The sequence below is a fragment of the Ranitomeya variabilis genome, chromosome 1, assembly GCF_051348905.1.
Source record: "Ranitomeya variabilis isolate aRanVar5 chromosome 1, aRanVar5.hap1, whole genome shotgun sequence".
NCBI lineage: Eukaryota > Metazoa > Chordata > Amphibia > Anura > Dendrobatidae > Ranitomeya > Ranitomeya variabilis.
Window position 1 is genome coordinate 337,458,726 of NC_135232.1, and position 72,089 is coordinate 337,530,814.

Genomic DNA, 72,089 nt, shown 5'->3' on the forward strand with positions numbered 1-72,089 from the left:
AGCTCTGCACGACCAAATTGATCCCAGACATGGGATGTGAGTGAGGTTGCCAAGGCCCAGAGCTGCCACCAGATTTCGGCCATTATCACACACTACCATGCCTGGCTGGAGATTCGCTGGCACAAACCACACATCGCTCTCCTGCTTGATGGCATTCCAGAGCTCCTGCGCTGTGTGGCTACGATTCCCCAAAAAAATTAATTTCAAGACGGCCTGTTGACGTTTGGCCACGGCTGTGCTCATGTCGGTCGTAACAGGTACACGTTCATCACGGGTCCATGTGGAGGTGGACTGTGACGGCTCCTGCAGCGATGATTCTGAGGAACTGGTGTAAGAGGAGGAGTCAATGCGTACAGAATGGATTCCTGCAATCCTTGGAGTGGGCAGGACACGTCCTGCGCCACTCGCACGGTCTGTACCCGGCTCAACGACATTAACCCAATGGGCAGTGAGGGAAAGGTATCGCCCCTGTCCATGTTGACTGGTCCACGCAACGGTGGTGAGGTGGACCTTGCTACTGACGTCGTTCAGTAGCGCGTGTTTTATGTGTCCCTCCACATGCTTGTGCAGGGCAGGGACGGCTTGCCTGCTGAAGTAAAAGCGGCTGGGCACATTGTATTGTGGGACTGCCAATGACATCAAGTCACGGAAGCTGTCAGTCTCCACCAGCCTGAATGACAGCATTTCCAGTGACAGAAGTTTGGCAATGCCTGCAGTCAGAGCCTGTGCTCGTGGGTGGTTTGACGAGAAAGGCCGCCTTTTCTCCCATGCCTGTACTACCGATGGCTGTAGACTGGGCTGGGAGTGTGTGGATGACTGGGAAAGTGGTGCTGCGGGTGGAATTACAGCGGGTCTCTGGACAACAGGGCCAGAGGTTCTTCCACGGCGATCCTGGGAGGAAGCCGAACCAGCTGCGTGTGAGCTGGAGGAAGAGGCAACACGAGCTGAAGAGGTGGTAGCTGCCGCTGTTGGTTGGCCTAGCTCTTCAGTGTGTTTTTCTAACAACGCCGGGTGCCTGGTGCGCACATGTTTCCACATGTTGGAGGTATTGAGGCTGCTGACATTTCGACCTCTTTTTACTTTGTGATGACACACCTTGCATTTGACATAGCAAATGTCATCTGCAACTGTGTCAAAAAAGGCCCAGGCACTGCAAGTCTTGGGAGCGCCCTTTTTGGCTTTTGGAAGAGACATGCTCCTAACGGGTGCCAAAGCAGAGGCTGCAGGATCCGCAGTCTTCCCCCTCCCTCTCCCTCTTTGGGCCGTACGGGGAATCTCTTCCTCAGAGCTGCTCCCACCACCTTCCTGTCCCTCACGCCAAGATGGGTCAAGGACCTCATCATCTACACTACCCTCTGCCCCCAACTGCTCCTCCTGGGTAGTCTCAGCAGCAGAGCACGCACCAGTAAGTGGCACCTGAGTGTCATCATCAGCTGATGCGGCCTGCGATGTGGTGACCGGAGCCACTGGCCCACCCGCCTCTTCAGAGGAAGAGAGAAAAAGCTGTTGGGCATCACTGCACCCTGCCTCTTCTTCCATTTCTCCAATGCTGCTTGGCTGGCCCCCTGTTTCCAAGCCAAGAGATTCAGAGAACAGAAGTAGAGACGGCTCCTGTCCTGGGCTCTCTGTCTGCCTGGGCAATTTGGCAGGTGGTGAAGAGACAGATGGCTGCTCTCCAGTGCTCTGTGTCTGAGAGGATGTGGCACTAATTGAAGTTGATGCATTAGCTGCCATCCATCCGACAACGGCTTCAATTTGGTCTTCACGCAGCAGCGGTGTACGGCGCTCTGACACAAAGCTGCGCATGAATGACTGTTGCCTGGTGAAAGTGGGTGCTGATGAGTCACCGGTGCCCGCAGCAGGCACAGAATCCCCACGTCCCCTCCCTGCTCCGTGCCCACGCCCACGTGCCTTACTCACTGCCTTCTTCATCTTGGTTGACTGATAAAGATAAGCAGAAAAGTACTAACGGCTTTGTGTGCTTATTCCTGAGCAACTCCTCCTAACAGGTATAAGAAACACTAATTTTCTAAAGTGTGGACTAGACTTTAATATGAGCTAATATGGCCTACACAAATGTAAAGTGGTGTAACTGGTGTGTTTGGTGAACTTTATTATTTATTTTTTTTTTTGGGGCTGAACTGACAACGGATAGAGCTGCAGTCACACGGAGACCGTGCAGACAGACGTAAACGGCGCTGCAAGGCCCAAAAACCCTCCTCTACGTTATCCTATGTAGTGTTTTTCCACAAGTTAGCTGGAGACGGGTGGAAAGACACTAATAGGATTTTTTGGAAAAAATGTGCAGCAGCCTGCACTACTTAAAACAAAATGAAAATTGATTTGGCGGTATGACGCAGTGAAGAACCCTGAGCTGGAGACAACCAGGCTATGGCTGCTCACAGACTACAGGGCGAGCTGCAGTCACACGGAGACCGTGCAGACAGCCGTAAACGGCGCTGCAAGGCCCAAAAACCCTCCTCTACGTTATCCTATGTAGTGTTTTTCCACAAATTAGCTGGAGACGGGTGGAAAGACACTAATAGGAATTTTTTGAAAAAATGTGCAGCAGCCTGCACTACTTAAAACAAAATGAAAATTGATTTGGCGGTATGACGCAGTGAGCAACCCTGAGCTGGAGACAACCAGGCTATGGCTGCTCACAGACTACAGGGCGAGCTGCAATCACACGGAGACCGTGCAGACAGCCGTAAACGGCGCTGCAAGGCCCAAAAACCCTCCTCTACGTTATCCTATGTAGTGTTTTTCCACAAATTAGCTGGAGACGGGTGGAAAGACACTAATAGGATTTTTTTGAATAAATTAGCAGCAAACTACACTACTTGAAAAAAAAAAAAAAAAGAACAGTATGAGGCAATGAACCACCCTCCCTGAACTGAATACAACCAGCTATGGATGGCCTATGTGGCTGCACTCAGACTAGAGAGTGGGCTGCACTCACACACACACACACACAGACCTTGCAGATCGCTGTGAAAACAGCGCTACAAGGCAAAAGCAAGGTGAATAGTAGGTGAACACAGCGGTTGCTAAATTAGCCTTTGGAAAGCACAAAGAAGCAAATCGCTATCTCTAAACTGTCCCTCAGTCAGCAAACAGCGTCCTGTCACTAACTGAATTCACAGCAGAGTGATCGCAAAATGGCGCCAGCGACTTTTAAACTGCATCATGACATCATTTCAGCAGCCAATCACAGCCTTGCCAGTAGTTTCATGCCCTCCATGTTAAACAGGATGTGCCCACACTTGGAATCATTCTCATTGGCTGAATTTCTGCATTTTGAATCTTGGAACTTCCGATTCCGGTATCCGATACGCGGCAAGTATCGGAATCCCGGTATCGGAATTCCGATACCGCAAGTATCGGCCGATACCCGATACTTGCGGTATCGGAATGCTCAACACTATTGCCTATTTTTAAAATTTTATTTCTGTCTAGTATTGTAAAAGATGAACTAGCCCGCCCTGAGTCACCACAAGAGCTAGAGACATTTATACAGCATTGTGTGCGCATAGACATTCGCCTTACTGAGCGTAGGCAGGAGAAATTTGCTGCATATAACCGTGTTTCTAACTTTTCCCTTCCTTCCAAAGAGCCTGCAGGTAAAACCTCTCGGGAGGTGGAGGAGGTGCCCATGCAAATTGATTCCGTTCAGAGGTATGAGATCAATGAGCGCCGGGAGCATCGCCTTTGTGAAAGTCTATGTTTCTACTGCGGCCAGTCTGACCACTTCTTGATCAATTGTCCTAAGTGTCCTAGACGGCCTAACAAGGTGCTAGCAGCAATAGGGGAGTATGGCAACTGTGATGATGAATCTGACATCTCTGAATGTAGCCTGCCTTTAAACGCTGTATTCCACTCACTTTCTATGACTTCACCCCCCAAGGAGCTGAAGGAAAAGAACTCTCACTGTTCTCTCCCTATTAAGATCCTGTGTTCAGGACAATGGATTCCCAGTGCAGCTATGATTGACTCTGGTGCAGGTGGCAATTTCATGGATATCGCATTTGCCAAGGAACATGGTATTAAAATTCAGCAAAGAGCCTCTCCAATTACCATGGAAACAGTGGATGAGTCACCTTTAATCTCTGGGCCTGTGGATCAGGAGACCGTACCCCTTGAAATTTTGTTGGAGCCTAATCATCAGGAGCAACTTTCTTTCTTGCTAATTTCTTCTCCTCATTTTCCTGTGATTTTAGGCATTCCTTGGTTGCATTCTCAGAACCCAATTATCAACTGGGAGACCAAGGAGATTATCTTTCCAACAAGGAGCAACTCAGCGTTAACAGAAGCTGTCCCTGAGTCCACGGCTACGGAACCACATGTACAGGTATTTTCTTTACCTCCAGCTTATAAAGAGTTCTCTGACATCTGTGACAAGAAGAATGCAGATCAGCTTCCTCCACACAGGCATTATTACTGTCCCATTGAGCTGCTTCCCGGGGCAGCCATTCCATTTGGTAACGTATACCCTTTGGTGGCACCTGAGCTTCAAGCCTTAAAGGAGTATATTGATGAAAATCTGGCCAAAGGCTTCATAGGTCCTTCTTCCTCACCAGCAGGGGCACCTATCTTTTTTGTAAAGAAGAAGGATGGGACCCTGAGACCCTGTGTTGACTATCGAGAACTCAATAAGGTAACCGTACGAAACCGTTACCCTTTGCCTCTGATTCCCGAATTACTGGAAAGAGTCTGCCATGCTAAGGTGTTCTCTAAACTTGATCTTCGTGGAGCTTATAATTTGGTGCGTATTCGTCCAGGGGATGAGTGGAAGACAGCATTCAGATGCCGGTATGGCCACTTTGAATCTCTTGTGATGCCCTTCGGGCTTTGTAACGCCCCTGCAACATTTCAACACCTTGCTAATGACATTTTCAGAGATTTGTTGGACCAGTTTGTAGTGATCTATTTGGACGATATACTAATCTTTTCTGACTCTCTACAGGAACATGAAGAACATGTCAAAACTGTTTTAAGACGTCTGAAAGAGAACCATCTGTATATTAAGCCGGAGAAATGCGAGTTCCATCGTTCTGAGATACAGTTCTTAGGTTATATCATCTCTCCCCAGGGGCTGAACATGGAATCTGGTAAGATTCAGGCTAACCTTGACTGGCCGGTACCCAAGAACATTAAGGAGGTTTTGCAAATTTCTACAGACGCTTCATTCGAAATTTTTCTGATATTGTCCGTCCCATTACTTCCTTGACAAAGAAGGAAAAGCCCTTTAAGTGGTCATCACAGGCTCAAGAAGCTTTTGATCAGCTTAAGATCTGTTTCACATCAGCACCGCTGTTGATACACCCAGATCCAACACTTCCTTTCATTGTGGAGGTGGACGCTTCTGATAATGCTTTGGGGGCTATTCTCTCCCAAAGAACTGGAGAGAAGGGTCTGCTACATCCTTGTGCTTTCTTTTCCCATAGACTAACCTCAGCAGAGAAGAATTACGACGTGGGAGACAAGGAATTGCTGGCTATTATTGCGGCTTTCAAAGAATGGAGGCATCATCTACAAGGAGCTGCACAACAGATCATAGTGCTAACTGACCATCGCAATCTAGAGTTCCTTAGATCCGCTAGATGTCTTTCTCCTCCTCAGGCTTGTTGGAACTTATTTTTAAATCAATTTAACTTTGTTATCTCGTACCGTCCAGGTTCTCGTAATGGGAAGGCTGATGCTTTATCCCGAATCCATGCTGTGGATTCCGTACCTGGAGCCCCATCCAAGACCATTCTATCTGATGCCAATTTCATCGGAGTTATCCACGATCAGGACTTGTGGAAGGAGTGCAGGGAGGCCTATGAAGGTGATGTATTTCTGGCCAACCCACCTGTGGATATTAATCTTGTCTTTAAGTGCGGCATGTGGTTCAGAGATCGACGTATCTACGTCCCTGAGGTCGTCCGTCTGCAGATCCTCAAGTTGGTACATGACTCCAAGTTGGCTGGTCACAGGGGGGTACAGAAGACACAAAAGTTCCTGAGCCGATTCTTCTGGTGGCCAACTTGCCTGAAGGATACCAAGGACTATGTTCTCTCTTGCGAGGTATGTGCCCATTACAAGACTCCTCATGTGGCACCTACGGGTCTTCTACAACCATTACCTGTTCCGTCCCACCCTTGGGGGTCTATATCAATGGACTTTATTGTGGAGCTGCCTACATTGGGGGGCATGAATACAATCATGGTGGTAGTTGATCGCCTGACTAAAGCTGCTCATTTTGTTCCATGTGCTGGACTCCCCTCAGCTAAAGATACAGTGAACTTGGATATACAGAATGTCTTTCGGTTGCATGGTGTTCCGGATGAGATCATCTCTGACCGTGGAGTACAGTTCACTTCAAGATTCTGGAAGGGGTTTTGCTCTGCACTCAATATTAATGTCTGTCTCTCTTCCGCTTACCATCCCCAGATAAATGGTCAGACTGAGCGTACCAACCAGACGCTGGAAAAATATCTAAGATGCTATGTCAGCCATCTCCAGGATGATTGGTTGGAGTTGTTGCCGTTAGCCGAATTTTCATATAATAATTCTCAGAGCGCCTCCACTAAATTTACACCTTTCTTTGCCAATCTGGGTTATCATCCGTGTATTTTACCTAGGTCTCCAATTAATTCTCCGGTTCCGGCAGTGGAGGAAAGGCTGACTGCGATGAGACAAAATCTGGAGGTTCTGAAGGAATCCCTGACCACAGCTCAAGAACGTTATAAGAGATCGGCTGATAGATTCCGTAAACCTGCACCCATGTTCAAGGTAGGAGATTCCGTGTGGTTAGCAACTAAGAATCTGAAGTTAAACGTTCCTTCACAAAAACTTGGACAGAAACTCATTGGCCCTTTCAAGATCAACGGTATTGTGAGCTCTGTGGCCTGCTGGCTGAAGCTGCCTAGGACAATGAAGGTACACCCAGTTTTTCATATATCTTTACTAAAGCCTGTATCTCCTAATACCTTCCAGGGACGTGTTGTGCCACCTCCGCAGCCTGTGGTGATTGATGGGCAAGAACAATTTGTGGTGGAGGAAATTATTGATTCCAGGATTCGCAGGAATCGGCTCCAATATCTGATAAGATGGCAGGGATATCCCCCTGAGGAAGACTCTTGGGAACCTGTGGAAAACATCAATGCCCAACAGAAGATTTCTCGTTTTCATCAGAGATTCCCTGAGAAACCAGGTCCAGGATCGTCCTGAGGCCGCTTCTAAGGAGGGAGTAATGTCAGGACTCTGAACATTTTTTACCTTTTGTGCATTACTGCCCTTTTCCAAGATGGCGTCTTTGGTCTCATGTGCACTGTGTGTTCCTGCTATAAAACTCCGCCCCAGCCTTCAGTCTGTGCTAGAGTATTCTGCCTTGCATCCAGCTCCTGACCTCTGATTACTCCCTGGCTATACACCTGCTCCTGTGAACCTGTGTGGTGATCCTGCTACTCTGCTCTGAGTTCCTGCTGTATACACAAGTTTCCAGTAATCCTCCTTCATCTGCTGCTCATGTTTACTTCCATCTGCATTTGCTGGACATGTAAGCTGTTGCTGCTTTGCAATAACCTGAGACTATTAACCAGGCCTCCCTGGTTGAGCTAGGATATGATTTGAACTGCCTTATAAGCATATCTATCTGTGTCTGGAGTAAGACAAGGATTTATTTGTGTCAAGTATCCTCAAGAATAACTGTGCTTCATAGACTTTCTGCTTGATTTCATTTTCCTCTGAAGTTTCCTATAGACTGCTCAGCTGCGTTTATTATTTGCACCAAGTGTTGTGGACTTGAGTTTCTCGCTGCACCTGTTTGAATCACCGTGTGATAATATAGACTTTACCACTTATAAAACTGTGTCCTGTAGTTGTCTTATTCCACGCAAAGAGTCTCCTGAGTTATCCCCTATAATTATTACAACAGTATGGAGCATCATGTGTGGCCATTATACTGTATAGAGCATCATGTGCGGTCATTATACAGTATGGAGCATCATGTGCGGTCATTATACAGTATGGAGCATCATGTGCAGCCAGTATACAGTATGGAGCATCATGTGTGGTCATTATACAGTATGGAGCATCATGTGTGGTCATTATACAGTATGGAGCATCATGTGCGGTCATTATACAGTATGGAGCATCATGTGCGGTCATTATACAGTATGGAGCATTATGTGTGGCCATTATACAGTATGGAGCACTGTGTGGCCATATTTTTTTTGATTATAATTATTGTATATGAAACAGTGTGATCAGCAGTGCTAAATGGGTGTGGTTGGGACGTGGATATGGGTGTGACTAATAATGAATGGGTGTGGTCAGAGGCATGGTCTAAAATTTGCCGCGTTGCGTGCCGCAACCTTTGTCGCTCTTTCCCATCTTCAAAAGTTGGGAGGTATGGTATTAGGATTCAGAATAAGAATCCGAGAATGGACCCTTTGGGTTGTGGCTCTAGAGCCCCCGAGGGCGAGTGGACCAGATGGAACCACCCCCTATACAGGGAGCATTAGGAGCAGGCCCAAGGGGGATGGAGACACAACTGCTAGAGCCAAAGGGGCGACTACAAGGAGGAGAGGAAAAGAGACTGAGGACTGAAGAAAACGGACAGATGCAGGGAGAATTGGGAGACAAGACTTGATGCCAGACTGGTATGGTTGAGACACGGGAGTGGTACTGCAGAGACACAGGACAGGCTCAACAGAGACACGGGACTGGTATGGCTGAGACACAGGGCAAGTGCGGCAGAGGCACAAGGCTGGCTTGGCAGAGGCACAGGGCAGACACTGCAGAGTCACAGGGCAGGAATGGCAGAGACACAGGACTGGAATGGCAGAGACTCTGGGCTGGCACGGCAGAGACTCTGGGCTGGCACGGCAGAGACACAGGGCAGGAATGGCAGAGACACAGGACTGGAAAGGCAGAGACACTAGGCAGGCACGGCAGAGACTCAGGGCAGGCACGGCAGAGATTCAGGGCTGGAAGGGCAGAGACAAAAAGGAGCCTGAGGATAAGGAAGGTGCTGTTAAGAAACACAACGTATACCCTAAGAAGCACAGGTGTCTTACCTAAGAAGATGCCGGGAAGAAATAGCCGATGGACGCCGCCATGTTGGGGAGGAGCCACCAGGTCGCGACCTCCCAGGGAACCCAGTGACACGACCGCGCATGCGCGAGGGGATGACACGCCAGGATCCAGAGGAGAGGCGAGGGACCGAGTCGCTGGAGCACCGAGGGATGGGAGAAGGCAGGTAAGTATCCGAGGCCGTGACAAGTTGCACATATTATTCAGAAATTTAAGATCCATAGGACTGTAGCCAGCCTCCCTGGACATGGCTACAGGAGGAAAATTGATGACAAATCAAAGAGGATAATACAAATGGTAACAAAAGAGTCCAGAAAAACTTCTAAATAGATTATAGGTGAACTTCAAGCTCAAGGAACATCAGTGTCAGATCGCATCATCCGTCGTTGTCTGAGCCAAAGTGGACTTCATGGGAGACGACCAAGGAGGACACAATTGTTTAAAAAAAATCATAAAAAAAACAGACTGGAATTTGCCAACTACATGTTGACAAGCCACAAAGCTTCTGGGAGAATGTCCTATGGACAAATGAGACAAAAATGCAAATTTTTGGCAAGGCACATCAGCTCTATGTTCACAGACAGAAAAATTAAGCATATCAAGAAAAGATCACTGTCCCTACTGAGAAACATGGAGGAGGCTCTGTTATTTTCTGGGGCTGCTTTACTGCATCTTGCACAGGGTGTCTAGAATCTGTGCAGGGCACAATGAAATCTCAAGATTATCAAGGGATTCTAGAGAGAAATGTGCTGCCCTGTGTCAGAAAACTTGGTCTCAGTCGCAGGTTATGGGTCTTGCAACAGGATAATGACCCAAAACACACAGCTAAAAACACCCAATAATGGCTAAGAGGAAAACATTGGACTATTCTGAAGTGGCCTTCTATGAGCCTTGATCTAAATCCTATTGAGCATCTTTGGAAAGAGCTGGAAAAAGCAACCTTCAAACATGAGACAACTGGAGCAGTTTGCTTCTTGAGGAGTGGGACAAAATACCTGTCGAGAGGTGCAGAAGTCTCATTGACAGTTACAGGAATCGTTTGATTGCAGTGCTAGCCTCAAAAGGTTGTGCAACAAAATATTAAGTTAGGGGTATCAACATTTCTGTCCAGGCCTATTTCATGAGGTTTTTTTTTATTCTGTGGAAGCATGGTTGAAAAGCAATGTCTGACTTTCATTTGTTCATTTTCATAGATTTTTTATTTATTACTTTTGTCATATTCAATTTCTTTCTGTGACAATTGTGGGTCATTAAACGAGGGGTACCAACAATTTTGAGTACATGTGTACACAGTCAAAACAGTTGATACCATATAGGCTACGTTCACATTTGCGTTGCGTTGGGCGCAGCCGCGGCGACGCATGCGTCATGCGCCCCTATATTTAACATGGGGGGCGCATGGACATGTGCAGCGCCCCAGAGTCCTGGTCGCTGCAGTACTGTGGCTCCGCCGCTAAGGGGGGCTATGGTACGTCTGATGGCACTGAAGGAGTTCATCTGACCAGGTATCACAGACACCAATACATTTCACAGTCTGGCCTCCAGGGGGAGCTAAGGGTACTATTCATTAGGCCACTCCTCACAGTCTGGTAAAACTGGGGGTTAGGCAGGAAGTTAGAGAGAACGCTGACTGGGTTGGAACCAGGCAACACCTTGTGGCAGAGGGTGTTGTAGGGGAAGATTCGGTAGAGTCCCTGTCAGGGGTGGGATCCTGACAGAGGCCTGGCAAACAGAGAGAAAGCTACGGGACCGCGCCTGCACTTCATAGCGGCGGTGCCCTAAGAAAGGACAAGAAGCGAGATTTATTGTGCTGAGTGAGAAACGAGATCAAAGCAAGAAGGAGAATACCAGTAGGAGTCGTGCTGTAAGATCGAGGCAACATCCTACTGAGGTGCAAACAACCGGCGGCCGGAACGCCGAGGAGGTACAGAGCTCTAAGCCATACTTCAAACCAACGGCAGGACAGTCAGTCACAGGCGGGCTGTCTCACCTAAATCACCTACGCAGACATAGGGGGCAACCTTTGGAGAGGGGCGACTCTAGTGTCCCGGAAGAGCTCCGAGCCTACCCGTCATACGGGTGCGTCCCAACCATAACACCAGGGAGGGACGGAGGATTAGCAGAAGATCATCTAATCGAGTTGTGAGGGAACACGAGAAACAGACACAACAGTTGTGGGGACTATCCCGTAAGCTCAGCAGGGGAGGACCACAACACATATCGCTAGTAGGAAGGCACAGATTTCCACCTGCAAAGGGAACTCTGGAGGTGCCATCGGACCGGCCGGACTTGCGCAGCCTGGTTAACCGTATTCCGGATTGAGGACTTTGAGACCTTCAGTAAAGAGGTAAAGAGACTGCAACCTGGTGTCCTCGTTATTAACTGCGACCGGCACTACACCGCGCTACCACCACCACCCACACCTATTATCTATTATTTGGGCGCCCCTCAGCAGGGTCACGGACCGGGTCTAGCCACCGTGACAACCCCAGACCAGAGACTCAGAGGCCCGGTACCGGGTACCCCTCGGCCCTGCGGCAGTGGGGGCGCTGCAAAACTTGGCGTCATGAACAGGATCTACTTAAGCCTGAAAAATCGGGTCATGTGTGCCTTGGAACTGTGATTTACTGTGCTTGGACTGTACTTTATTGCAAAGACTGTGCTGTGCCACTTGCTGCCAAAATCCGCCGCCATTACAGCGCTGAGGAGAGCGCAGGAGAAGAAGAGGGGCGTGGAGTGGGCGTAGACAAGCTGGAAAGCGCGAAGGACAATGGCCGCCCAGTCTAAATATTTCTGTGTCCTGAGGACGTGTCCGTCAGCAGCCGAGGTCCGCCTCCTCATTCTCTTTGGAGGATGGAGACCATGGAGACGGGGCCGCCCACGAAAGAGACCGCGGGAAGAGGACACCAGAGAAGAAGCGAAAATGGCGACGCCGGAAGCACCGCGTGCGAATGACCCAGCTCGGCACGAGGTTGCACAACCCGACACAGCCCCGGACACGCCATCGTTGCGGGAACTGACCCTTGCGGAGCTACCTATAGGCCAACCCCCATGGCCGATGTCCGAGGAGTGTGGGGCTGCAGCCGAGGCCTGGCAGGTAGCCTACCGCCTGGAAGCCGATGCCCGTGTAATCGCTCGGCTGGGCCAACCCACGGAGGTCCGCCTGTCTCCGGTGTCCCCCGCTTCTTTTATCCCGGCCGCGGCGGAGTGTGAGCTGCAGGCACAGGGCCTGAGGATCCTGCCGGAGGCGGAGCACCTGCAGCGCCTGATGAAAGCGTGGCGGAACAGGCCCCAACCGGCAGCCCAGGTCGATCTGAGGAGCGTTGAGGAGGTTCCACCGTCACACTGGGGTGTAGTAATATCCTTTAACTCCCGGAAAGGAAGGGGAGTTATACAGGAGATCGGGGAGCAACTGCAGGTCCGTGTGGATCGGGAAGAAGTGGAGCCCTGCGGGGGAAGGTATGATTCCGATCTGGAGCCTGGCGATGCAGTGACCTACACCCGGTGGAGGAGGGAAGCTGGCGAAGCTGGCTGGATAGCTCGAGGCGTCCAGCGGTGCGTCGCCCTCCAGGCTGCTGCCGGAGCACCGGAGGACGAGCCTTCTGCAGGGAAGGTGCCGGAGTCCGTCCCCGCGGAACCTCAGGAGGTCCGGGTCCACCGCGTGCCTCTGGGTCGCGCTCGCCCACAAGCAAGGAGGGCATCCCGGCGAGGGTTAACTCTTAAAGGGATCCCTTTGTTGACCCGGGATCCCTATTCCTTTTTGTTTTGTTTTCTACATTTGCACAAGTTATCCAGAACTGCTGAATCATGAACAATGCATGATACAAACTTCTTATATATAGTTTGCACCTTCTTAAAGGTGCTCTCTACTGGTTTTATATAAAAGACGGACTCTTTGCGAAGATATGGTTCTTGGAACCTGCACTGGAGTCCCTGCTGCATACGGACTTGCAGCTTGAAAAGTTGCACTACCTCATAGAGACTTGGTCCCCTCTTAAAGGGGATGTTCGCATCCTGCACTTATGAACAGTGTTGCCTTAAGATGGTTGAATGGCAATAATGTCCTGAAAAGAAAGTATTGATGATGTTGATATGTGAAAGTTAAATGTAACCAATTAGTTGACTGTAAGAAATGTTCAATAATGTTAATAGAGGAATGAGGACAGGAAGTGAACCCGTAGGGGTTAGTAGTGAGTCCTCTTAGGAGCCATAGAGAGATGGCTCAGTGATCTTGAACTGAAAGAAAAGTATGTTCTATACTGTGTATAGTAGTGGAAGGACAGTAGGCTCAGGCGGAAAGGAGCGGTCCTGTAACAGAAAGGAGAGGCAGTAGGTCTGGAGCGGTTAGGACAGGCGGTCCTGCAGATTTAAAGAAGGAGTATGCATAAAAGTTAATTAGCCTTATATGTGATATAAGAAGGTCTTTAGTGGATTTAGCGAGTACGTCCTTAAAGGTAATGTTAAATTATTGTTCAAAATTTTGCACTTAGTAGAATACCCGGTTGGGTAAGAAAAGTTATTTATAGTAAAGTTATTTAAAAGGTATTTAACCATGTTTGTAACGTTCAAGTGTCCTCACCTCCCATAAAGGGAAGCTCTGTTAAAAAGTTGACTTGTACTTGCATTTTCAAAATTGTATGTCTTTTTTGCTGACATGTATTGTTGTTTTCTTCCCAGTCCAGGAGTACTGGATTTAACCGGGGGGGAATGCAGCGCCCCAGAGTCCTGGTCGCTGCAGTACTGTGGCTCCGCCGCTAAGGGGGGCTATGGTACGTCTGATGGCACTGAAGGAGTTCATCTGACCAGGTATCACAGACACCAATACATTTCACAGTCTGGCCTCCAGGGGGAGCTAAGGGTACTATTCATTAGGCCACTCCTCACAGTCTGGTAAAACTGGGGGTTAGGCAGGAAGTTAGAGAGAACGCTGACTGGGTTGGAACCAGGCAACACCTTGTGGCAGAGGGTGTTGTAGGGGAAGATTCAGTAGGGTCCCTGTCAGGGGTGGGATCCTGACAGAGGCCTGGTAAACAGAGAGAAAGCTACGGGACCGCGCCTGCACTTCATAGCGGCGGTGCCCTAAGAAAGGACAAGAAGCGAGATTTATTGTGCTGAGTGAGAAACGAGATCAAAGCAAGAAGGAGAATACCAGTAGGAGTCGCGCTGTAAGATCGAGGCAACATCCTACTGAGGTGCAAACAACCGGTGGCCGGAACGCCGAGGAGGTACAGAGCTCTAAGCCATACTTCAAACCAACGGCAGGACAGTCAGTCACAGGTGGGCTGTCTCACCTAAATCACCTACGCAGACATAGGGGGCAACCTTTGGAGAGGGGCGACTCTAGGGTCCCGGAAGAGCTCCGAGCCTACCCGTCATACGGGTGCGTCCCAACCATAACACCAGGGAGGGACGGAGGATTAGCAGAAGATCATCTAATCGAGTTGTGAGGGAACACAAGAAACAGACACAACAGTTGTGGGGACTATCCCGTAAGCTCAGCAGGGGAGGACCACAACACATAGCGCTAGTAGGAAGGCACAGATTTCCACCTGCAAAGGGAACTCTAGAGGTGCCATCGGACCGGCCGGACTTGCGCAGCCTGGTTAACCGTATTCCGGATTGAGGACTTTGAGACCTTCAGTAAAGAGGTAAAGAGACTGCAACCTGGTGTCCTCGTTATTAACTGCGACCGGCACTACACCGCGCTACCACCACCACCCACACCTATTATCTATTATTTGGGCGTCCCTCAGCAGGGTCACGGACCGGGTCTAGCCACCGTGACAACCCCAGACCAGAGACTCAGAGGCCCGGTCCCGGGTACCCCTCGGCCCTGCGGCAGTGGGGGCGCTGCACATGCGTTGCACTTGCGTTTTGTGACGCATGCGTCACTGTGGTGCATGCGTCAGGGCGCAGAGGACGCTGCATGATGCAGTTTTTTCTGCGCCAAAAACCATGCAAAAGTGGACGCATGCGTCACAAAACACTGCGTTGTGCATGCGTTTACATTTGCGTTGTGTCGCCGACGCTGCACCGCACAATGCAAATGTGAACGTAGCCATACACACACAACATGGAAGAGAAAAGTGCCACCAAGGATTCCTGAGACTTTAGGCATACAACACAGACAACTCAACCCCCACTCCTGGTGGGTAAATAAATTTCAAAGTTTTGCTTTATCTTCCTGCCACCAAGGATTCCTGAGACTTTAGGCATACAACACAGACGACTCAACCCCCACTCCTGGTGGGTAAATAAATTTCAAAGTTTTGCTTTATCTTCCCAAACTTTAGCTAGTGATCCCACTGATTAAAGCCAAAATCAGACTGATATTCTACTGCCAAACCCAAACACTTAATGCGAGGTAAAGTTCATCCATTGTCTTGTAATCTTTCTTATTTTCCTCATGTGTTCACACAGGGCAGTCATGTGAGAACAGACAGCTACTTTGCGTCTATGTACAGATTTCATACACTGCCATGTGGTCGCCACATGGACAGAAATTTTCATATTCATTTCATGCACTTTGAGGATTTTTTCATGCTGAGTTTCAAGGTTTTTCACATACATTTCACGCTTTGGTTTCCAACTTCCATGGTGAGTTGTGTCGGCTCTGTACACTACTAATACTGTGGACAAGTATCTTCTGCCTCACATTGTTAGTTGTCCAGTGCTTTATTATCTGGTCCCTCAAGCTAAACGGCACATACATACGTCTACATTTCTGTGATGTCCAGTTTTCACCACCCTGTGAGTGTAAGGCCGGCGTCACACTAGCGAGTTTTACGGACGTAAGAGCGCAGAAAATACGTCCGTAAAACTCGCCAAACAAACGGCACAATTATTCTCAATGGGGCTGCTCCTATCAGCCGTATATTACGGTTCAGTATTATACGGCTTTCTACGGCCGTACAAAATCGCAGCATGCTGCGTTTGTCAGCGTATTGCGCAAATAATACGCCAATGAAAGTCTATGGGGGCGAGAAAAATACGGATTCCACACGGACCAGCAGTGTGACTTGCGAGAAATACGCAGCGGTGTTAGTGAAAAGTCGGTAATTCAATTGCCGGCTTTTCATTTCTCCTGCCTAAACCCGACATGATATGAGACATGGTTTACATACAGTAAACCATCTCATATCCCCTTTTTTTTTGCATATTCCACACTACTAATGTTAGTAGTGTGTATGTGCAAAATTTGGGCGCTGTAGCTGCTAAAATAAAGGGTTAAATGGCGGAAAAAATTGGCGTGGGCTCCCGCGCAATTTTCTCCGCCAGAGTGGTAAAGCCAGTGACTGACGGCAGATATTAATAGCCAGGAGAGGGTCCATGGTTATTGGCCCCCCCGTGGCTAAAAACATCTGCCCCCAGCCACCCCAGAAAAGGCACATCTGGAAGATGCGCCTATTCTGGCACTTGGCCACTCTCTTCCCACTCCCGTGTAGCGGTGGCATATGGGGTAATGAAGGGTTAATGTCACCTTGCTATTGTAAGGTGACATTAAGCCAGATTAATAATGGAGAGGCGTCAATTATGACACCTATCCATTATTAATCCAATTGTTTGAAAGGGTTAAAAAACACACACACACATTATTAAAAATTATTTTAATGAAATAAACACACCGGTTGTTTTAGTATTTTATTGTTCTCTCAATCCATTTGAAAACCCTCACTTGGCAAAATAATAAACGCACAAGATACATACCCTCTGGTGAACTGTCACGTCCAACGAGGTAATCCATCTGAAGGGGTTAATTATTTTACAGGCAGGAGCTGTGCTAAAGCACTCCCTCATGTCTGTAATCCCCGGGGAATGAAGGAAATCAGAGTGATCTGTACTTACATTGAGTTGCGGTGAGGCGCCCTCTGGTGGATGTTCTCATGAACTGCAGCCTTGGAAAAGTTCCCACGCTCGAGTTCATATGAGTTCATCCACCAGAGGGCGCCTCACCGCGACTCAATGTAAGTACAGATCACTCAGATTTCCTTTCATTACCCGGGGATTACAGGCACGAGCGAGTGCTTTAGCGCAGCTCCTGCCTGTAAAATGAGTTAACCCCTTCAGATGGATTACCTCGTGGGATATGATGGTTCATCTGAGGGTATGTATCTTGTGCGTTTATTATTTTGCCAAGCGAGGGTTTTCAAATGGATTGAGAGAGCAATAAAATATTAAAACAACCTGTGTGTTTATTTCAGTAAAATACTTTTTAATAACGTGTGTGTGTTTTTTAACCCTTTCATACAATTGGATTAATAATGAATAGGTGACATAATTGACGCCTCTCCATTATTAATCTGGCTTAATGTCACTTTACAATAGCAAGGTGACATTAACCCTTCATTACCCCATATCCCACCGCTACACGGGAGTGGGAAGAGAGTGGCCAAGTGCCAGAATAGGCGCATCTTCCTGATGTGCCCTTTCTGGGGTGGCTGGGGGCAGATGTTTGTAGCCAGGGGGGGGGGCAATAATCATGGACCCTCTCTAGGCTATTAATATCTGCCGTCAGTCACTGGCTTTACCACTCTGGCGGAGAAAATTGCGCGGGAGCCCACGCCAATTTTTTCCGCCATTTAACCCTTTATTTTCGCAGCTACAGCGCCCAAATTTTGCACATACACACTACCAACATTAGTAGTGTGGAATATGCAAAAAAAAAAAAGGGGATATGAGATGGTTTACTGTATGTAAACCATGTCTCATATCATGTCGGGTTTGTGAAGGAGAGAGCAAAAGCCGGCAATTGAATTACCGGCTTTTCACAGATATCGCGCTGAATTAAATATAAATACAGAATATATATATATGTGTCTCAATGACATATATATATATATACTGTATATATGTTTTCCCGAACATTTGAGCACATAAATCCATTAGATGTCGGTTTTGCAAGCCTGCGAGAAAATCTCGCAGTACGGATGCCATACGGATTACATACGGAGGATGCCATGTGCAAAATACGCTGACACACCCTGACTACGGATCACTATTTTGGGAACATTTCTCCGTATTACGGCCATATTACGGCCGTAAAAAACGGACCATATTGTCTTACGCTGAGTGTGACGCCGGCCTAAAAGGAGCAGGTTTTAGCTTCTCAGAATCCTCCTATGCTTTTTGCTATGCCGGTGACTATAAAAGCTGTCATCGCAGTATGCTTGTATGTAGCATAGCGGTCAAATACTTAAGATGGCAGTAGACATACGATAGCTGTCATTGGAAGGATTGTTTAGACAAAAGCATTTCCCCTTTGACATGCCCATTTTTAGTGTTATTTATATGGGAAGAGAGCTAAGCAGCTACCTGACACATCGGAATCATCATTTTACATTTGTATCCTATAGATATTTGATTTGTATCTAAAAAAAAGGGAGGAATATAGATTAAATAATTACATACCAATACATAAAAAACAAGCACAATACTGAAATATGGATTTATTGGGAACCTGTAAACCACAAGCATGATGTTACATCCTCATTGTTATCTTCGCAATTGCTTAGACTGATGCCCAGAGAATAGCCCTAGAAGTACCTAGCTTTGCTGAATATGATCTTGAGCCCTCACATGTATAAAACGCCACCAAAAATTCTCATTCTACAAAAAAATATATATATGGCAGTCATAATAGCACTCCCACTGACTACATGCACACAGCTCTACAAGTAGGCCACAACTCATCGTGTACATCTGATGTCAGTCTTCTTTTCCTGGAGCCTCCAGATGAACCTGATGACGGAGGTGAAACGCGTCGAGGCTAAGACATAGTATAAGATGCAAATACGTATATTTCCTTAATTTGCCCTGTGGTGTAGTCTGTTTCTATGCGTTTAGCCCTGCAAATTGCAGGCAGGTATAGGCAATTGTTAATTCATGACATGACATACCCTGCAGTTTGCATTGTCCCTTTTCTTAACCCTATTTATAGTTTCAGAACTTTAGGGAAATATCTAGCCTTTTGTTATCTTTAACATCTTTGGTTTAGAGTAGCGACTAATAGGACCTAATAGGATCAACCGATGATGAGCGGGGGTACCATTTGCGCTTTTTCTAGGTGCCAACCTCCACAGCCAGATAGGGCATTTACCATAGAGACAAGCCAGGAAAGTTAGTTTTACTACTTTTTCCATTTTTCCTTTTATTCCTAGGAATAGAAAATTCATCTGTTGTTTTGACTTTGGATAGTTGGAAGTTACAACCACGTTTCATCTAGGGGTTTATTATATGCACTAGATGGTGGCCCGATTCTAACGCATCGGGCATTCTAGAATATGTATGCATAGTATATTGCGCAGCCCACGCAGTACATTGCGCAGCCCACGCAGTACATTGCGCAGCCCACGCAGTACATTGCGCAGCCCACGCAGTACATTGCGCAGCCCATGTTGTACATTGCGCAGCCCACGCAGTACATTGCGCAGCCCACGTTGTAGATTGCACAGCCCACGTAGTATATCGCACAGCCCATGTAGTATATTGCGCAGCCCACATTTTATATAGCACAGCCACATAGTATATTGCCCAGCCACGTAGTATATAGCACAGCCCATGTAGTATATTGCCCAGCCAAGTAGTATATAGCACAGCCCATGTAGTATATTGCCCAGGCACGTATACAGCACAGCCCATGTAGTATATTGCCCAGCCACGTAGTATATAGCACAGCCCATGTAGTATATTGCCCAGCCACGTATATAGCACAGCCCATTTAGTATATTGCCCAGCCACGTAGCATATTGCCCAGCCACGTATATAGCACAGCCATGTAGTATATAGCACAGCCCATGTAGTATATTGCCCAGCCCACGCAGCATATAGCAATGTGGGCATCATATCCCTGTTAAAAAAAGAAATAAAATAAAAAATAGTGATATACTCACCTTCCGGAGCACCCGGATCCAAGCGATGCTCCTCGCCCGCTCCGGTCCCAAGAGTGCATTGCGGTCTCGCGAGATGATGATGATTGTGGCCCGATTCTAACGCATCGGGTATTCTAGAATATGCATGTCCCCGTAGTATATGGACAATGATGATTCCAGAATTCGCGTCAGACTGTGCCCGTCACTGATTGGTCGAGGCAACCTTTATGACATCATCGCTGCCATGGCAACCATTATGACATCTTTGTCGATACTGTGCCCGTCGCTGATTGGTCGAGGCCTGGCAACCTTGACCAATCAGAGACGCGGGATTTCTACGTCGATACTGTGCCCGTCGCTGATTGGTCAAGGCAACCTTTATGACATCGTCGCCATGGCAACCATTATGACATCTATGTCGATACTGTGCCCGTCGCTGATTGGTCGAGGCCCAGGCGGCCTCGACCAATCAGAGACGCGGGATTTCCAGGACATAGATTGTGGCCCGATTCTAACGCATCGGGTATTCTAGAATATGCATGTCCCCGTAGTATATGGACAATGATGATTCCAGAATTCGCGGCAGACTGTGCCCGTCGCTGATTGGTCGAGGCAACCTTTATGACATCATCGTCGCCATGGCAACCATTATGACATCTACGTTGATACTGTGCCCGTCGCTGATTGGTCGAGGCCTGGCGGCCTCAACCAATCAGAGACGCGGGATTTCCATTATGACATCTACGTCGATACTGTGCCCATCGCTGATTGGACGAGGCCCAGGCGGCCTCGACCAATCAGAGACGCGGGATTTCCAGGACAGACAGACAGAAAAACCCTTAGACAATTATATATAGATTTGTTTTTTATATTTTTGTTTGCCCCATAAAACCACACACAACAGATGACTTGTATTAATGGGTATGAACTACTCAGCCCCTCTTTACCCTGGTTGGCTGATAATAGTACTTGAAGTCCCTTTGGGATCTGGTTGGGTCTGATCTAATTTCATCATACTGGATAGGGTTCAACCCGACCAGTTAGGGTCAGTCGACGTGGAGGGGGGTCGCCATTTGCATCTTATCAATAGGGTGCCAACCTCTGCTGCTATATTTTAAATATACTTTTTTTTAATGAATGATTGAAAGTGATTTTTTAGAGGGTATAACACTGCAAAGTATAGGAGAAGCTTTGCACTTGTCCAAACCACTGATCACATCGGTACCATTTTTTTTTTACGTGTTTAAACATGGATCTGTGAATGAGCCCTAAGGCGTATAACCATTGTAAGGTATCCAAAAAGAATACAGGGCTTGTTCAGATGGGTCAAAAACCTGACAGCTGTACTTAAGCCAGGAGCTAGCTATACAGTTCTGTGGACCACCGGTAGCCACAGAACTTGCTAACAGCTGATTGCTCCCTTTTCTGTAACCTTACAATTCTTTACATGGCCCAAAAGCCAAACTTAAAATAGTTTACATTTAATCAAATTCTTACAGTATTGCCTATATTAGTCCATGTTCACACTACAGCGAGCCAGTGGCTCCAGAGAGGAGCAGGAGATCAGGGTATGTCCGAGCCGATCTTGTGATGGCACTGCTGGGCTCCTCCAGAGTCAGAGTACACGAGCAGGAACAGGGATATGAGACCAGGGAGCGCTCACTGTGAGAAGCCAGGACCGTCACGGAAGATCAGGAACAGCGCTGGATATGCAGATCGGAGGGTATAACAGTGCACCGAGACAAGGGGGCACCGAAGCGTCCACATTTGCATATCGATTAAAAGTGAATTTATCTGAAACTAGAACACTATCCTATATTCTATAGGGGATAAGTAGCTGAATTAACATTTTGGGGATGACAGATTCCCTTTAAAATGTACATGATGAAATACAGATTCCTTGGATAAAGGAGTTGTCCATAACTAGGACAAGCCCCCTCATACCCCACGCTTGGCCCCAATAAAATAATAAAGCTAATGCCCACCTCTTGTGCCAGCGCCTTTCCTGCGGTGTCAGCACTTGCCTTCCCAGGGCTCCCGTGCAGTTGTTGTGACATGTGACCCCGATGCCCAATCAGCGCTGGCGTCACTGTCTCCGCCTTCGGACAAATCGAACATGAAAAGGAAGTCCGGGCTGCGGCTGCTCTCACTTCCTCTTCATGTTCCGTTCGACAGGAGGCGAGGACAGTGACGTCAACGCTGATTGGGTGACAGGATCACGTGTCACAGCAACAGCACGGGAGGCCTGGAGTGAGCGAGAACCGACACCGCGGGAACGGTGCCGGAACAGGAGGCTTGGAGAGAGCGAGTACCAACACCGCGGGAACGGTGCCGGAACAGGAGGCCTGGAGAGAGAGAGTACTGACACCGCAGGAACGGTGCCGGCACAGGAGGCCTGGAGAGAGCGAGTACCAACACCGCGGGAACGGTGCCGGCACAGGAGGCCTGGAGAGAGCGAGTACCGACACTGCGGGAACGGTGCCAGCACAGGAGGCTTGGAGAGAGCGAGTACCAACACCGCGGGAACGGTGCCGGAACAGGAGGCCTGGAAAAAGCGAGTACCGACACTGCGGGAACGGTGCCGACACAGGAGGCCTGGAGAGAGCGAGTACCAACACCGCGGGAACGGTGCCGGAACAGGAGGCCTGGAAAAAGCGAGTACCGACACTGCGGGAACGGTGCCAACACAGGAGGCCTGGAGAGAGCGAGTACCAACACCGCGGGAACGGTGCCGGAACAGGAGGCCTGGAGAGAGACAGTACTGACACCACAGGAACGGTGCCGGCACAGGAGGCCTGGAGAGAGCGAGTACCAACACCGCGGGAACGGTGCCGGCACAGGAGGCCTGGAGAGAGCGAGTACTGACACCGCGGGAACGGCGCCAGCACAGGAGGCCTGGAGAGAGCGAGTACCGACACTGTGGGAACGGCACCAGCACAGGAGGCCTGGAGAGAGTGAGTACCAACACAGCGGGAACGGTGCCGGCACGGGAGGCCTGGAGAGTGTGAGTACCAACACCGCGGGAATGGCGCTAGCACAGGAGGCCTGGAGAGAGCGAGTACCGACACCGTGGGAACGGTGTCAGCATGGGAGGCCTGGAGAGTGTGAGTAGCAACACCGCGGGAATGGCGCTAGCACAGGAGGCCTGGAGAGAGCGAGTACCGACACCGTGGGAACGGTGTCAGCACGGGAGGCCTGGAGAGTGTGAGTACCAACACCGCGGGAATGGCGCTAGGACAGGAGGCCTGGAGAGAGCGAGTATCGACACCGCGGGAACGGTGCCAGCACAGGAGGCGAGTATAAGCTTTTAAATTAGACAGCACATATTCGTATGATACTCTCATCTGAAGGAGCCCTTACTGCTATACTGCAGTGCTACTCTTGTTATTGGGGCCATGTTATGTCCTTAGGGGAAAACACTTGAATTAAAGGGTTAATCGCATCTGCATACTTGGATGTTGTAGAAACGAGCACTTTTTTCAATTTACAACTTATGAAAATTTGCAGCTGTTCTTGAGATATTAACACTAGTTTGCATCTTGGTTGTCTAGGAAGCCGACCACCGCTGCAGTCTTCAGACAGACGTTCAGTATCTGGTCAGTATTTTACCTCAGTATTTGTGAGCCAAAACCAGGAGTGGGTGAGAAATGCAGAAGTGGTGACGTGTTTCTATTATACTTTTCCTCTGATTGTTCCATTCTTGGTTTTGGCTTACACATACTGAGGTAAAATACTGTACAAATACTGATAGTGTGAAGGTGGCTTAAGACACCCCTTTATTGTATCACCTGGGGTCCTCTCCACCCTGACAGGTCGGCAATGTGGACCTGTCACACACTGCTGCTGAACTCAATGACTACGTGTAGGTATGTGCACATGTGGAGCAGACTGCTAAGAGCAGGACATTGTTACATCAGCTCGGGAGGGGAGGAGGCAGCTCTGGGGGGCAGCCTGTGGAGGGAGGTGACTGGCCGGCTCCTCCACATGTGTGTCGGGGGGTGGGCACGGTGCAGGGCACAGGGGCTCGGCATCCAGCAGCCAATGGTCACATTCCCGGCTCTTCGAGGAAGTTCTGGCCGGGTGGGGGAGGGGCAGGCGGTGACACGATGCCACGGGGTGTGTGCACTTGGGCTGCGGTACAGGATGTAACACACGTAGCGACAAACAAGACCTTTGGTCTAATTTCACCACCCCAAACCGGTCCCCGTGCTGTTCTGCCCCCTGCTGGTGTCCCTACCCCCAGTCCCTCCCTGGCCGGTGTATCCCCGCACCTCCCCCTGCGCCTCATCCTGCGCCTCATCCTGCAGGATCTCACTGTCCGCCTGCAGGATCTCACTGTCCGCCTGCAGGATCTCACTGTCCGCCTGCAGGATCTCACTGTCCGCCTGCTGACTGTCTCCCGCTGCCATGCCCTCCTTCTCAGTGCGTGTGGTGGGGTAAGTGTCCGGGGCACAAGGTGAAGATGACATGTCATTCATTTACTTCGTGCTAGTGATGCCCTGGGACCAGAACCCAGTGTGAAGGGCAGACTGCTCTGCATGGACAGATGATGGTCCTGGTGGCAGGTCCAGGGGTGTATCATGGGCCAGGGTCAGTGTATGTCAGAGGTACATGATGAGGAGGGGCTGGTTAGGTATGATCACAAGCTCTATAACAAATGGTCAGTACCTGGTAAGCATTGCCAAGTGATATGTGATCAGTATATGGTCCGGTACTATGTGATGGGTGTATGGTCAGGACAGGTCCAGTACTATGTGATGGGTATATGGTCAGGACAGGTCCGGTACTATGTGATGGGTGTATGGTCAGGACAGGTCCAGTACTATGTGATGGGTGTATGGTCAGGACAGGTCCGGTACTATGTGATGGGTGTATGGTCAGGACAGGTCCGGTACTATGTGATGGGTGTATGGTCAGGACAGGTCCAGTACTATGTGATGGGTGTATGGTCAGGACGGGTCCGGTACTATGTGATGGGTGTATGGTCAGGACAGGTCCAGTACTATGTGATGGGTGTATGGTCAGGACAGGTCCAGTACTATGTGATGGATGTATGGTCAGGACAGGTCCGGTACTATGTGATGGGTGTATGGTCAGGACAGGTCCAGTACTATGTGATGGGTGTATGGCCAGGACAGGTCCAGTACTATGTGATGGGTGTATGGCCAGGACAGGTCCGGTACTATGTGATGGGTGTATGGCCAGGACAGGTCCGGTACTATGTGATGGGTGTATGGCCAGGACAGGTCCGGTACTATGTGATGGGTGTATGGTCAGGACAGGTCCAGTACTATGTGATGGGTGTATGGCCAGGACAGGTCCAGTACTATGTGATGGGTGTATGGCCAGGACAGGTCCAGTACTATGTGATGGGTGTATGGCCAGGACAGGTCCGGTACTATGTGATGGGTGTATGGCCAGGACAGGTCCGGTACTATGTGATGGGTGTATGGTCAGGACAGGTCCAGTACTATGTGATGGGTGTATGGTCAGGACAGGTCCGGTACTATGTGATGGGTGTATGGCCAGGACAGGTCCAGTACTATGTGATGGGTGTATGGTCAGGACAGGTCCGGTACTATGTGATGGGTGTATGGTCAGGACAGGTCCGGTACTATGTGATGGGTGTATGGTCAGGACAGGTCCAGTACTATGTGATGGGTGCATGGCCAGGACAGGTCCAGTACTATGTGATGGGTGTATGGTCAGGACAGGTCCGGTACTATGTGATGGGTGTATGGTCAGGACAGGTCCAGTACTATGTGATGGGTGTATGGTCAGGACAGGTCCAGTACTATGTGATGGGTGTATGGCCAGGACAGGTCCAGTACTACAGTATGTGATGAGTATTTGGTCAGGACAGGTCCAGTACTATGTGATAAGTGTATGGTCAGGACAGGTCTGGTACTATGTGATGGGTATATGGTCAGGACAGGTCCAGTACTGTGATGGGTGTATGGTCAGGACAGGTCCAGTACTATGTGATGGGTGTATGGCCAGGACAGGTCCAGTACTATGTGATGGGTGTATGGCCAGGACAGGTCCGGTACTATGTGATGGGTGTATGGCCAGGACAGGTCCAGTACTATGTGATGGGTGTATGGTCAGGACAGGTCCAGTACTATGTGATGGGTGTATGGTCAGGACAGGTCCAGTACTATGTGATGGGTGTATGGTCAGGACAGGTCCGGTACTATGTGATGGGTGTATGGTCAGGACAGGTCCAGTACTACAGTATGTGATGAGTATTTGGTCAGGACAGGTCCAGTACTATGTGATAAGTGTATGGTCAGGACAGGTCCGGTACTATGTGATGGGTATATGGTCAGGACAGGTCCAGTACTATGTGATGGGTGTATGGTCAGGACAGGTCCAGTACTATGTGATGGGTGTATGGTCAGGACAGGTCCAGTACTATGTGATGGGTGTATGGTCAGGACAGGTCCAGTACTATGTGATGGGTATATGGTCCGGACAGGTCCAGTACTGTGTGATGGGTGTATGGTCAGGACAGGTCCAGTACTATGTGATGGGTATATGGTCCGGACAGGTCCAGTACTGTGTGATGGGTGTATGGTCAGGACAGGTCCAGTACTATGTGATGGGTATATGGTCAGGACAGGTCCAGTACTATGTGATGGGTGTATGGTCAGGACAGGTCCAGTACTATGTGATGGGTATATGGTCAGGACAGGTCCGGTACTATGTGATGGGTATATGGTCAGGACAATAATTTATGGCCATGGCAGGTTCAATACTGTATGATGGATGCATGTTCAGTTCAGTAAAATATGGTGAGGACAGGCTCAGTAGTAAATGATCAGGTGAGGGTTAGCGCTATATGATCAGTAATACAGTAATATATGATTAGTGTATGACGATGATACATTTCGTACTATTGGGTCTCAGGTACATTATTTGGCAAGGTATGATGTGAGAAAAGTACATGTTCAGGACACGTTCTTGTAACTGGGGTTGCTATAAGATATGGTTGGGTGATCAGAAAGTCTACCAGCACATCTCTGGATTTATGTATAATATTGCATCACCTCCCCATGGTATATGTGCAATGAGACCGAGTCAGCAGTGGAGAAAGCCTTAGCAAACAAACTTGCAGCCTGTGTGGTGTCATAAGATCCTTCATGTAACGATAATAGGCTGTTATAGGAAAGAATGCATGGGCAGCCATCCAGGTACACAAGTCAGTTCATTCAAAGTAGAAAGAGTTGCAAATATTTCTGATAATGCAAATCTGCATTCACCACACATTACAGAACATGATAGGCAGGTATTTGGTCCGGCACAGTCACTACTTATAGTGAAATTGTGGTTATACAGGTCCTTCTCAAAAAATTAGCATATAGTGTTAAATTTCATTATTTACCATAATGTAATGATTACAATTAAACTTTCATATATGATAGATTCATTATCCACCAACTGAAATTTGTCAGGTCTTTTATTGTTTTAATACTGATGATTTTGGCCTACAACTCCTGATAACCCAAAAAACCTGTCTCAATAAATTAGCATATTTCACCCGTCCAATCAAATAAAAGTGTTTTTTAATAACAAACAAAAAAACCATCAAATAATAATGTTCAGTTATGCACTCAATACTTGGTCGGGAATCCTTTGGCAGAAATGACTGCTTCAATGCGGCGTGGCATGGAGGCAATCAGCCTGTGACACTGCTTAGATGTTATGGAGGCCCAGGATGCTTCAATAGCGGCCTTAAGCTCATCCAGAGTGTTGGGTCTTGCGTCTCTCAACTTTCTCTTCACAATATCCCACAGATTCTCTATGGGGTTCAGGTCAGGAGAGTTGGCAGGCCAATTGAGCACAGTAATACCATGGTCAGTAAACCATTTACCAGTGGTTTTGGCACTGTGAGCAGGTGCCAGGTCGTGCTGAAAAATGAAATCTTCATCTCCATAAAGCATTTCAGCCGATGGAAGCATGAAGTGCTCCAAAATCTCCTGATAGCTAGCTGCATTGACCCTGCCCTTGATGAAACACAGTGGACCAACACCAGCAGCTGACATGGCACCCCACACCATCACTGACTGTGGGTACTTGACACTGGACTTCAGGCATTTTGGCATTTCCTTCTCCCCAGTCTTCCTCCAGACTCTGGCACCTTGATTTCCAAATGACATGCAAAATTTGCTTTCATCAGAAAAAAGTACTTGGGACCACTTAGCAACAGTCCAGTGCTGCTTCTCTGTAGCCCAGGTCAGGCGCTTCTGCCGCTGTTTATGGTTCAAAAGTGGCTTTACCTGGGGAATGCGGCACCTGTAGCCCATTTCCTGCACACGCCTGTGCACGGTGGCTCTGGATGTTTCCACACCAGACTCAGTCCACTGCTTCCTCAGGTTCCCCAAGGTCTGGAATCGGTCCTTCTCCACAATCTTCCTCAGGGTCCGGTCACCTCTTCTCGTTGTACAGCGTTTTCTGCCACATTGTTTCCTTCCAACAGACTTACCATTGAGGTGCCTTGACACAGCACTCTGGGAACAGCCTATTTGTTGAGAAATTTCTTTCTGGGTCTTACCCTCTTGCTTGAGGGTGTCAATGATGGCCTTCTTGACATCTTTCAGGTCGCTAGTCTTACCCATGATGGGGGTTTTGAGTAATGAACCAGGCAGGGAGTTTTTAAAAGCCTCAGGTATCTTTTGCATGTGTTTAGAGTTAATTAGTTGATTCAGAAGATTAGGGTAATAGGTCGTTTAGAGAACCTTTTCTTGATATGCTAATTTATTGAGACAGGTTTTTTGGGTTATCAGGAGTTGTAGGCCAAAATCATCAGTATTAAAACAATAAAAGACCTGACAAATTTCAGTTGGTGGATAATGAATCTATAATATATGAAAGTTTAATTGTAATCATTACATTATGGTAAATAATGAAATTTAACACTATATGCTAATTTTTTGAGAAGGACCTGTACATGGTGCCCATAGTATACTGCGATTACATATACCCAGGACAGGCTCCAGCAGTGCGGATAGCTCGGCAGCATGGGATGTAGAGGATGCAGTTGCTCCCCTGTGTGTGAGTGATTCCTGTCTGATACATCACAGTTTAGAGATGGTCATGGCTGAGAATTAGGGTTCATTCAGACGAGTGCGGTCCATGTTAAAAATGGATAACGGATTAATAACACAGCTATGCAGAAGACAGTTATTTTCACATAGACTCATTGTCCATGTGAGAAGAAATGACAGCATGCACTAGTCTCTAATGTATATCAGGTGAGACTAGCCTATTCAACTCTATGGGTGCGCAGAAAAAAAATGAAGCCCACACAGATCATCCATCTTGCATCTGATTTTATTCAACAGATATTGAAATAATTAACATATGAAATGGTATTTGGTATTGTTAGTATCATTAACTGTTGATGTATAATAAGGGATATAAGAGACAGACGTACACAGATGACACACAGGTGGAATATCGATGAAAATCGGCCAATTCTTTTTTCTGGGATGGAAAACGGATGATTTTTGTGTCACCCATGACAGCACCAGCGAGAGAGGAGCTTCGCCCTTCAAGGACAGGAAACCTTCAAGATAAAAAGGAGGCGCTTCTCTCCACATCAGTGGATTCCTGTCCTCGACGGCGGAGCCTTCTTGACGGCGGCAGGATAAGGAGAAAGAAGTGGATGAATTCCCAGACCAGGGCCGTCTGGTGTTCCAGCAGGGCACAGTCTCTGCTGCCACGATGCCTGGATGCTGGAAGCTCCTCGGGGGGCCCAATGGGGTCTCATCCGTCCGGTAACCGCGCAGTTCCCAGATCCGCAGATTACGGGGCGCAAACCGGATGTCACGCCCCTATGACGTGCACCGGGACCTTTCACCCGGAGCTGAGCTTCCAGTGGGCTGTACCCAAAGCTTCAGGAGCGCACCAGCCGGCAGATCCCGGGTTGTGATATACTTTATACTTAAGGAGGATCGCCGGTCAGGCAGGGCGCTTGTGTCCGCTATGGAGTCACAACAGCCCCCTATACAGCAGCAGCACCTGGAGGAGCCTCAGCCACAGCGTCTCCCATCTCGGCAAAAGCATCCCCAGGGAAGTCAGCAGCTATGTCACTGCTCTCTCCATCACCCACATCATTGCCAATCTCCAATACACACATCTCCAGTACACACACAGCACCACATACACACACGCACACAGACAGACACACAGCACCACTCACCTCTCTGCATGTTTCCCGCAGCCGCACCACATCCCGGAAGCATCTTCCTCGCCAGCAGCTTTCTGTCTGAAACAGCCGCGCGCTGAATGATGACATCATCCAGCCGCGCTGTGTCAGAAAGGAAGTGCCGGGCAGGACGCCATTGGATCCCTGCAGCTCCACTCTGCTGCCAAGCTGCAGGGATCGCTCCCTGCCGCTGATTGCCTCAGGCTATGTGCACACGTTCAGGTTTTTTCACGTTTTTTCCGCCCTAAAAACGCTATTAAAACTCATTAAAAACGCATGCATTATGCATTCTATCATTTAGAATACATTCTGCATGTTTTGTGCACATGGATGCGTTTTTTTCAGCGAAAAAAAAGCATCGTGGTAAAAAAATGAGCATGTTCATTCATTTTGCGGATTTTCTGCGTTTTTCCTGCAATTCTATGCATCTGGGAAAAAACGCACAAAAAACGCATCAAAAACGCGTCAAAAAACGCATGCGGATTTCTGGCAGAAATTTCCGTTTTTTTGTCAGGAAAATTTCTGCAAGAAATCCTGACATGTGCACATACCCTCAGGGTTAGCTGCCCTGCAGGGGCCCAATATAGCTGCACCGGCTTTACATGCGGGCAGTGTTAGCCTCAGCCTGCGGCTGACACTGCCCGCTATTAAAGTGAAATGAATGTTCACTCCTCTCCACGCCCATGGAAGCGTGAATATTCACTTCTCTTGTCTCCAGCTGCTGCTCCGCTGGCACCGGGCCGGCCCCCTTGACTCAGGGGCCCCATATCTGCTGGGTGTGCCGCTATTAGCGACACACCACTGTCTGGGGACCCCTGGAGCAAGGTACACGGCGACTTTGTATGCGATTGTCGCATGCAAATTTTTATCTCTGGCCTTAGACAAGCAAGTCCTTGCAACAATATAAACGTTTAAAGGCAAACACTGATAACAACATTAAAATGATCATGCTTATTTTCATGATAAAGTGCATGTTCTATTGTTGACTGCAGATTGAAGCTTGCAGGATATGTCAACCAATCCATGGAGTCACCGACTTTTGTGTGGATGACAATGCCGCAATTCAACAGATTCGCTGTGGCCATGATCTCTGCATCAGTTGCCCAGACTCTATTACGAGAAATGCCAGAGGTGTTCACATAGTCATTCACATTTTGATTCAATCATCTTCTGTCCGTGTAATGTAACTCCACCAACACATACTGTAAGGCCGGGGTCACACTTGTGAGTTCAATGTGAGAAACTCGTGCGAGTCTCTCTCATCAATACCCGGCACTGCCGCCGGCACTCAGGACCGGAGTGTGTGGCTGCATGTATTTCTATGCAGCTGAACGCTCCGGTCCCGAGTGCCGGCGGCAGTGCCGGGAATTGATGCGAGAGACTCGCATTGAACTTGCAAGTGTGACCCCGGCCTAAGTGTAAACCTACTTGCTGCCTTTGTAGTTATTCTGTAGAACAACTACAGCAAGAAAAACACACCAATAATCGGGCTTGGAGGCGTATAGTTTAGCCAAGGCTACAGTATACCCGGGGTATACTCTGGCCTAGGCCACTTTATCCCCAGGCATAGCCTGGCCCAGGCTATTTTACACCCCCAGGGGGTATATTCTGGCCTGGAGGGGTATACTTTGCCCTAGGCCAGAATATACCTGGGGTATACTCTGGCCTAGGCCACTTTAACCCCGGGCATAGTCTGGGACGGGGTATATTCTGGCCCTTACACCGGCTTTGTACATTGTGTACATCGGGAATAACGTGTTAAAATCTGATCAATGGTGGGGGACCCTACCAATCTGATATTCATGTCACTGATCTGATATTCATAACTTTTAACTCTGATGTATATTCCTCTTGGACTTGATGGCTACCCAAGGCTTCACTTGAAAGGGATGTCAGAAGGATCAATCCTCCTGAGCCATCTGTATGGGCATGTAGGTCATAGGAATCTGAATAAAATGGTACCTTGATAGCTGATTTGAAGTCTTAGTCCTGAGAAATCCACATTTTTCTTAATATGTGTGTAGGTAATTTGTAGATGGGGAGCGCAGATTGTCAGTCATTACGTGTCTCATCGGATCGCAGATATCAAGGTATAATTTTATTTCTATGAGCTACATGTCCATATAGATGACTTAGGAGGGTTGATTCTTCTGAGAAATGTATGCATTATATTTCTAATATAAATAATGTGCGTGTATGTTTGTGTGTGTATATGTATGTATAATACATACATACATAATATATATATAATGTGTGTGTTACAGAGAGTGTAGAATAAGTAAAATTGTGCTTTTGCCTAGTATGTCATGACCTCAAGTAATTTCAGAATATACTAAGATACCCCTTGCTTCCTTGATCAGTATACTGATTTAATAGCAGTGTATTTAAAGACTGATAAATGAAGCTTTGGTAGGTAAATGCTGAGGACATGTTTGTCCTGTGTTTCTGCATATCTTGTCAATGAACTTAGCACTTTGTACGTGCTGTTTATCGACTGCTAGGGTTAAAGGTTGCAGGTGGAGGAACGTAATTGCAGGAGTTTAGCAAAACAAGATGCATAGAGCCTCTGACTTAGATGACTCAGTCATTTATTTTTTCCCAAGGACTCTATAATAAAATGTTTTAACATCTACACAGCTTTCAGTGCAATAGCGCCTCCCAGTGGTAAAATTACTGTGAAAAATGATAAAGCAGCCTTCTAGTAGAAAAATGCTGCATGACTATTAAGATAAAGAATCCCGCTAGATATGAAAGCATTGTGAATGTTCAACATTCAAAAAAACTGCATACGTGATTGACCAGTCTAGATGGAGGACACTCTGTACATGAATTATTTCCATTCCCAGTTGGAGAAGATATTAAACTTTTAGATGCTTTTTTTTTAAAGGTGGAGAGAGTTTTAAGAAATGTCAAATTTCTTCTCTGCACAGGCCATGCTCCCGGGCTGTACAAGCATGGGTGCAGTCACAGCAGGTAAGCAGTCGAAACGCCCATGCCCTGCGGGTCCTGAGTGGTCAGATAGAGCGACTTCCTCCTGCTGTCCGAGAATTTGTGATAAGAGGAGCTGAACTCTGTGACCCCCAAAACATCCACATATGTGATGGCACCGCCTCCGAAAATGACACCATCCTTACTGTATTACAACAAGAGGGTATGATAAAGAAGCTGCACAAGTACCCCAACTGGTGAGTCTGGTTTTTAGCTTTTGTTCCCCATCATCACACCCCGATTCCCCTGCCTGTAACCTTACAAGTCCAGTGTTTAGCATTAATTTATAATTCTGCCTGCATGCGTATTATAGTCTAATGCTTGTCGTCCCTGTTTGGGTGTCTTTGACATCTCTTCCTTTTTCTTATCGCTTCTTGTTCTTATCTCTCCAGCTGGTTGGCTAGAACTGACCCAAAGGATGTTGCTCGAGTGGAGAGTAAGACAGTGATAGTAACTAATAACAAGCGGGACACTGTTCCGATTCCTGCAGAAGGAGCCGCAGGGCAACTGGGGAACTGGATGTCCCCCGGAGATTTTGAGAGAGCCAAAAATGATCGTTTTCCTGGTTGCATGAAAGGTCTGTAAAATACTGTGAGCTTATTTTATTCCTGATGTGTGGTTACTTGCCAGTCTGTAGTGTCCATCCATGGCTACCAGGCTTATCCCAACTGACAGAATGCATGTAGTTCGTGTGAAAATAGCTACTTAATTAGTTGTGTTAATTGGTCATGGTTTGACTTCCTTCTCTTTCCCTAGGTCGTACGATGTATGTATTACCATTCAGTATGGGCCCGGTTGGCTCCCCTCTATCTAAATATGGGGTTCAGCTCACGGACTCCCCATATGTAGTTGCCAGCATGCGCATCATGACACGTATGGGTGCACCAGTCTTGGACGCACTGGGAGATGGTGACTTTGTAAAATGTTTACACTCTGTGGGGCAACCACTGCCCCTGAAAGGTAAGAATATTCCCACAGAATTATTGAGTTTACAGTATACAGCTGCAACTACTAAACAGGTGTCTTTATGTCTTCTGTACAGCTCCTCTGGTGAATTCATGGCCCTGCAACCCTGAAAAAACACTTATTGCTCACGTTCCTGATAACCGTGAGATCATCTCTTTTGGTAGTGGATATGGAGGAAATTCTCTCTTGGGAAAAAAATGCTTCGCTCTGCGCATAGCCTCCCGAATTGCCAAGGATGAGGGATGGTTGGCTGAGCATATGCTGGTGAGAGAGGAGCCTTTAGCCCCTTGTACACTCTCTCCTGCACTAGATCCTCTGTCTTCTGTTTCCTGAGCCATCTTGTCTGTGCTGTTTGTACATTGTCCTGTTGTGGGGTTTCTTTCCCATATTAGATTTTGGGGATCACAAACCCTGCTGGTCGTAAGAGATATATCGCTGCAGCTTTCCCAAGTGCCTGCGGGAAAACAAATCTTGCAATGATGCGGCCAGCGTTGCCTGGCTGGAAAGTACAATGTGTGGGGGATGACATTGCCTGGATGAAATTTGATAGTGAAGGTTTGTAATCTATTATTTATTTGATATGCTTATATAGAGTCATTAATTCCACTGCGCTTTACAGACATTATCATCACTGTCCCCATTGAAGCGCATAATCTAAACCTCCTATCAATATGTCTTTGGAGTGTGAAATATGGAGAAAACATATAAACTCCCTGGGATTTGAACCCAGGACCCTAGCACCTCAAGGCCGCCATACTGCCCAATTATGGATGTGAAGGCAATAAATAACCACAGTAGTACAAAATTTTCCCCTGATTGACATCATCATGTACCAAAGATTGTGTTGTTAAACTTTCCCCTAATATAGCTAAAACTTTTATTTTCTTAATAGGGCGCCTTCGGGCTATCAACCCAGAGAATGGCTTTTTTGGTGTGGCTCCTGGAACGTCAGTAAAAACAAATCCCAATGCCTTGCATACAGTGGAAAAGAATACCATCTTCACTAATGTGGCAGAGACAAGTGATGGAGGTGTATACTGGGAAGGATTAGACCAAGATCTTCCACCTGGCGTGACAGTCACATCCTGGCTAGGAAAACCTTGGAAGAAAGGTGAGGCAAACAGTCTTCTTCTATACAAGTATTGTTTCATGACGCTTCCAGCTTATGTAAAGCAAGTTTCTTTTTTACAGGAGATAAAGAACCCAGTGCACACCCTAACTCTCGTTTCTGCGCCCCTGCTGCTCAGTGCCCTATTATGGATGAAGCTTGGGAGTCACCAGAGGGTGTTCCTATAGATGCTATTATCTTTGGTGGGAGAAGGCCTGAGGGTAAGGCATTTTCTGAATTTACTTGACTTATAGTCTCCATCAATATGTGAATATGGGAGTTAAGCATTGAAATGTTCATAATTGTAGAATTTCATCTATGTCTGGTATCATTTTTACACCAATCAGAATTGACTATGACCACATTGGCCATACATGCACAGTATGATATCTACATTTTGGGGAGCTTAAGTAACGTTTTCTAACAGGGTGACAGAACAGCACATGTGGCATTCAGAAAACACTGCCCTTTCTCCGATACCACAGATACATTTATACTAGATGTTACTAAAGGTAATAAGTAATCGTATAAAGAAATAAATGTTTTTTTCAAGGTGTACCTCTGGTCTATGAGAGCTTTGACTGGAGCCATGGAGTGTTTGTTGGAGCAGCCATGAGGTCTGAGGCTACTGCAGCTGCAGAACACAAAGGTAAGTGTGAAAGCCTAACATGTCACCATAACAACATTATCTTGTTCATTTCTTCTATTGCAAATATTTATTCTTGATTTCTATTCTTTGTACTTCTCCAATTTGCTCCAATTCTGGTTTCTAATTTTGTTGTATTACCATTTTATTTATTATATTTCACTCATGTATCTTTTATGTAGGCAAAGTTATCATGCACGATCCTTTTGCAATGAGACCCTTCTTCGGATATAATTTCGGCCATTACCTTTCTCACTGGCTGAGTCTGCAAAAAAGACCAGGACTACGTCTTCCCAAAATCTTCCATGTTAACTGGTTCCGAAAAGATGACAAAGGACAGTTCTTATGGCCAGGCTTTGGGGAGAATTCCAGGGTACTAGACTGGATCTTCCGTAGGGTAGAAGGAGAAGAGAGTGCTCGACAAACACCCATTGGATATCTTCCTGCTGAGGGGGCATTGAACCTAGAAGGGCTAGGTGCCGTCGATACAAACCAGCTGTTTTCCCTCCCCAAAGGATTCTGGGAAAAAGAAGTGCAAGAAGTTGGAAAATACCTGAAGGAGCAAGTGCCTGATGACTTGCCTCCACAAATTATGCAAGAGCTCAATGGTCTGGACACCAGGGTGAAAAGCATGTGAAAGCAATAATAACTGAATGAAAAAGCCATAAAAATAGTGAGGAACGTTTCTCAAAGTTTGTGGAGATGAAGTGCCTTATTTCACACTTCTATCACTTCAGGGAAAATAAAACCATGACCTTCTTATAACAAGCTATCAATTTGGCCAAATATTTTTGCAAATACTAAGCCAAGTAAATCAGCCTATGCAGCAAAGCAAAGCACAGTTGTACAGTATAACGGTTCCATAAATCTCAATCTGACCAGTTCCATGGATATGACCTCAGGAATTCTTTGGGTTTATTTTTTTTTAGCCTTTCCATCTTTGTTTTTTTTAATGGGAATAAAAATGTTTTTCTTATTTGTGGTCTTCTTCATTTAACCACCTTCATCACCCATAAAGCACCACTCCGAGGTTATTTTTCTATTTCACCACCAGTGTGATATTACTAATGCATGTTCCCTGCCCATATTAAAATACTTACTAACCACTGTCTTCATCTTTTATCTATTCGGTCGTTTTCTGCTGGTTGTGACCTGCCGGTTTGCTACAGTGTTTGTCGAAGGTCACTTCTCAATGTAAGTCTTTAAGATCCAGAACAAGGCTATTATAGACTTGCTGATTTATGGACAGTCGGGGCTGTGGTCACAAGATGGCGGAACGGTCCAGGAGTAGTGCCAGGAAGAGTAGAAGATGATGGCTGGTAAATATATTGCTAAGGGTAGAGAACATGCATTGGTAATACCATTCCAGGGGTGTTATTAAAAAAATGCTGGATTGGAATTTTAAAGGTTACCTATCATGAAAACTCATCGCTAATTTGTATTATTGTAATATATTCCACATAAAAAACCTTATCTAAATATAATTAAATTGATAGCTAAAGGCATTTACACACCATGGGAAGGGCAAACGCATGGTATGCAAATTCGACTATCTGCTGAAAGTCATTGACAGCTCCCAACGTTCTTAGCGGAGATACATCACTCTAATGTCCAGAAGTGATCCATCTGCTCTAAACACTGTGATCTCAATGCCTAGAGCAGACAGATCATGTTCAGGGCTGTTACCGGTAATCTGTGTGCTTCTGCCAGGGACATAGTTTCACCTTGTTTGAAGGGTTTTCCCTGCATCTCCAAAGCGCTTTACTGTCTATTATTATCACACTGGTCTCTGATCAGTTTGAGAACATTATGAACAGAGCAGAAACCAGTAATAGACAGGGAAAAGTCCTAATAAAGGAGCACTATGCCCCTGACAGTAGTGCTTCCTGTTTCTTGTGCCTGAGCATGTGCATTAGTAGTATTCGTGCTGCAGAGGAGTCAATGAGAAGCCGTGTCATCCACAAGGTCGCACAGAAAAGGAAAATTGTGGAAAATCCACGTTGCTGGGAATCAAAGAGTTTGTGATTTGTATTTTGTCAACGTGTTGCAAAGTATTACACACCTCTTCATTAGGACCAAAAACCATGATTGATTCTGTGATTTCTTTGGTCTGAGGACCCTTTGGACCTGTAGCAGCTGAATTTATATGCCTTAATAATGCTGTGTGAACACAACCAGACCAGGTTAGTGTAAATCATGTACCGAGGGTGTTTATTCAGGATACAGCGGCATCACAGATGAGAAAATAACTAATTTCCACACAGCCCACTGTCAGAAACTAGTTTGCTTAGAAATGAAGAAAATACATTAAACAAACATTTTGCCAGAAGGCTATATCCACTGTACTGGACAGCTCGGCCCCCAAGAGAACTGTTTTTTCCTATTTACTCTTTGGGAATGTACCTGTTGGCGTGCCCGTCTGAACCGGCCACCGTTACCTTATTACACCCTGAGAGCAAACTGGCTTAATTGAGTACGAAGCACGGGCTCGCCTGCGGTCTAGCACATGGTGGCTGACGGCTAAAAACTGATGTGTGAAAGAGGCCTAACTAACTAAAGGCTTAGTTGCGGCTTTCTCTCTCTCTTGGCACCAATATATATATTGTGTTGTGCTCACATTTGCTTACTGCGCCGTCGCAGTGGACTTTTAGTGTTTCTTACCGCCGGTTCTGCTCCAAACGACACAATGAGGATGCCTGAATCTGCCGCTGCTCTTTACTCAGACTGGTGCTGTCACGAGGGATTTTCACCACATCCCTCTCCAGCACAACCTTATTCACTCCTCATTCCTGCAGACCCTGCTCAAGATGGCCGCCTGCCAATCTCAGTCGCACTTCAGTTTTCCAACTGACGCTGGGGGCGGCTCAAACTGGTTATCTCCCTGTGTGCCTGCTGACTTAGGCTACGTTCACATTTGCGTTGTGCGCCGCAGCGTCGGCGCCGCAGCGCACAACGCAAACAAAAACGCGGCAAAACGCACGCTAAAACGCTGCGTTTTGCGCCGCATGCGTCGTTTTTGCCCGCAAGTTGGACGCAAAAAAAATGCAACTTGAAGCGTTTCTTGCGTCCAACGCTTGCGGCCATGCGGCGCAAAACGCAGCACAACGCATGTCCATGCGCCCCCATGTTAAGTATAGGGGCGCATGACGCATGCGGCGCCGCTGCGGCGCCCGACGCTGCGGCGCTGACCGCAAATGTGAACGTAGCCTTACAGGTGACAGTCGTATGAATCCGCAAACCGCTGCCATCTGGGGGCCAAAACACCATTAATTATATAAAGAAACAAATCTATTGACAGATTATTCAGGAGTGAGTACAGTTACATTTCTCTTCAATTATACTGCCATGGTGAGCCGACACACATCTCACATTAGCATAACCTTTATTAACATTTCATTGTCTACCGGATAAGACCCTATTGCCCTGTTTTCTGCTCCCTGGTTTTTATTTATCCACAAGATAGCAGCACGCTTCCAATAAAAAGTATATACAGGTGCTTCTCACAAAATTAAAATATCATCAAAAAGTTAATTTATTTCAGTTCTTCAATGCAAATCAACTGTATATAAATCAACAGTTTTTAAATAGATATGGACTTTTAAAGCAATTAGTATGTAAAACAAGTATATAGATGTTTAATTGCATATTTTTATTAACAAAAGTGATTTTTTTTTTTTTTTTTAAACTGGTCCTCTTTAAATTCTATATGTAGCATTATGTGCTGCTGTATTTTACCCAACTGCAGGTTGATCTAGTTTGTTTGTTTTATTTCATTACTAAAAATAATAAGGTTGGTGTCACACTTGCGTGTGCAATGCGAGAATCTTGTGAGAGTCTCTCACATCAATTCTGGCCACTGGCGGTGGCGGTTCGGACCGTAGCGTTCAGCTACATAGAAATACATGCAGCCGCACACTCTGGTCCCCAGTGCCAGTGGCAGTGCTTGGCATTGATGTGAGTTTCTCGCATTGCACACACAAGTGTGACCCCGGCCTAAGAGTTCATGTGGGCAATACCACCAACACAGAGAAATGACAGGTACAGAATACTAAATTATGAATAATCAAACATTTTTATGGGTAATATGACAAACCAGCAAGAATGCATGATCAAACCAGGGAATAATGGCCGACCCGTGCCAGCCCTTCTATGTTGTGTAACAACATGGAGAGGGGAGAAAGTGGGAAGCAGAAGCATGGAGGCGGAGGAGGGTGTAAGAAACCCAAGTTCTGAGCGTGAGACAGGACATAGTAGAATGAAGATGAACCATTGTGGGTTGTATGAATAATACACTACAAGACATCAGGATAACAAAATAGAGCAAAAAGAGTCAAAAATGGAAGTCTGATGTCTTCAGTAGGATGGAGGAGACACACTACATATGATGAAACGGGCACTGCCAATAGCTGACTGTCTTTCAGGGCATCATCATGGAAAACCATAGAGTAGGACTTAGTGGCAGTGGTGTTCTATCCAGACCCCTTTAAGACCATGAGCATTTTGTGATCTACATTGGTAAACAACATGGAGATTAAAAGCAGATCATTTTTCCATAAATAGAGCAATGCAAACACGTGCCACCATTATTAAGTGTAAAATAAAACACTTTAAAGGAATAACGCTATGTACTGAGGTGTAATAAGACCCATAATTCACCTGATAGAAGACAAGTCCTAAAGGGGGAAGATCAGTAATCTGCCACATCCAGGATATATGTCCATTTACATATGCTACAGCTGGTGTAGACTAGGCTCTGTAAGAATAGCGGAAGGGTAGATCCAGATGATCTATTGCATGATCATTACATCCCACTGCCCACAGTAATGACCAAGCCCATACTGGCCTCCAATTTACTGATGATCCCCCAAGAGGCAATTTGCAAGCCCAACCCGCTACATAGGCCAACTGCACGACTACTTGACACCACAAACATGATTGCCAATCTGTCCCCTTTATCAGCATCTCTCTGCCTCTCTTCATTGCTGTGGCGCATTGTTCCATCATTACAACATATATTCACAGGTCGTCCTTTTATAAGACAGGTGAGAAACCATTCTTGCTTGTAGCTATGCTGATAAATACACTATTTTACTTGTATAGCGCCATCGTATTCCAACGCGCTTTACACACAATCAGCACTGTCCCTATTGGGGCTCATGGTCTGGAGGGTGTGAGGAGACCGGATGAAACGCAGGAAGAGTATAAAAACTCCCCGCAGATGTTGTGTTTGGTGGGATTTGAATCCAGATCCCCAGTTCTGCAAAGCAACAGTGCTAACCACTGAGCTGCCTACGATGTACTTATGCCCACCAAGTACTGAGCCCACCAGTGCAGCAACCCAGGACCAAAACGGTACAATTCTTCTATAACAGAACATCACAATGCCTAAAATATACATATTCATCACTGTGACCCAGGGTAAGAACAAATAATGCAGTATTCGCTCAGCTCAGCATTCTCCCAGACAACTAAACAGTTTCTACAATGGAACGTGTAATCCTATTTCTCGTCAGCAGGATATATGGTTTCTACACTTACTGATAATATGCTAATTATGGTAAGGAAGGCCTTAGTGGATTGTTCCTAACTGAGCAATATACGGTACAAAATTATTCCAGGTTCGTATTGTGGTTCAGGACACAGGAGTAGTGGAAAAGGATAAGTAGTCTTAATCATACTAAAATTTCTGTTTTTATTTTTTGGTCCAAAGGTTGGTTGGATGGTTGCTTCCAACTGGAGGGCAGTAACTACAGACTTATCCATCTAATATTTTTTAAGAAATGCATCCATTTCCTTTTACTAGTGATTTGGAGGATCACATAGTCTCAAACCTGCAGTGTGGCATTTTCACTGCTACTTACAGTAAAAGGCATCTAGATATTTTTAAACCCATCGTGCTCTGATAGTTACACAATAATTTTTCAATTTAGTTGATAAGTCAGAAGATAATTGTCACATTGAAACGTGCTTAGCCGATTCTCATTACCTCTATGTAACCCCATTACAGGAGAGTAATGTGTTCTGCAAAGAGTGTAATTATCATTTATAGCAGTGACTGGTGATTTTCTCTACAAGGCTTTATTCTACTACACAGCATAGGTCAATATAAATGATGTCCATTGGGAAAAATAGTGCTGCATGTGCTTACAATAAGCCCCTAGTGACTGGATGGTTGTAAATAGGCAGAAATCATTACCTGTTGGCAGAGTCAGACTGAAGAACATTGGGTTCACCAGAGGATTTGATTTTGAAGGCCCACCTTTCTCCCTCACTCAAGAGCCCAAAAGTAGCCTCAAGATTTGCACTATTAATTCTCCTGAAAGAGAAGTCAGGGCCCGCCGGAGGATTCTCCGATTCTCAGGTGGGCCAGTCCAGTCCTGCCTGTTGGTAGGACATATTCGTACTGTAATTGTATACCAATGATTCCATCTACGACTATGATTTCATACTGACTTCTCTCCATATGGTGCGGAATTTCCACTATTTCTGTCTTTTTGCAAGATTACTGAAAATGCAATGGTTTGCACAAAATATGATTAAAAGGAAAAGTACCTTATAATATTTGTAAAACCTATCCAGCATACTTCCTTGATGGTAATATTGTGATAAATATTGTGTGGGGGTAGTTATAATACTCTAATATATTTTGTGCTTTGTCTTGTTCTGAATTAAATTTCCAAATCATTCTCCTTCAGTTCTAAGTTCCTGATCTATTTTCTAGTGCAATGCCTCTGTTATTCATCTATCTGATAAATGACTGCTCTTTGTGAAGCTCACTCAGCGAGTAAATGCGTGAGTAAGGAAGCCTATACACATTGGATCAAATTTGTATGAAATGGTGGAGTTTGACCACAACAAACAGTCGACAGCTGGTTTGGTGAAACAAACGGTCCTTTGTTTCAATTGATGATTGTTTGAAATGTTGGATTCTTTCAGCCGATGATCTGCACTGCGTGTATAGTTATGCAGAGTTACAGCTATACCTGCCACAGGCAAAGCCTAAAGCCATCCATAAACATTAGATGGCTTTCGGACGAATGATGCTTCAGCCAAACAAAAAAAAAAGCCATGTCAGACAACTTTCCCATACCCAGAAGCACTCAGCCGAATGAGCCCTTCTGTGTTCTTTATGAGAAAACCACTGGCTGACGTGTTCGATGGCAGCTTGTCTCTGGAGAACAATGCAATCGGTAGTCCAAAATTAGACATCAACTGACATCTTCACTGACAATCAGTCGACTGGCGCTCATATACACATTAGTCAGCTGGACCCGTCGATATTAGCGACATTAGTATAGGGGCCTCAAGGAGACCCACACACAATTGAAAGCTGTTGGTTTGGCCAATTTCTCCAGACTCCTCCTTACCCACAAGTGCTCACTTTGCAGAGTGCCCCTTGGTTGCATGTGCATGTGTATTCACCCCTTTTGCTATGAAGCCCCTAAAAATTTCTGGTGCAATTATCTTCATAAATCACATGCTTAGTGAAAGGAAGTCGACCAGTGCAAAATCTAAGTGTCACATGGTCTGTCAGTATATACACACCTTTTCTGAAAGGCCACAGAGGCTGCAACATCATTAAGCAAGAGGCACCACTAACCAAACAACATCATGAAGACCAAGGAGATCTCCAAGCAAGTCAGGGACAAAGTTGTTGAGAAGTACACGTCAGGGTTTGGTTATAAAAAACATATCCCAATCTTTTCCTTTAGGTCCATGTTAAATATATGACCTGTATGAGATGGCTATAACTAGGTCGTAACATTCCACATAATTCCCCCCCCCCCTTTTGTCTGAGTCTGTGTGCTTGTTTGTAAAATTTTACTCTTTACTTGAAAATGTTTAACTATTACTATAGTATAAGATTGATTGTTAACCTGTAAATGATAGTGAAAAATCTAAAATGCCTAATTATTTTTTCTTTTCCTGTAAAATTAGAAACATTTTCAATAAAAATTACAATTTAAAAAAATATCCCAATCTCTGATGATCCCCTGGAACACCATCAAATGGAAAGAACATGGTAGCACAACAAATCTGTCAAGAGAGGTGCGCCCACCAATACTCTCAGCCTTGGCAAGGAGGGCATTAATCACAGGCAGCACAGAGGCCAAAGGTAACTCTGATGAAGCTGCAGAGTTCCCAAGCAGAGACTGAAGTATTTGTCCATACAACCACAATAGGCCTTACACTCCATAAACGTAGCCAAAGAGGGGGACAAAAAGACTTTACTTACACAAAAATTGTAAAGCTCGTTTTAAGTTTGCTAAACGACATGTGGGAGACTCCCCAAATGTATGGAGGAAGGTGCTGTGGTCAGATGAGACCAGAATTGAACATTCTGGCCACCAAGTTAAACGCTACATCTGGCACCAAACCAATACAGCTCATCACCTCAAGAACAGCATCCCCACAGTGAAATATGGTGGTGGCAGTATCATGATGTGGGGATGTTTCCGGCAGCAAGGATAGGGAAAATGGTCTGAGTTGATGGGAAAATAGATGGTGCGAAAAAAACTGTTTCAGTCTCAGTGATTTGAGACTGGAACGGAGGTTCACCTTCCAACAAGACAATGACTCAAAGCATACTGCTAAAGCAACACTCGAGTGGTTTAAGGGGAAACGTGTAAATTAGTGTTGATAGAATAGCTGCTGCTGCGGCACTGAACATCTGTTTATCAGGAGCGCTCCAGGTAACCAGGATCCTGGGGCTCCTATTTAGTAAGCGCTATAGCTATTCGGGTAAGCACTTATCCGAAGCTGTTCGATCAACACTACACCATGTTTCAAATTATTATGCAAATTATATTTTTCTCGGATTTTCCTAAATGGTCGGTTCAAATGACAGTCAGTTTAATAAAAGTCATCACTCGTTAGAGCATACATCGAATTTTAACCTCCCAATGATAACAGTATAATCTCCAAAAAGAATAAAAACTCAAAATGCACTGTTCCAAATTATTATGCACAGTAGAATTTCTAAACATTTGATATGTTTTAAAGAACTGATAATGCTCATTTGTTGAATTTGCAGCATTAGGAGGTTACATTCACTGAACAAAAAAGCTATTTAACTCCAAAACATCCTAACATGCCAAGTTACATGTTAACATAGGAACCCTTCTTTGATATCACCTTCACAATTCTTGTATCCATTGAATTTGTGGGGTTTTGGACAGTTTCTGCTTGTATTTCTTTGCATGATGTCAGAATAGCCTCCCAGAGCTGCTGTTTTGATGTGAACTGCCTCCCACCCTAATAGATCTTTTGCTTGATGATACTCCAAAGGTTCTCCATAGGGTTGAGGTCAGTGGAAGATGGTGGCCACTATCTAATTTTATGCCTTTAGCAGCCAATGACTCAGAGGGATTCTTTGCAGCATGAGATGGTGCATTGTCATGCATGAAGATGATTTTGCTCCTGAAGGCACATTTCTGCTTTTTATACCATGGAAGAAAGTTGTCACTCAGAAACTCTATATACTTTGCAGAGGTCATTTTCACACCTTCAGGAACCTTAAAGGGCCCTACCAGCTGTTTTCCCATGATTCCGGCCCAAAATATGACTCCTCCACCACCTTGCTGACGTCGCAGCCTTGTTGGGACATGGTGGCCATCCACCAACCATCCACTACTCCATCCATCTGGACCATCCAGGGTTGCTCGACACTCATCAGTAAACAAGACTGTTTGAAAATTAGTCTTCATGTATGTCTGGGCCCACTGCAACCGTTTTTGCTTGTGAACACTGTTTAGGGGTGGCCGAATAGTAGGTTTATGCACCACAGCAAGCCTTTGAAGGATCCTACACCTTGTGGTTCGAGGGACTCCAGAGGCACCAGCAGCTTCATATAACTGTTTGCTGCTTTGTAATGGTATTTTGGCAGCTGTTCTCTTAATCCAATGAATTTGTCTGGCAGAAACCTTCCTCATTATGCGTTTATCTGCATGAACTCTGTGCTCTGTTTCAGTCATAAATCTCTTCACAGTATGGTGATCATCATAGTTTTTCTTTCATTAGAATCACCTGGAAAACTAATTATCACATGTGTTTAAGATTGATTTCAGTGATCCATTGAGCCCTGAGACACAATACCATCCACGAGTTTATTTGAAAAACAAAACAATTAAATCTTTATAACACTTAAATCCAATTTGCATAATAATTTGGAACACACTGTAGCGTAAATGTTTTGGCGTGGCCTAGTCAAAGCCAAGACCTTAATCCAATTGAGAATCTTTGGTCAGACTTGAAGATTGCTGTTCACCAGAGGAACCATCTAAGGCTGGTTTCACATTTGCGGTTGTGTCCGCAGCGTATCGTCCGCAACCACAAACGCACGGAAAACCACATGCAAACGCAGCTTTTTTTAGACACATCAGCTTGTGCATGCGGTAAAAAAACCTGCAACGTTTGTATGCGTTTGCACGCGTTTTGCATGCGTTTGCGCTTTTTGTCCGCATGAGTTGTAAAGGTGAAAAATGTGCCAGGAGAAAAATCTAGATAAGCAAACATCCTTTTTAGACTTTTTTCTTATCAGGTAACATCGTTAACATCAAAGTTGATACTGAAGTATGTAGAAAGCCAACCAGTAGCATCACATCATAAAAAACATCCCAGTGGGAGAATTTATATAAGCTTGTGTAAAGTGCCTAAGCAAAGTAGTTGTGGACAAGTTGCTGATCCCACTCGCTCTGGCACTCTACATACAAAACACATGTCCTCATCCCGGTATGCAGCTGTGTGCGGGGTGCATCACACCTGCTTCTCACCTGCAGGCCTCCATTGGCTCCAATTTTCCTCTTTTGGAACCTTGGCAGCAATCAGTCCAGGGAACACAGGTTTTGTAAAAATATTCAAACTTTTACAGGACATATGTCAGTCTTTACAAACAGGCATATAGGATAAGGCCCAATGGGTTGTCATCTTTCCCACAGTTAACGGACACAACTTCAGCCCTGGTTCTCGGTATAGGTAGAGTGTCCGTCTTGCTATATTCACTAGTACTAGCAGTGCATCTGGATTGCAACACCACCCGTGTCATAGAGTCTGAGTCCATCTTTACCTGTAGCTTTACAGGCTGAGTTCACCCAAGGGCCCCATTGTCCATCTCGAGGTTCCCCAGGCTGACAGACGGAATCACACGGAAGGGTATTTTTGGCAATCCACTGCCCCGAATATTAGGCCACGTTGTCCCTAGCAGCCCATGCGTCACCTCTGCTGTCACTTCACACTATTATCCTGCACTGAACTGTCACTTCCTGAACTTGGCATTAACTCTTAGTTCCCCCACCTAGACTGTAGCCCCAGTGGGTGTTACCCTTGATAACATGCATGAATATGAAATACATTAAACCCCTTGGAGTGTCAGGGAGAAGACCATAAGCTCCACCACTCCTACACCTGTAGGACATGTTAAAGTGACACCTCTTTTAAATGTAAAATATTCAGAGATAGGTTCATGACTAGAGGGTACAATAAATCATTACAAACGAGAACCAAAGCTAAATCAGAATCTATAAATTGCCTACAATTACTCTGTCATAACAATAAGAAAAGTGATAATATATCTCTGTCTGCTAATGAAATTAGTTTTACTACTGGATACAGCACAATTTATATTTGCATTCTGAATATCATTGAGAGGAACTTACCTATGTTATATCAGGGTAGTATCTTAGCACAGATCTTGTCATCAGAAGTCAGATATTCTGCTTGTCGAGCTATCTCTCTGGATAACATCCTTTCTCCCAGTCTGTTCGCAAATATTAATAACAAATCTAATAAGACGTGGTCATCCTTCATGAGATGAGTAATTTCAAATTTCACTTATTTCTTCACATGATTTCTGGTTTTCATATGAAATAAAGTAATTCATTAATTGTAACACCATCCATGTTGTTTACTCAGCTCAGTGCAATATCTGTTCTTTGCAGTACATAGAGTGTATCAAACGTAAACTTTAAACTAGTATAGCAGAACACATACATGACACTATACTTGATCCATTAAAAATAAAACATTCTATGTTAGGATTATCCAGACAATTCCTCATGAGACATCAGGGTGCTGTTATTTCATTAACTGTTGATAACATTGAAAGCGTGGTCCGACCTGTCAGAGCTGGTGACTGGGCTAAACTGCTTCTGAAACGTGAAGCTTATTAGATCTTAAGATTAGACACCAGATCTCCGAATGGCCTCAGTCTTAAAACTGACCTCATGGATATGCATCGATACCCATGTCATCAGTATACATATGTAATGTTTTCTATGATAGTTAATTTATTCAGCTTATATGTTATAGATATTCATATTTACTTCTACAGAAATATTTGTATACTTTGTTATTATTATCCATATACCGTAAAGGGTTAATATTTTCTGTGCTCTATAGGCATTTTCCTTTCCCCCTTCCCGTTCTTCCTTCCTCCAGGGCTATTAGATATAAATCCCTCTTTACCTTAGACATACCTTGGCAGGACTAAGCGCTAGTAGCTAAAAACGTGTAGACCAGAGGTGTCAAACTGCATTCCTCGAGGGCCGCCAACAGGTGATGTTTTCAGGATTTCCTAAGCATTCCACAAGGTGCTGGAATCATTCTGTGCAGGTGATTAAATTATCACCTGTGCAATACAAGGACATCCTGAAAACATGACCTGTTGGCGGCCCTCGAGGAATGCAGTTTGACACCTCTGGTGTAGACCCTGTGTCTTTCTTTTTTTCATGTGTGTTTATTTTTATTACTGGTTTTAATGTACTAAATAAATGTGATGTTCTAATATATACTTTGTCACATTATTTTCTTACTTAGCTGTGCCCTGATGAGGGCAGAGCAAAGCACTGTAATGCGCATTAGGAGAGGGCAAAGAGCGCCAATAACCCAGAAATGAAGTCGGCACATCCACATTACAGTACTTTGCTCTGCCCGAGCGAGGAGGTGCCGATGCAAGACCAGCAATGCCCATCAAACTTGACATCACCGTATGAGGATATAATAAAAAATTGTGTGTTATGCAGAAGGGATTGGGGACTTACGTAGATTACTAGAATACTGTAAAAAGAGGCCTTAAAGATGATGTTTGTACTTTATATTAGGAAAGAAACCCTGGGAACAGGTTCCTTTTAAGCATCTTTGTATCAAGCTGGCCAGACACATAGAATATACTGTAAGTCATTAGAACTGATTAGAGCTGATTCTGACCATTATCTTTAAACTACAATATGTTAAATTGATTTATCATCTGTGAGTGGGATTTTTTCAGCTATCATTGGTTGGATCTAGGCATGTATGGCAATATTGGACAATTACTATTTTGTGCAAATACATTCTCGGTTTTGTTTTTTTACATGCTTTAACTATGTCCTTGAACTGCCAGATAAAGCCGCCCATAAACAATAGATAACTGTCTATCTCTCCGTGTATGCAAATTGCCTCTTCAGAGAAAATCTCTCCTTGTGTTCTCTAGAGAGACTGGCTAATCTCACAGAGGACAATAGGGTCAACAGTCTGAAATCAGACTGCTGGATATCTCTCAGCTGTTCTGGGACAGGCAGGAGGCCCCCATACACATTATCTGTTGGGGAGAGCCGGCAGGCCCCCATACACATTATCTGTTGGGGGAGAGCCAGCAGGCCCCCATATACATTAGCTGTTGGGGGAGAGTCAGCAGGCCCCCATACACATTAGCTGTTGGGGGAGAGCCAGCAAGCCCCCATACATATTAGCTGTTGGGGGAGAGCCGGCAGGCCCCCATACACATTAGCTGTTGGGGGAGAGCCGGCAGGCCCCCATACACATTAGCTGTTGGAGGAGAGTCAGCAGGCCCCCATACACATTAGCTGTTGGGGAAGAGTCAGCAGGCCCCCATACACATTAGCTGTTGGGGGAGAGTCAGCAGGCCCCCATACACATTAGCTGTTGGGAGAGAGTAAGCAGGCCCCCATACACATTAACTGTTGGAGGAGAGCCGGCAGGCCCCCATACACATTAGCTGTTGGGGGAGAGTCAGCAGGCCCCCATACACATTAGCTGTTGGGGGAGAGTCGGTAGGCCCCCATACACATTAACTGTTGGGGGAGAGTCGGTAGGCCCCCATACACAGTAGCTGTTGGAGGAGAGTCATCAGGCCCCCATACACATTAGCTGTTGGGGGAGTCAGCAGGCCCCATACACATTAGCTGTTGGGGGAAAGCCGGCAGACCCCAAACACATTAGCTGTTGGGGGAGAGTCAGCAGGCCCCCATACACATTAGCTGTTGGGGGAGAGCCGGCAGGCCCCCATACACATTAGCTGTTGGAGGACAGTCAGCAGGCCCCCATACACATTAGCTGTTGGGGGAGAGTCAGCAGGCCCCCATACACATCAGCTGTTGGGGGAGAGCCAGCAGGCTTCCATAAACAGTAGCTGTTGAGTTGGGGGAGAGTCGGCAGACCCCCATACACATTAGCTGTTGGAAGCAAGTCAGCAGGCCCCCATACACATTAGCTGTTGGGGGAGAGCCGGCAGGCCCCCATACACATTTGCTGTTGGGGGAGAGCCGGCAGGCCCCCATACACATTAGCTGTTGGGGGAGAGCCGGCAGGCCCCCATACACATTAGCTGTTGGAGGAGAGTTAGCAGGCCCCCATACACATTAGCTGTTGGGGGAGAGCCGGCAGGCCCCCATACACATTAGCTGTTGGAGGAGAGTTAGCAGGCCCCCATACACATTAGCTGTTGGGGAAGAGTCGGCAGGCCCCCATACACATTAGCTGTTGGGGGAGAGTCGGCAGACCCCCATACACATTAGCTGTTGGAGGCAAGTCAGCAGGCCCCCATACACAGTAGCTGTTGGGGAGAGTCAGCAGGCCCCCATACACATTAGCTGTTGGGGGAGAGTCAGCAGGCCCCCTACACATTAGCTGTTGGGGGAGAGTCAGCAGGCCCCCATACACATTAGCTGTTGGGGGAGAGCCAGCAGGCCCCCATACACATTAGCTGTTGGGGGACAGTCAGCAGGCCCCCATACACATTAACTGTTGGGGGAGAGTCAGCAGGCCCAAATACACATTAGCTGTTGGGGGAGAGCCAGCAGGACCCCATACAGATTAGCTGTTGGGGGAGAGTCAGCAGGCCTCCATACACATTAGCTGTTGGGGGAGAGTCAGCAGACCCCCATACACATTAGCTGTTGGGGGAGAGCCGGCAGGCCCCCATATACATTAGCTGTTGGGGGAGAGCCGGCAGGCCCCCATACACATTTGCTGTTGGGGGAGAGCCGGCAGGCCCCCATACACATTAGCTGTTGGGGGAGAGCCGGCAGGCCCCCATACACATTAGCTGTTGGAGGAGAGTCAGCAGGCCCCCATACACATTAGCTGTTGGGGAAGAGTCAGCAGGCCCCCATACACATTAGCTGTTGGGGGAGAGTCAGCAAGCCCCCATACATATTAGCTGCTGGGGGAGAGCCGGCAGGCCCCCATACACATTAGCTGTTGGGGGAGAGCCGGCAGGCCCCCATACACATTAGCTGTTTGAGGAGAGTCAGCAGGCCCCCATACACATTAGCTGTTGGGGAAGAGTCGGCAGGCCCCCATACACATTAGCTGTTGGGGGAGAGTCAGCAGGCCCCCATACACATTAGCTGTTGGGAGAGAGTCAGCAGGCCCCCATACACATTAACTGTTGGAGGAGAGCCGGCAGGCCCCCATACACATTAGCTGTTGGGGGAGAGTCAGCAGGCCCCCATACACATTAGCTGTTGGGGGAGAGTCGGTAGGCCCCCATACACATTAACTGTTGGGGGAGAGTCGGCAGGCCCCCATACACAGTAGCTGTTGGAGGAGAGTCATCAGGCCCCCATACACATTAGCTGTTGGGGGAGTCAGCAGGCCCCATACACATTAGCTGTTGGGGGAAAGCCGGCAGACCCCAAACACATTAGCTGTTGGGGGAGAGTCAGCAGGCCCCCATACACATTAGCTGTTGGGGGAGAGCCGGCAGGCCCCCATACACATTAGCTGTTGGAGGACAGTCAGCAGGCCCCCATACACATTAGCTGTTGGGGGAGAGTCAGCAGGCCCCCATACACATCAGCTGTTGGGGGAGAGCCAGCAGGCTTCCATAAACAGTAGCTGTTGAGTTGGGGGAGAGTCGGCAGACCCCCATACACATTAGCTGTTGGAGGCAAGTCAGCAGGCCCCCATACACATTAGCTGTTGGGAGAGAGTCAGCAGGCCCCCACACACAGTAGCTGATGGAGGAGAGTCAGCAGGCCCCCGTACACATTAGCTGTTGGGGAGAGTCGGCAGGCCCCCATACACAGTAGCTGTTGGGGAGAGTGTCATGAATCCCAATGGCTAGGGATAGCACAGGACAAGCAAAGTACAAATATATTACGGACGAGCTCTAGGGTGATGGAACCTGGGCTGACCGCTGCCCTACGCCTGACAAACGCAACTAGAGATAGCCAGGGAGCGTGCCTACGTTGGTTCTAGACGCCACGCACCAGCCTAAGAGCTAACTAGCACTGCAGAGAAAATAAAGACCTCACTTGCCTCCAGCGGAATGAACCCCAAAAGATATAGTTGCCCCCCACATGTATTGACGGTGAAATGAGAGGAAGGCACACACATAGAGATGATATATATAGTTTTAGCAAATTGAGGCCCGCTGTAAACTAGAAAGCAGAACGATACAAAAGGGGACTGAGCGGTCAGCAAAAAACCCTAATCAAAAAAACCATCCTGAGATTACAAGAACCCATGTGCCAACTCATGGCACATGGGGAGAACCTCAGTCCACTAGAGCTACCAGCTAGCATAGAGACATAATAAGCAAGCTGGACAAAAAAACCAAACAACTGAAAATCAGCACTTAGCTTATCCTGAAAGATCTGGGAGCAGGTAGGCAGGAACCAAACAGAGCACATCTGAATACATTGATAGCCGGCAAGGGAAATGACAGAAAGGCCAGGTAAAATAGGAAACACCCAGCCACTGATGGACAGGTGGAAACCAAAGGCCGCAACCCACCAAAGTCACCCAGTACCAGCAGTAACCACCAGAGGGAGCCCACAAACAGAATCCACAACAGTACCCCCCCCTTGAGGAGGGGTCACCGAACCCTCACGAGAACCCCCAGGGCGATCAGGGTGAGCTCTATGGAAGGCGCGGACCAAATCAGTCGCATGAACATCGGAGGCGACCACCCAGGAATTATCCTCCTGACCATAACCCTTCCACTTAACCAAATACTGGAGTTTGCGTCTGGAAACACGAGAATCCAAGATCTTCTCAACAACATACTCCAATTCTCCCTCCACCAGCACCGGAGCAGGAGGCTCAACCGAAGGAACAACGGGCACCTCATACCTCCGCAACAACGACCGATGGAACACATTATGAATAGCAAACGATGCTGGGAGATCCAAACGAAAAGATACAGGGTTAAGAATCTCCGAGATCCTATAAGGACCGATGAACCGAGGCTTGAACTTAGGAGAAGAGACCTTCATAGGGACAAAACGAGAAGACAACCACACCAAATCCCCAACAAGAAGTCGGGGACCCACGCGGCGACGGCGATTAGCAAACTGCTGAGTCTTCTCCTGAGATAACTTCAAATTGTCCACCACCTGATTCCAAATCTGATGTAGCCTGTCCACCACCACGTCCACTCCAGGACAATCCGAAGGCTCCACCTGACCAGAGGAAAAACGAGGATGAAACCCCGAATTACAAAAAAAAGGAGAGACCAACGTGGCCGAACTAGCCCGATTATTAAGAGCAAATTCGGCCAGTGGCAAAAAAGCAACCCAGTCATCTTGATCAGCAGAAACAAAACACCTCAAATAAGTTTCCAAGGTCTGATTAGTTCGCTCCGTCTGGCCATTCGTCTGAGGATGGAATGCAGACGAGAAAGACAAATCAATGCCCATCTTGGCACAAAACGTCCGCCAAAATCTAGACACAAACTGGGATCCCCTGTCAGAAACGATATTCTCCGGAATCCCATGCAAACGAACCACGTTCTGAAAAAATAAAGGGACCAACTCAGAGGAGGAAGGCAACTTAGGCAAGGGCACCAAATGAACCATCTTAGAAAAGCGGTCACACACAACCCAGATAACGGACATTTTCTGTGAAACCGGGAGATCAGAAATAAAATCCATGGAAATGTGCGTCCAAGGCCTCTTCAGGATGGGCAAGGATAACAACAACCCACTGGCCCGAGAACAGCAAGGCTTAGCTCGAGCACACACTTCACAAGACTGCACAAAGGTACGCACATCCCTAGACAAGGAAGGCCACCAAAAAGACCTGGCCACCAAGTCTCTAGTACCAAATATTCCAGGATGACCAGCCAACACAGAAGAATGGACCTCGGAGATGACTCTACTGGTCCAATCATCCGGAACAAACAGTCTTTCTGGTGGACAACGATCCGGTTTATCCACCTGAAACTCCTGCAATGCACGTCGCAAGTCTGGGGATACGGCGGACAATATTACCCCATCCCTAAGGATACCAGTAGGCCCAGAGTCTCCAGGAGAGTCAGGCACAAAACTCCTGGAAAGAGCATCTGCCTTCACATTCTTTGAACCTGGCAGGTATGAAACCACAAAATTGAAACGAGAAAAAAACAACGACCAACGAGCCTGTCTAGGATTCAAACGCCTGGCAGACTCAAGGTAAATGAGATTCTTGTGATCAGTCAAGACCACCACACGATGTTTAGCACCCTCAAGCCAATGACGCCACTCCTCAAATGCCCACTTCATGGCCAAAAGCTCCCGATTACCCATATCATAATTGCGCTCGGCGGGCGAGAATTTTCTAGAGAAGAATGCACATGGCTTCATCACCGAGCCATTAGAACTTCTCTGTGACAAAACCGCCCCCGCTCCAATCTCGGAAGCATCAACCTCAACCTGAAAAGGAAGTGAAACATCTGGTTGACACAACACAGGAGCAGAAGAAAACCGGCGCTTAAGTTCCTGAAAGGCCTCCACGGCCGCAGGAGACCAATCAGCAACATCAGCACCCTTTTTAGTCAAATCAGTCAAAGGTTTAACAACACTGGAAAAATTAGCAATGAACCGACGATAAAAATTAGCAAACCCCAAGAACTTCTGAAGGCTCTTAACAGATGTAGGTTGTGTCCAGTCACAAATCGCCTGAACCTTGACGGGATCCATCTCAATAGTAGAAGGAGAAAAAATGTACCCCAAAAAAGAAATCTTCTGGACTCCGAAGAGACACTTTGAGCCCTTCACAAACAGAGAATTGGCCCGCAGAACCTGAAACACCTTCCTGACCTGTAGAACATGAGACTCCCAGTCATCAGAAAACACCAAAATATCATCCAAATACACAATCATAAACTTATCCAGATATTCACGGAAAATATTGTGCATAAAGGACTGAAAGACTGACGGAGCATTGGAGAGTCCAAAAGGCATTACCAAATACTCAAAATGGCCCTCAGGCGTATTAAATGCGGTTTTCCACTCATCACCCTGTTTTATCCGCACCAGATTATACGCACCGCGAAGATCTATCTTAGTGAACCACCTAGCCCCCTTAATGCGAGCAAACAAATCAGTCAATAATGGCAATGGATACTGATACTTGACTGTAATCTTATTCAGAAGGCGATAATCTACACAAGGCCTCAGGGAACCATCTTTTTTTGCCACAAAAAAAAAAACCTGCTCCTCTCTCGAAGATGGACGAATATGTCCCTTTTCCAAGGACTCCTTAATATAATTCCGCATAGCAGTATGCTCTGGCAGTGACAGATTAAATAAACGACCCTTAGGGAACTTACTGCCAGGAATCAATTCTATAGCACAGTCACAATCTCTATGCGGAGGGAGCGAATTGAGCTTAGGCTCCTCAAAAACATCCCTATAGTCAGACAAAAACGCAGGGATCTCAGAAGGAGTAGATGAAGCGATAGAAATCGGAGGTGCATAATCATGAACCCCCTGACATCCCCAGCTTAACACAGACATTGTTTTCCAGTCCAGGACAGGATTATGAGTTTGTAACCATGGCAGACCAAGCACTAGTACATCATGTAAATTATAAAGTACAAGGAAGCGAATCACCTCCTGATGAACGGGAGTCATGCGCATGGTCACTTGTGTCCAATACTGCGGTTTATTCATAGCCAATGGTGTAGAGTCAATTCCCTTCAGAGGAATAGGAACTTCCAGAGCTTCCAGACTAAAACCGCAGCGTTTAGCAAATGACCAATCCATAAGACTCAGGGCAGCGCCCGAATCCACATAGGCATCGACGGAAATGGAAGACAGTGAAAAAATCAGAGTCACAGACAAAATGAACTTAGGCTGCAGAGTACCAATGGCAAAAGATTTATCAACCCTTTTTGTGCGTTTAGAGCATGCTGATATAACATGAGCTGAATCACCACAATAGAAACACAATCCATTTTTCCGCCTATAATTTTGCCGTTCACTTCTGGACTGAATTCTATCACATTGCATAGTCTCAGGTGCCTGTTCAGAAGACACCGCCAACTGGTGCACGGGTTTGCGCTCCCGTAAACGCCGATCAATCTGAATGGCCATAGCCATAGACTCATTCAGACCTGTAGGCGTAGGGAACCCCACCATAATATCCTTAATGGCCTCAGAAAGACCATTTCTGAAGTTTGCAGCCAGGGCGCACTCATTCCACTGAGTAAGCACCGACCATTTCCGAAACTTCTGACAATATATCTCCGCTTCATCATGCCCCTGAGAGAGGGCTAATAAAGCCTTTTCAGCCTGAATCTCCAGGTTAGGTTCCTCATAGAGCAATCCCAATGCCAGAAAAAACGCATCCACACTGAGCAATGCAGGATCCCCTGGTGCCAATGCAAATGCCCAATTCTGAGGGTCGCCCCGCAGGAAAGATATTACAATCTTGACCTGTTGAGCAGGGTCTCCAGAGGAGCGAGATTTTAAAGAAAGAAACAATTTACAATTGTTCCTGAAATTCAGGAAGGTAGATCTATCTCCAGAAAAGAACTCTGGAATAGGAATTCTAGGTTCAGACATGGGAGTGTGAACAACAAAATCCTGTATGTTTTGAACTTTTGCCGCGAGATTACTCAGGCTGGAAGCCAAACTCTGGACATCCATGTTAAACAGCTAAGATCAGAGCCATTCAAGGGTTAAGAGGAGGTAAGAAGCAGCTAGACAGCAATTAAGGGCTAGGCAGCAAAACTCTGAAGGGAAAAAAAAAAATAAAAAAATTCCCTTAAACACTTCTCTTTCTCCTGCTTCAGCCCAAACAATTAACACTTTGTGGGCCGGCTATACTGTCATGAATCCCAATGGCTAGAGATAGCACAGGACAAGCAAAGTACAAATATATTACGGACGAGCTCTAGGGTGATGGAACCTGGGCTGACCGCTGCCCTACGCCTGACAAACGCAACTAGAGATAGCCAGATAGACGCCACGCACCAGCCTAAGAGCTAACTAGCACTGCAGAGAAAATAAAGACCTCACTTGCCTCCAGCGGAATGAACCCCAAAAGATATAGTTGCCCCCCACATGTATTGACGGTGAAATGAGAGGAAGGCACACACATAGAGATGATATATATAGTTTTAGCAAATTGAGGCCCGCTGTAAACTAGAAAGCAGAACGATACAAAAGGGGACTGAGCGGTCAGCAAAAAACCCTAATCAAAAAAACCATCCTGAGATTACAAGAACCCATGTGCCAACTCATGGCACATGGGGAGAACCTCAGTCCACTAGAGCTACCAGCTAGCATAGAGACATAATAAGCAAGCTGGACAAAAAAAACAAACAACTGAAAATCAGCACTTAGCTTATCCTGAAAGATCTGGGAGCAGATAGGCAGGAACCAAACAGAGCACATCTGAATATATTGATAGCCGGCAAGGGAAATGACAGAAAGGCCAGGTAAAATAGGAAACACCCAGCCACTGATGGACAGGTGGAAACCAAAGGCAGCAACCCACCAAAGTCACCCAGTACCAGCAGTAACCACCAGAGGGAGCCCACAAACAGAATCCACAACAGGAGAGTCAGCAGGCCCCCATACACATTAGCTGTTGGGGGAGAGTCAGCAGGCCCCCTACACATTAGCTGTTGGGGGAGAGTCAGCAGGCCCCCATACACATTAGCTGTTGGGGGAGAGCCAGCAGGCCCCCATACACATTAGCTGTTGGGGGACAGTCAGCAGGCCCCCATACACATTAACTGTTGGGGGAGAGTCAGCAGGCCCAAATACACATTAGCTGTTGGGGGAGAGCCAGCAGGACCCCATACAGATTAGCTGTTGGGGGAGAGTCAGCAGGCCTCCATACACATTAGCTGTTGGGGGAGAGTCAGCAGACCCCCATACACATTAGCTGTTGGGGGAGAGCCGGCAGGCCCCCATATACATTAGCTGTTGGGGGAGAGCCGGCAGGCCCCCATACACATTTGCTGTTGGGGGAGAGCCGGCAGGCCCCCATACACATTAGCTGTTGGGGGAGAGCCGGCAGGCCCCCATACACATTAGCTGTTGGAGGAGAGTTAGCAGGCCCCCATACACATTAGCTGTTGGGGAAGAGTCGGCAGGCCCCCATACACATTAGCTGTTGGGGGAGAGTCGGCAGACCCCCATACACATTAGCTGTTGGAGGCAAGTCAGCAGGCCCCCATACACAGTAGCTGTTGGGGAGAGTCAGCAGGCCCCCATACACATTAGCTGTTGGGGGAGAGTCAGCAGGCCCCCTACACATTAGCTGTTGGGGGAGAGTCAGCAGGCCCCCATACACATTAGCTGTTGGGGGAGAGCCAGCAGGCCCCCATACACATTAGCTGTTGGGGGACAGTCAGCAGGCCCCCATACACATTAACTGTTGGGGGAGAGTCAGCAGGCCCAAATACACATTAGCTGTTGGGGGAGAGCCAGCAGGACCCCATACAGATTAGCTGTTGGGGGAGAGTCAGCAGGCCTCCATACACATTAGCTGTTGGGGGAGAGTCAGCAGACCCCCATACACATTAGCTGTTGGGGGAGAGCCGGCAGGCCCCCATATACATTAGCTGTTGGGGGAGAGCCGGCAGGCCCCCATACACATTTGCTGTTGGGGGAGAGCCGGCAGGCCCCCATACACATTAGCTGTTGGGGGAGAGCCGGCAGGCCCCCATACACATTAGCTGTTGGAGGAGAGTCAGCAGGCCCCCATACACATTAGCTGTTGGGGAAGAGTCAGCAGGCCCCCATACACATTAGCTGTTGGGGGAGAGTCAGCAGGCCCCCATACACATTAGCTGTTGGGAGAGAGTCAGCAGGCCCCCGTACACATTAACTGTTGGGGGAGAGTCAGCAGGCCCACATACACATTAGCTGTTGGGGGAGAGCCAGCAGGACCCCATACAGATTAGCTGTTGGGGGAGAGTCAGCAGGCCTCCATACACATTAGCTGTTGGGGGAGAGTCAGCAGACCCCCATACACATTAGCTGTTGGGGGAGAGTCAGCAGACCCCCATACACATTAGCTGTTGGAGGAGAGTCAGCAGGCCCCGTACACATTAGCTGTTGGGGAGAGTCGGCAGGCCCCCATACACATTAGCTGTTGGAGGCAAGTCAGCAGGCCCCCATACACATTAGCTGTTGGGAGAGAGTCAGCAGGCCCCCACACACAGTAGCTGATGGAGGAGAGTCAGCAGGCCCCCGTACACATTAGCTGTTGGGGAGAGTCGGCAGGCCCCCATACACAGTAGCTGTTGGGGAGAGTCAGCAGGCCCCCATACACATTAGCTGTTGGGGGAGAGTCAGCAGGCCCCCATACACATTAGCTGTTGGGGGAGAGTCAGCAGGCCCCCATACACATTAGCTGTTGGGGGAGAGCCAGCAGGCCCCCATACACATTAGCTGTTGGGGGACAGTCAGCAGGCCCCCATACACATTAACTGTTGGGGGAGAGTCAGCAGGCCCAAATACACATTAGCTGTTGGGGGAGAGCCAGCAGGACCCCATACAGATTAGCTGTTGGGGGAGAGTCAGCAGGCCTCCATACACATTAGCTGTTGGGGGAGAGTCAGCAGACCCCCATACACATTAGCTGTTGGGGGAGAGCCGGCAGGCCCCCATACACATTAGCTGTTGGGGGAGAGCCGGCAGGCCCCCATACACATTAGCTGTTGGGGGAGAGCCGGCAGGCCCCCATACACATTAGCTGTTGGGGGAGAGCCGGCAGGCCCCCATACACATTAGCTGTTGGAGGAGAGTCAGCAGGCCCCCATACACATTAGCTGTTGGGGAAGAGTCAGCAGGCCCCCATACACATTAGCTGTTGGGGGAGAGTCAGCAGGCCCCCATACACATTAGCTGTTGGGAGAGAGTCAGCAGGCCCCCGTACACATTAACTGTTGGGGGAGAGTCAGCAGGTCCACATACACATTAGCTGTTGGGGGAGAGCCAGCAGGACCCCATACAGATTAGCTGTTGGGAGAGAGTCAGCAGGCCTCCATACATTTTAGCTGTTGGGGGAGAGTCAGCAGACCCCCATACACATTAACTGTTGGGGGAGAGTGAGCAGACCCCCATACACATTAGCTGTTGGGGGAGAGTCAGCAGGCCCCCATACACATTAGCTGTTGGAGGAGAGCCGGCAGGCCCCCTTACACATTAGCTGTTGGGGGAGAGTCAGCAGGCCCCCATACACATTAGCTGTTGGGGGAGAGCCTGCAGGCCCCCATACACGTTATCTGTTGGGGGAGAGCCGGCAGGCCCCCATACACATTAGTTGTTGGAGGAGAGTCAGCAGGCCCTCATACACATTAGCTGTTGGGGGAGAGTCAGCAGGACTCCATACACATTAACTGTTGGGAGAGAGCCGGCAGGCCCCCATACACATTAGCTGTTGGATTGGGGAGAGTCGGCAGGCCCCATACACATTAGCTGTTGGAGGCGAGTCAGCAGGCACCTATACATATTAGCTGTTGGGAGAGAGTCAGCAGGCCCCCATACACATTAGCTGTTGGGAGAGAGTCAGCAGGCCCCCATACACATTAGCTGTTGGGAGAGAGTCAGCAGGCCCCCATACACAGTAGCTGTTGGAGGAGAGTCAGCAGGCCCCCATACATATTAGCTGTTGTGGAGAGTTGGCAGGCCCCCATACACAGTAGCTGTTGGGGGAGAGTCAGCAGATCCCCATACACATTAGCTGTTGGGGGAGAGCCGGCAGGCCGCCATACACATTAGCTGTTGGGGGAGAGTCAGCAGGCCCCCATACACATTAGCTGTTGGGGGAGAGCCAGCAGGCCCCCATACACATTAGCTGTTGGGGGACAGTCAGCAGGCCCCCATACACATTAACTGTTGGGGGAGAGTCAGCAGGCCCACATACACATTAGCTGTTGGGGGAGAGCCAGCAGGCCCCCATACAGATTAGCTGTTGGGGGAGAGTCAGCAGGCCTCCATACACATTAGCTGTTGGGGGAGTGCCGGCAGACCCCCATACACATTAGCTGTTGGGGGAGAGTCAGCAGACCCCCTTACACATTAGCTGTTGGGGGAGAGCCAGCAGGCCCCCATACACATTAGCTGTTGGAGGAGAGCCGGCAGGCCCCCATACACATTTGCTGTTGGAGGAGAGTCAGCAGGCCCTCATACACATTAGCTGTTGGGGGAGAGTCAGCAGGCCTCCATACACATTAACTGTTGGGAGAGAGTCAGCAGGCCCCCATACACAGTAGCTGTTGGAGTAGAGTCAGCAGGCCCCCATACATATTAGCTTTTGGGGAGAGTTGGCAGGCCCCCATACACAGTAGCTGTTGGGGGAGAGTCAGCAGACCCCCATACACATTAGCTGTTGGGGGAGAGCCGGCAGGCCGCCATACACATTAGCTGTTGGGGGAGAGTCAGCAGGCCCCCATACACATTAGCTGTTGGGGGAGAGCCAGCAGGCCCCCATACACATTAGCTGTTGGGGGACAGTCAGCAGGCCCCCATACACATTAACTGTTGGGGGAGAGTCAGCAGGCCCACATACACATTAGCTGTTGGGGGAGAGCCAGCAGGCCCCCATACAGATTAGCTGTTGGGGGAGAGTCAGCAGGCCTCCATACACATTAGCTGTTGGGGGAGTGCCGGCAGACCCCCATACACATTAGCTGTTGGGGGAGAGTCAGCAGACCCCCTTACACATTAGCTGTTGGGGGAGAGCCAGCAGGCCCCCATACACATTAGCTGTTGGAGGAGAGCCGGCAGGCCCCCATACACATTTGCTGTTGGAGGAGAGTCAGCAGGCCCTCATACACATTAGCTGTTGGGGGAGAGTCAGCAGGCCTCCATACACATTAACTGTTGGGAGAGAGTCAGCAGGCCCCCATACACAGTAGCTGTTGGAGTAGAGTCAGCAGGCCCCCATACATATTAGCTTTTGGGGAGAGTTGGCAGGCCCCCATACACAGTAGCTGTTGGGGGAGAGTCAGCAGACCCCCATACACATTAGCTGTTGGGGGAGAGCCGGCAGGCCGCCATACACATTAGCTGTTGGGGGAGAGTCAGCAGGCCCCCATACACATTAGCTGTTGGGGGAGTCAGCAGGCCCCCATACACATTAGCTGTTGGGGGAGAGTCAGCAGGCCCCCATACACATTAGCTGTTGGGGGAGAGCCTGCAGGCCCCCATACACGTTATCTGTTGGGGGAGAGCCGGCAGGCCCCCATACACATTAGTTGTTGGAGGAGAGTCAGCAGGCCCTCATACACATTAGCTGTTGGGGGAGAGTCAGCAGGACTCCATACACATTAACTGTTGGGAGAGAGCCGGCAGGCCCCCATACACATTAGCTGTTGGATTGGGGAGAGTCGGCAGGCCCCATACACATTAGCTGTTGGAGGCGAGTCAGCAGGCACCTATACATATTAGCTGTTGGGAGAGAGTCAGCAGGCCCCCATACACATTAGCTGTTGGGAGAGAGTCAGCAGGCCCCCATACACATTAGCTGTTGGGAGAGAGTCAGCAGGCCCCCATACACAGTAGCTGTTGGAGGAGAGTCAGCAGGCCCCCATACATATTAGCTGTTGGGGAGAGTTGGCAGGCCCCCATACACAGTAGCTGTGGGGGGAGAGTCAGCAGACCCCCATACACATTAGCTGTTGGGGGAGAGCCGGCAGGCCGCCATACACATTAGCTGTTGGGGGAGAGCCAGCAGGCCCCCATACAGATTAGCTGTTGGGGGAGAGTCGGCAGGCCTCCATACACATTAGCTGTTGGGGGAGTGCCGGCAGACCCCCATACACATTAGCTGTTGGGGGAGAGTCAGCAGACCCCCATACACATTAGCTGTTGGGGGAGAGTCAGCAGGCCCCCATACACATTAGCTGTTGGAGGAGAGCCGGCAGGCCCCCATACACATTTGCTGTTGGAGGAGAGTCAGCAGGCCCTCATACACATTAGCTGTTGGGGGAGAGTCAGCAGGCCTCCATACACATTAACTGTTGGGAGAGAGTCAGCAGGCCCCCATACACAGTAGCTGTTGGAGTAGAGTCAGCAGGCCACCATACATATTAGCTGTTGGGGAGAGTTGGCAGGCCCCCATACACAGTAGCTGTTGGGGGAGAGTCAGCAGACCCCCATACACATTAGCTGTTGGGGGAGAGCCGGCAGGCCGCCATACACATTAGCTGTTGGGGGAGAGTCAGCAGGCCCCCATACACATTAGCTGTTGGGGGAGTCAGCAGGCCCCCATACACATTAGCTGTTGGGGGAGAGTCAGCAGGCCCCCATACACATTAGCTGTTGGGGGAGAGCCAGCAGGCCCCCATACACATTAGCTGTTGGATTGGGGAGAGTCGGCAGGCCCCCATACACATTAGCTGTTGGAGGCGAGTCAGCAGGCACCTATACACATTAGCTGTTGGGAGAGAGTCAGCAGGCCCCCATACACATTAGCTGTTGGGAGAGAGTCAGCAGGCCCCCATACACAGTAGCTGTTGGAGGAGAGTCAGCAGGCCCCCATACATATTAGCTGTTGGGGAGAGTCGGCAGGCCCCCATACACAGTAGCTGTTGGGGAGAGTCAGCAGACCCCCTTACACATTAGCTGTTGGGGGAGAGCCGGCAGGCCGCCATACACATTAGCTGTTGGGGGAGAGTCAGCAGGCCCCCATACACATTAGCTGTTGGGGGAGTCAGCAGGCCCCCATACACATTAGCTGTTGGGGGAGAGTCAGCAGGCCCCCATACACATTAGCTGTTGGGGGAGAGCCAGCAGGCCCCCATACACATTAGCTGTTGGATTGGGGAGAGTCGGCAGGCCCCCATACACATTAGCTGTTGGAGGCAAGTCAGCAGGCACCTATACACATTAGCTGTTGGGAGAGAGTCAGCAGGCCCCCATACACATTAGCTGTTGGGGGAGAGTCAGCAGGCCCCCATACACATTAGCTGTTGGGGGAGAGCCAGCAGGCCTCCATACACATTAGTTGTTGGGGGACAGTCAGCAGGCCCCCATACACATTAACTGTTGGGGGAGAGTCTGCAGGCCCACATACACATTAGCTGTTGGGGGAGAGCCAGCAGGCCCCCATACAGATTAGCTGTTGGGGGAGAGTCAGCAGGCCTCCATACACATTAGCTGTTGGGGGAGTGCCGGCAGACCTCCATACACATTAGCTGTTGGGGGAGAGTCAGCAGACCCCCATACACATTAGCTGTTGGGGGAGAGTCAGCAGGCCCCATACACGTTAGCTGCTGGGTTGGGGGAGAGTCGGCAGGCCCCCATACACATTAGCTGTTGGAGGAGAGTCAGCAGGCCCCCATACACATTAGCTGTTGGGGGAGAGTCATCAGGCCCCCATACAGATTAGCTGTTGGGGAGAGTCAGCAGGCCCCCATACACATTATCTGTTGGGGGATAGTTGGCTGGCCCCCATACACATTATCTCTTGGGGGAGAGTCGGCAGGCCCCCATACACATTAGCTGTTGGGGGAGAGTCAGCAGGCCCCCATACGCATTAGCTGTTGGAGGAGAGCTGGCAGGCCCCCATACACATTAGCTGTTGGGGGAGATTCAGCAGGCCCCCATACACATTAGCTGTTGGGGGAGAGTCAGCAGGCCCCCATACACATTATCTGTTGGGGGAGAGATGGCAGGCCAAAATACACATTAGCTTTTGGGGGGAGTGTCAGCAGGCCCCCATACACATTAGCTGTTGGGGGAGAGTCGGCAGGCCCCCATACACATTAGCTGTTGGGGGAGAGTCAGCAGGCTCCCATACACATTATCTGTTGCGGGAGAGTCGGCAGGCCCCCATACACATTAGCTGTTGGGGGAGAGTCGGCAGGCCCCCATGCACATTAGCTGTTGGGGGAGAGTCAGCAGGCCCCCATACACAGTAGACTGTCAAACGAACCTGCCAATATTAGCATATTCAGCGGACCCAAGACTAATGTTGATGATTGACAGTCAGCTTTTTAGTAAAAAACATTCTGACATATAACTGATTGGAATCAGCCACAATGCAATCAATATACACTCACTGGCCACTTTATTAGGTACACCTGTCCAACTTCTTGTTAACACTTAATTTCTAATCAGCCAATCACATGGCGGCAACTCAGTGCATTTAGGCATGTAGACATGGTCAAGACAATCTCCTGCAGTTCAAACCGAGCATCAGTATGGGGAAGAAAGGTGATTTGAGTGCCTTTGAACGTGACATGGTTGTTGGTGCCAGAAGGGCTGGTCTGAGTATTTCAGAAACTGCTGATCTACTGGGATTTTCACGCACAACCATCTCTAGGGTTTACAGAGAATGGTCCGAAAAAGAAAAAAAATCCAGTGAGCGGCAGTTCTGTGGGCGGAAATGCCTTGTTGATGCCAGAGGTCAGAGGAGAATGGGCAGACTGGTTCGAGCTGATAGAAAGGCAACAGTGACTCAAATCGCCACCCGTTACAACCAAGGTAGGCCTAAGAGCATCTCTGAACGCACAGTGCGTCGAACTTTGAGGCAGATGGGCTACAGCAGCAGAAGACCACACCGGGTACCACTCCTTTCAGCTAAGAACAGGAAACTGAGGCTACAATTTGCACAAGCTCATCGAAATTGGACAGTAGAAGATTGGAAAAACGTTGCTTGGTCTGATGAGTCTCGATTTCTGCTGCGACATTCGGATGGTAGGGTCAGAATTTGGCGTAAACAACATGAAAGCATGGATCCATCCTGCCTTGTATCAACGGTTCAGGGATGTGCAGAAGACAAATCTGCGGCAACTGTGTGATGCCATCATGTCAATATGGACCAAAATCTCTGAGGAATGCTTCCAGCACCTTGTTGAATCTATGCCACGAAGAATTGAGGCAGTTCTGAAGGCAAAAGGGGGTCCAACCCGTTACTAGCATGGTGTACCTAATAAAGTGGCCAGTGAGTGTATAGTATGAAGCCATCTTTACATTTCAATTCCAAACAGTACTAAACTATTAAACTACTTTTGGCTCCCTGCTTTGCAATTCATATAGGCTGCACGCAAGCTGGCCATGGTTCAGATAAAGGTGGCTAAGATCATATCACTGTGTTCTGTTTGTACAAAGAGATTCTGTTTGGCACTCATGGGAAATGGCAATACATAGTATTAATTGAAAAACTGTATATCCCAATAAGTCATTGTATGCACTGTTTTAATACTATTTATACTATTTATCTGCAGGGCTGGCCCCAGAGATTACGGCGCCCTGGGCGAAACTATTTTGTTGCGCCCCTACTACTTTTAACATACCTCCCACTGACCCCTGTGTCTCCACAACTAATAACATACCTCCCAACTTTTGAAGATGGGAAAGAGGGACAAAGCGCGCCACTGCAAATTTTAGGCCACGCCTCTGACCACACCCATTCATAACTAGCCACACCCATATCCACGTCCCAACCACACCCATTTAACACTGCTGATGTTTCATAAAGAATAATTATAAACAAAAAAATATGGCCACACAGTGCTCCATACTCTATAATGGCCACACATGATGCTCCATACTGTATAATGGCCACACATGATTCTCCATACTGTATAATGGCCACACATGATGCTCCATACTGTATATTGACCACACATAGCTTCTCCTACACACGCCGCTGCGCTCCGTACACCTCGTACACATTTAGCCCTGCTCTATACACCTCATACACACACGACTCCGCTCCGTACACCTCATACTCACGGCTCCGCTCCGTACACCTCATACGCACACGGCTCCACTCCATACACCTCATACACATTCAGCTCCGCTCCATACACTTTTTGCCTTTTGAAAAGATTTTTTATAATTTTTTCTATTTTTTCTCTGGCGCCCCCTTAGGGTCGGCGCCCTAGGCGGCCGCCTAGTTCGCCTATACGTTCAGGCCGGCCCTGTTTATCTGGCTTTATGACTTTGATCTTGTAAGGGGTAAAACTTTATTCCACACATAAATGTCTTTTATATGTACTGTACATTGAAAACCTTTTTTTTTTACATTACATATTGCACTTGTTGTGTGCATATGCCATATAAATATGTATATGCTGTAATGTGTCTTAGGATAGCTTGGATCGATACGCTGTTTAGCTCTCTACACTGTAAAGTAAGCGATCTTAGGTATTACAGCTCAGTTCCCATTCACTTCAATGGGGGATGAGTGTCATCATCGAGTAATGGCTACTACACATAGCACATGCTGTTTTGCCTTTCTTCACTATGAATATCTGGCTGCTGCTGGAGTTGGAAACATATGATCTTTGCCGTGCCAGAAGTTGGACATCCACGATCAGATATTGATGTATTGATGACCTCTATGGATGAGTTATAAGGCCACAAAGGTAGCAGTCTAAGGGCTCAATTTATTGAAGCTTTCACACCAGAATTCTGTCATAAAAGCGTTGAAAAGTTTGCGAACTTTGGCCATCTCACGCCAGTTTTTCCCAGCACGACAAAATAGGTGGTGCTATTGGAATGCCCGCCAAGGCCGTGGGGTACTCGGTACCAGGCCCAGTACTTAAAGGGATGTGTCACAGCTGTGGCGACCTCGTCTGTGGCCCTGGGTGCCCATGTTAAGGGAAAAGTCTTTAAAGGAGTTATGAATAAAGTTTGTGTTTGTGACACCACCTGTGGTTCTTGACGCTGCTAAAAGGGGTCCACTGGGGTGATGTTATGGCAGCTAAGATGGTATAGCTTCCAACAAGTGAAGCTGGGTCCCCAGACCTCCCAGTGTATAGATAAAGACAGTGGGTGGTGTAGCAAGAAACGGAGGACACAGGTTTGCAGTCTCTTTACCTGGTTTACTGATGAATTCAGGCAGCCACAGTCCAGGGTACCGGATCACAGGGGTCAATGGTCCGGCCGACTTAGAAGCGAGTTGGGAGTCCCCCTTACCAGGTGAGGTTAGAAGCCTTCCTTCTAGCGCTGCAGTGTAGTCCCTTGCTGCCTTAAGCCTCTCACAAGGTCCTCACGTGTTGTCTCTGTCCTCCAGGTTGGTCAGGTTGGTAGGACACAACCCGTACGACAGGTAGCTCGAGCCTTTTTACAGGGTCTCTATCACGACCCGGGCTCTATGCGTTACTGTGTCCTCAGGTGTAAGGGCGGACAGGTGACTTGTAATCCAGCTGTCCTGCCGGTTTCTGCTGTGAGACCTTGAGTCCCTCACAACCTCAGTCTTCCAGATACCGATGTCTGCGCTCAGTAGGGAGGTAGTCCAGTTGCAGCTTATTCCCCAGTTCTTCACTCACCTGCGCTCCACTCAGGGGCGTAGCTAGAGCTTTTGCCGCCCGGGGCTGTTCCCGAGTTTGGCGCCCCCCCCCTGGCTCAATACACACAAAGGTTACTGATCGGGACTGCAAAAAAAAACAAGTTCTGCTTACCTGACCGCGCTCCTGCTCTCTCCACGCAGCTGAAGCGTGCACGCTGGGACTGACGTCAGCTGCCAGCCTCAGATTGGCTGGCGGCTATTAACTATTGACGTGCGGGCGCGGGCCCACACGTCAATAGTGTTAAACAGCTGCAGCCTGCAGCGCCGGCCGCGGCCCTGTGACCCACCCCCGCATTGTGCCGCCCGGGGCGGCCCGCCCCCCCGCCCCCCCCTTCCTACGCCACTGGCTCCACTTCCCCTTCACACTCACTACAATCTGTTCTTCTTTCTGTTCTATCTCCTTCCAGGAGCTGCAGCACTTCTCGTGGCTGCACCACCCCTTCAGTCTTCCTGACTTTCACTGTCAGACTGCTCTCTTCTCTGTCCCTCTGACAGACTGACTGACTACCTTTCCCTCCAGACCAGTATATATAGGGGAGCCACCCACAAGCTGGAGCAGAGCTCCCCCTTCTGGCCTGGAGTATTAACATGTTGCATGCTTGTGATTACCTGAAAAGAAATCTTTCCTTGCTTCCAAGCATGACATCACTCTCCCCGTGAGAAAAACAATGCCACTGTAACAACCAGTAACCTGGGGTGTTACACTCTCCACCCCCCGTTATATCCAGTACTCCCGGACTGGGGAAAGAAAACAACAATAACAGATTAGATAAAGACATACAAAAATTTTGAAAATGCATGTACAGTACAGACCAAAAGTTTGGACACACCTTCTCATTTAAAGATTTTTCTGTATTTTCATGACTATGAAAATTGTACATTCACACTGAAGGCATCAAAACTATGAATTAACACATGTAAAATTATATACTTAACAAAAAAGTGTGAAACAACTGAAATTATGTCTTATATTCTAGGTTCTTCAAAGTAACCACCTTTTGCTTTGATGACTGCTTTGCACACTCTTGGTATTCTCTTGATGAGCTTCAAGAGGTAGTCACTGGGAATGGTTTTCACTTCACAGGTGTACCCTGTCAGGTTTAATAAGTGGGATTTCTTGCCTTATAAAAGGGGTTGGGACCATCAGTTGTGTTGTGCAGAAGTCTGGTGGATACACAGCTGATAGTCCTACTGAATAGACTGTTTGCTTTTTTTCTTGCCATAATACAAATTCTAAGAAAAACAAGTGGCACTGGCCATCATTACTTTAAGAACTGAAGGTCAGTCAGTCCAAAAAATTGGGAAAACTTTTAAAGTGTCCCCAAGTGCAGTGGCAAAAACCATCAAGCGCTACAAAGCAACTGGCTCACATGAGGACCGCCACAGGAAAGGAAGACCAAGAGTCACCTCTGCTTCTGAGGATAAGTTTATCCTAGTCACCAACCTCAGAAATCGCAGGTTAACAGCAGCTCAGAATAGAGACCAGGTCAATGCCACACAGAGTTCTAGAAGCAGACACATCTCTACAACAACTGCTAAGAGGAGACTTTTTGCAGCAGGCCTTCATGGTAAAATAGTTGCTAGGAAACCACTGCTAAGGACAGGCAACAAGCAGAAGAGACTAGTTTGGGCTAAAGAGCACGAAGAATGGACATTAGACCAGTGGAAATCTGTGCTTTGTTCTGATGAGTCCAAATTTGAGATCTTTGGTTCCAACCACCGTGTCTTTGTGTGACTCAGAAAAGGTGAACGGATGGACTCTACATGCCTGGTTCCCACCGTGAAGCATGGAGGAGGAGGTGTGATGGTGTGGGGGTGCTTTGCTGGTGACACTGTTGGGGATTTATTCAAAATTGAAGGCATACTGAACCAGCATGGCTACAACAGCATCTTGCAGCGGCATGCTATTCCATCCGGTTTGCATTTAGTTGGACCATCATTTATTTTTCAACAGGACAATGACCCCTAAACACACCTCCAGGCTGTATAAGGGCTATTTGACCAAGAAGGAGAGTGATGGCGTGCTACGCCAGATGACCTGGCCGCCACAGCAACCAGACCTGAACCCAATCGAGATGGTTTGGGGTGAGCTGGACCGCAGAGTGAAGGCAAAGGGCCAATAAGTGCTAAGCATCTCTGGGAACTATTTCAAGATTGTTGGAAGACCATTCCCGGTGACTACCACTTGATGCTCATCAAGAGAATGCCAAGAGTGTGCAAAGCAGTCATCAAAGCAAAAGGTGGTTGCTTTGAAGAACCTAGACTATAAGACATATTTGCAGTTGTTTCACACTTTTTTGTTAAGTATATAATTCCACATGTGTTAATTCATAGTTTTGATGCCTTCAGTGTGAATGTACAATTTTCATAGTCATGAAAATACAGAAAAATCTTTGAATGAGAAGGTGTGTCCAAACTTTTGGTCTGTACTGCATATAAAACTTTGACTTCCCTTTATGGGAGGCTATTATGCTTAAATGTTACATAACTTTATTACAGGTTAGAAAATAACTTTCTATGATATTAAATATGAAATATTAACTATTAAATAACGGTTACCCCTTACTTGTATACTATGTTTGGTAACACTTCTTCCTATACTGTGCAAAAACATAAGCTCTTCTACAAATATACGAAACTCTCTCTGCAATTCTCACTATCATTTGTGCATACATTAACTATCTGGCATATAAAATACAATACCGGCTCACTTCTCTAACATTATCAAACACTATCACTTTAATAAAGTGTAACAAAATCAACATTCTTCTATTCTGAGGTAGTGCTTCGTCAGACGTGCCGAAACGCACGTCGGGGCTTGGCACATCCCAGGGACGTTCACTCTACATAGCAGGTAAATACCAGGTGGCTTTGGCCCCCATTCTATTTAGTTTTTTGCCCGCTTGGTGTTCTATACTTTACTGGTTACCATGCTCCTCATGTTATATATTGGCTGTATCTAACGCCAGTATTTAGCGCCAGTATCTAGCGTCAGCAATTCTATTTGGTCTTCTTTTGCCACCAATCAATCTATTTTGCACATGCACTTTATAATATATATTTGGTATATCTGCTATTTATACCTATATGGCTTACATACACAGGTATGCACATATATGTTGAACCTCCACTGTGGTTATATATTTAATTTATTTTCAGTGCTATTTATATGTCCCTGGTGTTGTGCTTTTTATGGTATTTTTTCCACCGTTCCACTATATCATATATTTTAATAAATATTGTTATTTATACTTTATCTTGGACTTTGTTTCGGGTTTTTCTTCATGTTTTCATATTTATTTTAAGTACTCATGTATATATATATATAATTCTTTGCTTTTGCTTGGTCTAAAACAGAGAATGTGGCATCTTGAAGTAGGATGTATCATGGTTCCACTAAATCTATTGCTCAAGTGGCAAATAAGCCTAATGCTTACTCTCTTGATCAACTGTATGGAAATGCTATAACTT

At 47.4% G+C, this 72,089-nt stretch overlaps 1 protein-coding gene across 1 annotated transcript; it reads left to right on the forward strand.

The window, feature by feature from the left end:
• The first annotated feature begins 23,967 nt into the window (after positions 1-23,967).
• PCK2 (phosphoenolpyruvate carboxykinase 2, mitochondrial) lies at positions 23,968-36,843 on the forward strand. Its single transcript, XM_077299443.1, has 10 exons — positions 23,968-24,385; positions 33,090-33,344; positions 33,540-33,724; positions 33,904-34,107; positions 34,190-34,377; positions 34,506-34,668; positions 35,006-35,224; positions 35,305-35,442; positions 35,775-35,870; positions 36,050-36,843. Exons 1-10 carry the CDS (start codon positions 24,357-24,359, stop codon positions 36,502-36,504), a joined length of 1,932 nt encoding a protein of 643 aa, XP_077155558.1. The 5' UTR covers positions 23,968-24,356; the 3' UTR covers positions 36,505-36,843.
• The last annotated feature ends 35,246 nt before the right edge of the window (positions 36,844-72,089 follow it).

Coding starts and splice junctions, on each gene's coding strand:
- PCK2 (XM_077299443.1), top strand. CDS start 24,357: ATGCCCTCCTTCTCAGTGCGTGTGGTGGG. Junction 33,345..33,539: donor CTGCACAAGTACCCCAACTG/GTGAGTCTGGTT, acceptor TTATCTCTCCAG/CTGGTTGGCTAGAACTGACC. Junction 35,871..36,049: donor TGCAGCTGCAGAACACAAAG/GTAAGTGTGAAA, acceptor TCTTTTATGTAG/GCAAAGTTATCATGCACGAT.